The sequence below is a fragment of the Mustelus asterias genome, chromosome 2 (assembly GCF_964213995.1).
Source record: "Mustelus asterias chromosome 2, sMusAst1.hap1.1, whole genome shotgun sequence".
NCBI lineage: Eukaryota > Metazoa > Chordata > Chondrichthyes > Carcharhiniformes > Triakidae > Mustelus > Mustelus asterias.
Genome location: NC_135802.1, coordinates 83,930,476 through 84,002,564, shown reverse-complemented (window position 1 = coordinate 84,002,564; position 72,089 = coordinate 83,930,476).

The following is a 72,089-nucleotide window of genomic DNA, read 5'->3' as shown; positions in this document are numbered from 1 at the left end:
AGTCTCAATGAGCTTGTCAGTGATAAATTTATGCAGTTTTTAATGAACATTTATGCCTACCTTTAACACTTCCAAAGGATACCTGATCTATACAAAAGGACACATGAACTCCACAAATGGGCACATTACCCACCTCAAAGATGCTCCTGGACCAGATCCCAAGGTGTACCATACCTCTCCAAGGGGTACCCTGGCTTTCTAAAGGAATCCACCAAGTTCAGATGTGATTTACCTTGTCTGTTCTGTACAAGTCGGGTTTCACATTCCTGGTCTACCAAAATCCCACTTCAGTGGAGGTAGCTGATGATTTAACTGGCCGGCTGCCTCTAAGCACACAGGTGAAATGCTCCTGGCTCCCATTCCCATCCCGGGAAAATGGGAAGTGTCATGCTCAGGGGCGGGCTTGCCAATTTTTGGCATTTTTGCATTTTTTGCCATGACAGTGAATCTCTCTGTTGTGGCACAAATCTGGGCCACACTGTGGAGTTAAAATTACAAAGCCTTGAACTATGGGTTCCTCTAACTTCTTGACCAACCTGTTCCCTGCAGGTTAAGCCAGCAAACGTTCTGCTGGGGAACTCTGATACTTTGGGTGGGATGTACCATGCTCCGCCACGGCGTGCTTCATGGTGGCGGTCCACCATTGGCCAGTGGAGGGATCTTCTAGCCTTACAGTTGTCAACGGGGTTTCCCATTGAATGCATCCCTCACTGCTGGGAAACCCACGGCGGGTGTATGCCATCAGCAGGAAGATCCCTCCAGAACAGCTAGAAAGTTTTGACCTTAATGTTTTGTAGTTTAGAATTTCAGCATCCACAGAGTTTTGCTTTGGTTTTTATAACCCAGACACTTTATAGCCAATTAATCACTTCTGAAGTCCAGTTGCTGTTGACTTGTAAGCCAATGTGACGTTTGTGTTGGGCAAGGGAATAAATGTTGGCCTGGGCCATGGGGGAAATTAAAAACAGAAAATGCTGGAATTGCTGAGCAGGTCAGGCAACATCTGTGGAGAGAAATAGTGTTAATGTTTCAGGTGAACGACCTTCCTGCAGAACTGAGGAAATATAGAAATGTCGTAGGATTTGATCAAGTGAAAAACAGGCGGGATGAACAACAAAAGGGAATGTTTCTAATTGGGGAGAGGGCAGGAGCAATTAAATTACAAAATGTATCATGGTAAAATGTCAAAGCGAGTAGTAATGTGAAAAATAAAGAAACAGAAGCTGTGTCCAGGCAACTGGATAGCAACCGGCGAATGTAATGTAGAGAAATAAAATAAAAGGTAAAAAAAAAACCACAAGATAAAATAGAGGCACAGAGGTTATGATCTAAAATCATTGAACTCTGTGTAGAAGGCTGTAAAGTGCCCAGTTGAAAGATGAAGGTGCTGTTCCTCGGGTTTGCCTCAAGCTTCATGGGAACACTGCTACAGGTCAAGGGAAGAAATGTCAGAGTGGGAGCAAGGTGGAGAATTTAAATGACAAGCGGCAGGAACCTCAGGGTTATGTTTACAGACTGAATGGTGAGCTTCTGCAAACTGGAGCCCCCACCCCCAGCGTGTAGAGGAGGCCACATCGTGACAGCCAATACAGTATATTAAATTGAAAGAAATGCAAGTGAACCAAGTTTCACTTGCAGGTCCTTGGATAGTGTGAAGGGAAGAGGTAAAAGGGCAGGTGTTGCATCTCCTATGCTTTAATTGAAAGGTTCTATCGGAATGGGAGGGGCTGTTGGGAGTGACTGAGAAGTGAACCATAGTGTCGAGGTGGGAGTGGTCCCTTCAGAATGCTGAAAGAGAGGGGGGCAGAGTGAGATATATTTGGTGGTGGGTAGTCATGAACGTGGTGAAAATGGTGGAGGAAGCTCCAATGACAGGGTACTGCATGGTAGGTTGGTTGCATCAGATTAAATCTCACAGGATCCAGGGTGAAGTTACTAATTGGATACGAAACCTGGAAGTCTGTGACCAGCGGTGTGCCTCAGGAATCAGTGCTGGGTTCACTGTTATTTGTTATTTATATCAATGATTTGGATGAGAATTTATGGGGCATGGTTAGTAATTTTGCAGATGACACCAAGATTGGTGGCATAGTGAGCCGTGAAGAAGGTTATCTAGGATTACAATGGGATCTTGATCAATTGGGCCGGTGGGCTGATGAATGGCAGCTGGAATTAAATTTCAATAAATGTGAGGTGATGCATTTTAGTTGATCAAACCAGGGCAGGACTTGCTCAGTTAATGGTAGGGCGTTGGGGAGAGTTACAGAACAAAGAGATTTAGGGGTACATAGCTCCTTGAAAGTGGAGTCACAAGTGGACAGATTAGTGAAGAAGGTATTCAGCATGCTTGGTTTCATCGGTCAGAACATTGAATACAGGAGTTGGGGCGTCTTGTTGAAGTTGTACAAGACATTGGTAAGGCCACACTTGGAATACTGTGTACAGTTCTGGTCCCCCTATTATGGAAAGGATATTATTAAACTAGAAAGAGTGCAGAAAAAATTGACTAGGATACTGGGACTTGATGGTTTGAGTTATAAGGAGAGGTTGGATAGACTGGGACTTTTTTCTCTGGAGCGTAGGAGGCTGAGAGGTGATCTTATAGAGGTCTGTAAAATAATGAGGGGCATAGACAAGGTAGATAGTCAACATCTTTTCCAAAGTTAGGGGAGTCTAAAACTAGAGGGCATAGGTTTGAGGTGAGGGGAGAGTTACAAAAGGGTCCAGAGGGGCAATTTTTGCCCTCAGTGGGTGGTGAGTGTCTGGAACCAGCTGCCAGAGGTAGTGGTAGAGGCAGGTACAATTTTGTCTTTTAAAGAGCATTTAGACAGTTAAATGAGTAAGATGGGAATAGAGGGAAATGGGTCAAATGCGGGCAATTGGGACTAGCTTAGCGCTAAATATTGGACAAGTTGGGCTGAAGGGCCTGTTACCGTGTTGTAAACCTCTATGATTCTATGATAACAGAGGCTGGTGCGTTGGAAGGTGATGACATAGGGAAACTTATGTTTCTGAGAGGAAGGGGGAAAGAGAAGTGTGTGAAACAGATCAGCCATGAGGAAGGGCCCTGTTAACCATGCTGGAACAGAATCCTTGGCTGAGGCAAAGAGGAAGACATATTGGAAGGGCTAATATTGAAGGTCTAGTGTAAGGGTCTGGCACCTACAGGGTTAATGTGGGACTGAGTTGATGTTAGAATACAGATTTTTAAAAAATACTTTTCCAATTCAATCAAATCAAATCCAATTCAGAGTCTCAACAAGTTGAGACATTTCAGATCCAGGCTGACAAGACAGGGCGAGCGACCAAACCACCCTGTCCTGGGCCTGATCTACATGAGCCAAGCTGATTGGAGAAGGGGGAGGATCTTCCTCCAAGACTTGAGCTCATTTGCATCTTAGCCAAAAGGCCGAGATGCCGCTTTAAAAAATTGCTTCATATGAAGCTTCAGTGTAACCTAAAGACCTCAACCAAGTGCGGCCGACCATGGGCTGCCGACCATACTACACCTGATCTTAGCCGAGAAGTTAGAATACACATGACCCAGAGCCAGGGGCCAGTGTGGTGATGAACAGGGATTGGTTAAGACCTAAGCATGGAGACAGCTCCTAGCCTTCACCTTTTACTGCAGATGTGTAAATATTTCTACTTGATAAAGACTTTCAGTTAAACGGAAGACCCGGAAGACCTCTTTTCAATACATTGTTCTGCTACTAACACACTCCCAACATGGTGGCAGCTGAGGATCAAAGACTCTCAGCCTCATTACAATGCTGAAAAAAGCCGAGATGCTGTTGGAGTCAGCAGGGATGTGCCTGGCATCCTGAAAGTTCAGGCCACTAAGTACACGGCATGGGCCCAATCTGCCATCTGTTGGCCAAACATTTCCAAGGCAATAGAGACCATTGTAAATAACCAGGTTTGTGCATTGCACAGACAGAACCAAAGTGAAACCTTCAACCCCACATTATTCCTTCATAAGGCTTGGGAAAGGCTGAGTGTTGACCTATTTGTCTATCACAGTAAATCCTTCCCAATTGTGGTACACTACTTCACCAGATTAGTGGTGACTACTTTATGTAACTACCACAGAGACAGTCACCAAAGTGCTAAAAGAGATGTTTTCAAGCCACAGTGTCGCAGACAATATCATATCCAATAATGGCCCACAATTCTCCACAAATATTTGCAGCCACAGTAGTCTTCTGCTGTTGAACCGGCTCCTCAATTTAGGGAGAAGTGGAAGGAGGGGTCCACACAGTGAAGACCCTCCCGAAAAAGATTGAGGATTTTCCCACCACCCTGCTCACCTACAAGTCCACACCCTTACAATGCAGCCTGCCCCATCCGAGCTCCTGATAGGCAGCAAACTGCGCACACACCTTCCAATCCTGCTTGAAAAAAACTAATGCCAGGGTTGGTAACCAAGGATTACCAGGACATCCAAACAAAGGTGCACTCATATAGATAGAAGCATACATCCACCTGCAACAGAAGGTACCGCACCAAAAGAGTGACAAGATCTGGATTAATGACCTCCAGTGAGAAGGTACAGTCCTCAGATGAAACAAAGACCAACCTGGGTCCTATGGATTGGCATAGCAGAGGTTGAGGTCAGATGTAACAGGAGGAGTCTCCACTCTATTCCTAGACCGTCCACTTATACTGTACTGAGAAGAACTATCAAGGAAGACACCCAAATGCCAACCCAACCTCCAAACCAGAAACAACAGGGCCCACCGCTCCTCCGACAGAACGACGGACAAGATATGAAAGGACGATAAGGCCTCCTGACCACCTGAACCTGTAAATTGAAGAACTTAGTTGGGGGAGATGAGATAGTGTGAATATTTTAATAATGCCAATACGGAAATTGCGATAATGTAGGAAAAACAATGTAAATTCATGAAACTGATAACATTGTAATACGTGACGTAAACTAATGTAACTCCATATACAGTGGATAAGGATTTGGGAGAGGTGTAGCATAAGGGTCTGGCATATATATGGTTAATGTGGATCTGAGTGTAATTCTGCCCACATAGTGATGTAAGAAGGCACATGACCCAGAGCCAGGAGTCAGTGTGGTCTTGAGCAGAAACTGGTTAAGACCTAAACATGAAGATGCCTCCTAGCCTTTACTCTTTACTGTACATGTGTAAGTAGTTCTAGTTGTTAATAAAGACTTAAAATTAATGAAGATAACAAATATTTCTTTCAGAGAAACCATTTTGTAACCAATACCCAAAACATCTGTGACAGCATCTGTGGGGAGAGAATAGAGCCAGCGCTTCTAGTCTAGTTGACTCTCCAACAGAGCTCTTTTAGTCTGATGAAGGGTCATCTAGACTCGAAACATTGGCTCTATTCTCTCTCTTTCTCTCTCCCCACAGATGCTGTCAGACCTGCTGAGATTTTCTAGCATTTTCTGTTTTTGTTTCAGATGCCAGCATCCGCACTATTTTGCTTTTACGCACAAAAGAAGGTTGCATTCTCTGAACAAATGTGACATAGATGGAAAAACTGGGAGAGTGGAATGGAGTCCTTGCAGGAAGTGGGTGCGAGTCAGTGGGCCGTTAGTGAATATTAGCAAATAGCTTATCGCCAGAAATAGAAACAAAGAAGTTAAGGAAGGGAAGAGTCAGAGATGGACTAAGTGAAGGTAATGGGTGGAAATTAGAAACAATGGGGGCTTCACCACACCTGGCACAGATCGCAGATCATAGATCGGTATTATATGTTACCACCATCAGGCATATATGTGAGTTGGAGTAACGAAACAAGGATACAATGTCCACTATTGTGAGTTGCTTAAGGGGACTTGGAGGGTCAATTAACTGGATGCGAGTGGAAGGATCCCAAGAAATTTCATACCTCAGAGAACAGTGGGAACACTGAAGTGAGTCAAAGTGAATTCCTGAGAGCTATGGCACACTTTGGTTTGGTCACAGGAGAAGGGAGAGAACACTTAAGATCCTGTAAGATATAGGAGAACCTCTTCGGTGGAAATAACTGGAGGACTGGAAGTAACCCATTGTCATTTTGGGGTTTAAAGAATGTGTTTATCAAATATAATTTTATGTTAATAATACTTGCTTTGTTTAACTCTTGTATGGTCATTTTGTTTTGTCTAATTGTGAAATCCTGTGGCATAATTCTTTCAGTTAATAACTGGGAGTTTGAATTACTTTTTAACCACTAATGGTCTCCTTCGAGATCAAAACATTTACAATCCATCTCTGATATGCCAAGTAAATTTAGAGATTGATACACATTGCGAGTACTAAGGAATGAATGGGACAGGGTCATCTTTTGCCTTCCCTCTTAGCTGACATGATTAAGGCGAGAGTCAGAGAATTGAAAAGCACAAGTGAAACCATTTGGCCTATTGTACTGGCTCCTTGAAGATGTTATTGAATCATTTCCAGTTTCCCAACTTTTCCTCCCATAATCCTGCAATCTGTTTTCCTTTATAAGTTTAGAACATAAGAACACAAGAAATAGGAGCAGGAGTAGGCCACCTGGCCCTTCGAGCCTGCCCCGCCATTCAACAAGATCATGGCTGATCTGAAGCGAATCAGTTCCACTTACCCGCCTGCTCCCCATATCCCCTAATTCCCTTATCGATCAGAAAACTATCTACCCGTGATTTAAACATATTCAACGAGGAAGCCTCCACCACTTCAATGGGCAGAGAATTCCAGAGATACACTACCCTCTGAGAGAAGAAGTTCCCCCTCAACTCTGTTCTGAACCGGCCCCCCCCTTATTTTGAGGCTGTGCCCTCTAGTTCTGGTTTCCCTTCTAAGTGGAAAGAATCTCTCCACCTCTACCCTATCCAGCCCCTTCATTATCTTATATGTCTCTATAAGATCACCCCTCATCCTTCTAAACTCCAACGAGTACAGACCCAATCTGTTTAATCTCTCCTCATAAGCTACACCCCTCATCTCCGGTATCAACCTGGTGAACCTTCTCTGCACTCCCTCCAAGGCCAATATATCCTTTCGCAAATAAGGGGACCAAAACTGCACACAGTACTCCAGTTGCGGCCTCACCAGTGCCTTGTACAGTTGCAGCAAGACCTCCCTGCTTTTATATTCTATCCCCCTCGCGATAAAGGCCAACATTCCATTCGCCTTCTTGATCACCTGCTGCACCTGCAGACTGAGTTTTTGCGATTCGTGCACAAGGACCCCCAGGTCCCTCTGCACAGTCGCACGATGTAATTTTTCTCCATTTAAATAATATTCCAATTTACTATTATTTCTTCCAAAGTGGATAACCTCACATTTGCTAACGTTATATTCCATCTGCCAGATCCTCGCCCACTCGCTCAGCCTATCCAAATCTCTCTGCAGACTTTCCGCGTCCTCCACGCAATTCGCTTTCCCACTCATCTTCGTGTCATCAGCAAACTTGAATACCCTAGATTCAGTCCCCTCCTCCAGATCATCTATGTAAATGGTAAACAATTGAGGCCCCAGCACCGATCCCTGCGGCACGCCACTGGTCACCAACTGCCAACCAGAAAAGCACCCATTTATCCCAACTCTCTGCTTCCTGTTAGATAGCCAATCCCCAATCCACGCCAACACCTTACCCCTAACTCCATGTACCCCAATCTTCTGCAGCAACCTTTTGTGAGGCACCTTATCGAACGCCTTCTGGAAATCTAAAAACACCACATCCACCGGTTCCCCTCTGTCAACCGCACTAGTGACATCTTCATAAAAGTCCAGTAGATTCGTCAAACACGACTTTCCCTTCATGAATCCATGCTGCGTCTGCTTGATCGAACCATTCGAACAGTTTGCATCCAATTCCTTTTTTAAAGTTACTATTGAAGTGCTACTGAGTAACAGGCTTAGATATTGATGTTTGGTTAACTTGATTTGCATTGCAGAAACAGGGGGAATAAATTGGCACACTGTCAATTTTTTAAGTTGCCATTTGCTATTCAACTTCTTCACCCTGATTTTGGCAATGCACTTCAAGTAAACATTAGTGTAAGTGCAGACTTTATACAATATGTACAACCAGAATTTTATAAATCACTGAGGCCTCAGCTGGAGTATTTTGGACAATTCTAGACATCACGCATCAGGAAAGATATAAATGCCTTCAAAAAGCAAGCTATACAAAGTTCTACAGTTCAACATTAATCACTTATAATTGATGTCCGTCTGAGCTAGCACATCCTGTGTTCCTGCAGATAAGTGGATATCTGGAGTGGAATCAAACCCTTTGATCATGCACCATGTTTCATCTCTCCTTGTGTGCCGAGTTAATCTGCTGATCCATCAATCAGTTTTAGTTACAATGGTTCATTTTGGTTAGTAATATTCTGTTTGCTTATTAACTCTCAAATCTCCAACTTGTCCAATTGCATTAAGCTTAGTCAGTAGGAAGAAACACGTTGCTGAGGTCAAGCAAAGTGCTAATTGAATGGGCAAGTGGTAAAGATTGAGTCTTTCCTCGGCTAGTTGAAATTCATTTTCACCACAACAAAAGCAACTTGCAGTTACAAATACATTTAGTATAGGAAAACATTCCAAAACACTTTACAGGAGCATTATCAGGCAAAATCTGTGCCAAGCCGCACTAGGACAGGTGATTTAATGTTTGGTTCAGGAAGTAGGTTTCCAGCAGTGTCTTGAAGGAAGAAAGAGAGAGTTGGCGAGGAAATTCCAGATACTGAGTTTGTCAGTTAAAGGAATGGCCACCAGTTGGGTTGAAGGATGTGGGTGATGTGCTAAGACCAGAGTAGCAGGAAGACAGGGATCTAGGAGACCAGATTACAAAGATAGGGAGGGTGAAGCCCTGAAGTGATTTGAACACAAGGATGAGAAGTTTAAAACTGAAGCATAGTGGACAACCAATGTAGTTCAGCAAGCACAGGAGTGTAGAGTGAATGGGACTTGGTTTATGTTAGGAAATAGGCAGCAGGGTTATGGATGTGCTCTAGCATATGAAGGGTAATTAGAGAGGAACCTTTGGAGGAACTTGCAGCTGGGTAAATCACCAAGGGCAGATGGATTGTATCTCAGGCTGTTAAGGGAAATCAGGGAAGAAATAGCAGATACTCTGAGGATCATTTTCCAATCCTCATTAGGTATAGCCGTGGTACCAGGTGATTAGAGATCTGCGAACATTGTACCATTTTTAACAAGTGTGTGAATAAAATTGTACTCCAGTCAGTCTGACTTTGGTGGTGAGCAAATTATTGAAATCGATTCTGAGCGACAGGATAAGCTGTCACTTAGAAAGGCATGGACTGGTCAGGGATAGTAAGTATAGTTTTGTTTGGGGAAGAACGTGTCTTACTAACTTAATAGAATTTTTTGAGTAAGTAACAAGGAGGATTGAGGGGAATTGAGTGGATATTGTCTACGTGGATTTTAATAAGGAATCTAACAAGGTCCCACATGGCAAACTGGTCAGAACAGTAAGATGCAATGGGGTATAAGAGAAGGTGGCAAGTCGGATCCAAAATTGACTCAATGAAAGGACACAATGGGTAATGGTGAATGGATGTTTTTGAGTATGGAAAACAGCTTCCAATGGTGTTCCATAGGGCACCGTGTTGGGGCCCTTGCTATTTATTGTATATTTTAATGATTTAGGCTTAAATGTGGGATGCATGATTGGGAACATTGCAAATGACACAAGTTGACCATGAAGTTGATGGTGAAGAGAGCAGTTGTCATCTTCAAAATGATAACAATATTCTGGTTGAGTGGTCGGAAAAGTGGCAAATGGAATTTAATCCAGAAGAGTGTGAGGTAATGCAATTGGGAGAGCACACAAAGCAAGGATACACTCAGTAAACAGGATATTGAGAGGGGTTGAGGCAGTGAGAGACTTGGGCTGCATATCCACAGGTCCTTGAAGCAGGCAGGACAGATGGATTAGGTGGGAAAGAAAGCCTATGGAATGATTTCCTTTATTGGGTGAGTTACTGAATACATGAGCAGGGATGTAATAATGGAGATGTAAAAACACTTCTTAGACCACAGCTGGGGTATTGTATACAATTCTGGTCCACATTACAGGAAGGACATAATTGCTCTGTAGAGAGTGCAGAGGAGATTTACAAGAATCTTGCTGGGACCTGAAATTGCAGCTACAAAGAAAGATTGAAAAGATTTTCCTCAGAACAGAGAAGGCAGAGGGGTGACCTAATTGAAGTGGATAACATTGTAGGGCCTAGCTAAGGTAGACGGGAAAGACCAGTTTCCCCCAGCTGAGGGGCCCATAACCAGGGGCATAGATTTTAAATGATTGATAGAAGGATTAAATGAGATATGAGGAAAATCATTTTAACCCAGAGGATGTGGCACGGTAGCACAGTGGTTAGCACTGCTGCTTCACAGCTCCAGGGACCTGGCTTGGGTCACTGTCTGTGTGGAGTTTGCACATTCTCCTCGTGTCTGCGTGGGTTTCCTCCGGGTGCTCCGGTTTCCTCCCACAGTCCAAAGATGTGCGGGTTAGGTTGACTGGCCATGCTAAAATTGCCCCTTAGTGTCCTGAGATGTGTAGGTTAGAGGGATTAGTGGGTAAAATATGTAGGGATATGGGGGTAGGGCCTGGGTGGGATTGTGGTCGGTGCAGACTCGATGGGCCGAATGGCCTCTTTCTGTACTGTAGAGTTTCTATGATTCTATAATTGGTGGTTAATGCTGAAACACTCAAAAGTTCTGCAGCTGAAGCAGTGTAACCTGCAAGGCTATGGACTAGGTGCTGGAAAGTGAGATTAAATTGAACGGCTTTTTTCCTTTTCCCTTTTCCTCTTTTTTTTGGTTGGCACGGATACAATGGACTAACTGCCCTCTTTCTGCACTGTAATCTTCCCACGCTTCTATGGCAACTCGACCCTAAACCTAAATTCTGTCACTGGGATAGATGAGAAATCTTCAGCCAGGATTAACATGGGGCGGAATTCTCTTGTTCTCAGACTGAGTGCTCCTTCCGGTGTGGAACCAGGAGTGAATCGCAATGGCGCCGGCAGTGGCAGCCAGGTGGGATTCATCCACCTGACGGATGCAACTTCATGCATCCCGTCATTCAGGTCGGTCAGTCCCGCTGTTCAGAGATCGGTGCATGGACAGGTTGTCCACTTTGGCAAGAAGAATATAAAAGCAGAATATTATTTAAATGGAGAGAGCTTACAAACTGCTGGAATACAAGGGGATCTGCCTGTCCTTGTACATGAATCCCAATAATTCAGCATGCAAGTGCAGCAAGTAATTAGGAAGTCAAGAGCAATGTTGGTGTTTATTGTAAAGGGGGGTGGAGTATAAAAGTAGGGAAGTCTTCCGACAATAGTACAGCACATGGTAAGACTGTACCTAGAATACTGTGCAGAGTTTTTGAGCCCTATTTTACCATTTTGATTTTAAGTGCTGGGTGGACTTGAAACCAGGAGTGTTTCAGATCTGGACTTTTAGGCCTGTTCTCAGGCGCCCTCATACGCATTTTGCCTGAAAAAATATCAGCGATTCTGAATCGCACTGCAGAAGCCTGTGGGCGGGGCTCAACGCACCTGAAACCCTGCAGCTCAGATCGCTGCTTCCAACTGTGCATGCACAGAAAAAAGAATGATAGAATGTGGCTCCCGTGCCACATCACTCCCAGGCCGAATAATGCCTGGCTCCCACAGACATTGCCCCAACCTCACAACATATCCCCCCCACCCCCTCCGCCACCCAGACCAATCGTGGGCCCTCCTGTCCCCCCTCCACTGATCTCAGGCAGAGTGGAAGCGGGCCCCTCTTCTCCCCTGCTAATCTCAGGAAGAGTGGCAGCGGACCCCCCTTTCCCTCCTGCTGATCTCAGGCAGAGTGGCAGCGGACCCCCCCCCTCTCTCCCCCCCCTCCCCCCTGCTGATCTCAGGCAGAGTGGCAGTGGACCCCCCTCCCACCACCCCATCGATCTCAAGCAGAGAGCCGTTGGACGCTCGGCACTTACCACCTCCCTGACTGGAGCGCCCGAATTGGACTTTTGTAGAGCATGTCTGTTTTGTGCCGATTCTGGATGTGCGAACGCGGTGGTAAAGGGGGAAGTGCCGGTGAGGTTGGGCATGCAGCCCATTAAGTCAATTTAAATGCATGCAAATGCATTTAAATGGCCGTCATGCCTGTTTTGGGTGTGGTCCCAATCGTGGCCATTTTCAGGCCTCGGTAAAGGGGGGACCAGCGCACAGGCGGGCGTGGATCGCGCTACTCGCCTCACGCCCGACTTTACCAAGTTTTCATGCCCGAAAACAGATGCAACTTGGAGGTAAAATTGGGCCTTTTGTCTCCTTACTTAAGGAGGGAAAAACTTGCATTAAAAAAGTTTTGGAGAACAGTCGCTAGTCAGATTCCTGGGATAAAGGAATTGTCATGTCAGGGGAATTTAGAAGTAGGGAGCACAATTTAAGAATAAGGAGTTTTCCATTTAAGGCAGAGTTGAGGAAGAATATTTTCTCTCAGATGTTTGTTAACCTTTGGTATTTTCTTTTCTAGCAGCACTGGAATCTGGGTCATTGAATATATCCAAGGCTGAGTTAAACAGAATTTTGATTGACAAGTGAGTCAAGGGTTTTGGGGGGGCAAGCAGGAGACTGGAATTAAGATCAGCTATAGTCTTGTTGGATGGTGGAGCAGGCCGAAGGGGCTCGATGTCTACTCTTGATCCTATTTCTTATAATATGTTCTTGCAAGGAGAGATAGTCACCACAGACATTGTTGTAGAGGATGTCATTTGTGACTTTTGTTAGGGCTGTTTCAATTCAATGGCAGAGGCATCAATCAGAATGGAAACATTCAAAGATGCAGTTGAGCGACATTACTGATAGGATATTACAATGGAAAACAGTGCATCAACATTAAAATATCTTGCAGATTCATATAATGCCTCATGTTTGAGGTTGATGATTGAAGCTTTAACTACATTGAAGAGACTCCAAGCCCCCTAGTTTTTGATACAAGTCAATATTGTTATGGTTCAAGTCAGAAACTCCAAAGTATTTTATGAGCCTGCCTGGATCATAAGTTTTGCACCTTGAATTTGACAAGGATAAGAATGATATGTTTCACTTCAAGTATGATGCAAATGACCCACTAGGGAGCTTTTATCAAACAAAGTTTATTTAAGAATATAGTTAACGTGTGTGGAAAGAAAATTAGCAAGAACTTTTATCAGTTACAAACAAAAGCAAAACAACCACAATAATGTATAACCCTCAACAAATATATCTAAAATGTTTCAATCAAACAAAACCCTTGCCATAGACAAAACCCTTCAAACAGGTTTAACACAGCAAAGTCTAATGCTCACGTGATACTAGAATTCAGTCCTTTGGTTGGAGAATTGAAAACTCTCAGAGTTGTAAGTTCTAGTGGTCCTCTTGACACACTCAGAACAGTTTGAAGTCAGAACAGCTTCTCAGAACCCCAGGTAGACTTTGGTCAAGCGACCAACAGCAGATTTTCTACTCCAGGAAGGCTTTCAGCTAACCTGCAGAATATCCAAAATCAGGGAGAGAGAGAGACACTTCTTTTCACCTTGCTGTCCCTTCTAAAACCTAAACCTGCAGCTCCAAACTGAAAATGAAAGAACTCCTATCACCTGACCTGCCAGCCAGTTTTTTTGCTAACGATGCAGAGTCATGAACATCCCAGTAAAAATAAAAAACCCCTGTTTAAGCAGTAATAGAAAGACTCCTCCAGACATCATGAAAGAAAAAACAACTGAAGCCAAAAAGGCCTGCTTACAACTGTGGAAAATATGATTTATAAAAGAAAACATCTCTTAAAGGTACACTAATGTCATGATATATTGCATGTTGATGTAGAAATCTTTAGTTGTGGCCAATGGGATGAACCGTATAATTGATTTTTGTTGTACCTTTGTTTAGAAAATTTATTATAATTCACAGGAAATTAGTTTCATATAATTGGTTTATTGTTTTAAAAATGAATCCCTATCCATCACTCTTCTGTACATAATACATGGCTTCACTTTTTATACTTGATAGCCACTGCTGTACCTGGACCCATTGGTGCTGGGGTTCCACAATCACATTAATTGCAGCACCCTCTGGTGTCTATTTACAGTGCTGTGATTCCACAGTTATTTTCTCATTCAGAAAGTTATTATTAATATCAATCACTGCTACAATTGTCAATGTCAGCTGAGAATTAATTCTCTTGTCATGTTTTATCACCAGAATTTCATTCATACTTACCAGTCTACATTTCAAATTTTCTGTTGCCAAGTACAAGCAGCATGACAATGTACTTCGAGTATTAGTCTATGAATGCATTAATGCAGCAGTTAATGCCTTCAGTTAAATAGCGGGCAGAGAAATTTGGTACGAGCACGTTAAATACTCTTCGACAAATATCACACACTATTTCACCTCGGTTTTCTGTTAAATTGAGTACTTTTCATCTGACATGATGGTTAATGTTGAGGAAATACTGAAGTAAAAAGCCAATTTCCAGTGTTGAAATGAGAATTACTGATTACCTTCCGATTTTCCCCCCCTCCTCGGTTTTCTTCCCTACTCTCCTCTGCTTTTCTGTAGATTTTGACTCTTTATTAGGATAATTTATTACTGGGATTATTTGTTGGGATATGGTTGCACTCTGGTTACCTGGCACAAATTGCCACTGCTCCTCGCCAGTAGGTATCAACCGGCTATTTAAGTAAGATTATGGGGCTTTGTAGCTGAGTGCATCCTGTTCCCTCTTTGCATTTATACAGTTGCAGTTGAGATCATTTGATGGCATTTTGAGGTAGAAATAGAAGCAAATCTCACAGTCCTAATTTTGCAGCACAGCTAGGGATTAAATTCAGAACATTCTTGGTTTGAATCACTCAGGTCCTCATTCGACAAACTTGCATCAGAATCATCAGGATGCCTATTTTGTCTGTAAAAAGCCAAATTATCTTATTATTGATGTGTTCAGTTATCGATACGAAATAGAATGCCTGAATTCCCATTCTCTCACATTGTAAGAAGTTAAAAGAATGTTTATGAACAGCCTGTTATCTGTCATTTTAATTCTCCCTCCTGTTCCCACCTCTATGTTCTCAGTCTCTAAAACTGTTCCAATGAAGTTTAATGTAAATGTAAATGTAAGGAACACCACTTTATCCTTTCGTTAGGCACTTTACATCTTTCCAGAATCAATGTTGAATTTAACAATTTCAGATCATTAACTTCTTGTCCCTTTTTGTTGGATGGCACCTGTTGCTAATGGTTTTGCATTTTTACACTTAAACTTCCTCTGGATACATGGAGTGAGATTCTCCGGCCTCCCAGCCGCGTGTTTCCCGGCGGTGGAATGTGGCGCCCTGTTCGCTGGCTGCGGGATTCTCTGGTTCCACAGCTATCAATGGGATTTCCCATTGAAGGTACTCCACGCCACCTGGAAACCCACAGGCCGGGGAGCGCTGCCGGTGGGACCAGAGAACCCTGCTGGCGTGAATGGCCGGAGAATTCCAGCCATGTTTTCTTTACCTGTCCAAAGTCTTTTTGTGCTCAGATTCTGAAGTTAGACTTGAACCCAGAGAGTGGTCTGAAGCACATCTCAGTAGGTGGGGAGCTCTGACGATCTTCAAAGGACTGTATGAGGCGAGTCTGTTGACTAATCACTTGAACCCTCTATATAGCTTGAGTGGTCTTGCAGCAGATGTAGATCATAGAATCCCTACAGCGCAGAAGGAGGCCATTCAGCCCATCAAATCTGCATTGACCACAATCCCACCCAAGCCCTATCCCCATAACTCCATGCATTTATCCTAGCTAGTTCCCCTAACACTAAGGGGCAATTTAGCTTGGCCAATCCACCTAACCCGCACATCTTTGGACTGTGGGAGGAAACCGGAACACCCAAAGGAAACCCACACAGACACGGGGGAATGTGCAAACTCCATACATTCAGTGACCTAAGCTGGGAATCGAACCCGGGTCCCTGGAGCTGTGAGGCAGCAGTGCTAACCACTGTGCCACCGATCTAGTTCTTGTCATTCCTTTCCCTTGTTGCTGTTTAATTGCTGCTACCTCCAATTGCTTCTCCTCAGTTGAGATGTGTGGCTCACCAGGTACCGCCTCCTAACATCCTTGTTAGCTTCTCTTGGAGTGGAGCCATGGAGCTGATCCTAGCAAGTGCTGGAGCTGCTAACTTCATATCAGGATCAGTTGGAAGATTGGGCCAGAACTTCCAGGGAATGGAAGTCAGATTGACTCTCGGCTCCTATTAACTTTACACTGGAATGCAGCCACACCTTCCTCACCCAACCTTCTGACTCAGGCCAGGTGAGAAAAGTGCAGCACAGTTGTTTCCCAAGGCCTTCACTCAAGTGCAGCAGTTGGAGAAAGTGAAGACATGCCCTCTTCTTTATGGCAGTAGCTGCCAGTAAACTCCCAGCCATTTTGAGAAGCCAAGATAAGTGTTGAAGGTAAGTGGATAATATGGGAATGGCAGTTGGCTGTCGGTGGGAGCTGGAGCTTGGGTTTGGAGGCTGGGCCGGCGTGGTTAGTGGGGGTTAGACAGGGGATTGGGAGGGTAGATGGGGATCGGGGGTGGGTTATCAGGCTGTGGAGATTATTTGATGAGTCGGCAGGGTGGGTGAAGTAGTCAGGGGGGGGTCCCATGTAGGGTTGTGGGGGAAGGGTGTGGGGGCGGGTGTGGCGTTGGGGGTGGTGGTCAGTTTTCCAGGAGTTAGAAGTGGTTTTAATTCTTCCAACTTTTTTGGGGTAATTATTCTGCTAAAATAGTCAGAGCCATCTGCCGTCTCCAGTTTTAGGCGGTGCATCGGGAGCAGCGTAATTGCCCATCAGAAGTTTGAACTTCCCGGGCAATTCTCATGCAGCCCTTGCGTGGGGGACGTCCGGCTGGGACAGTCCCCCAGCACATCTTTCGGGGTACCTCCCAGGTACAATACAATTCTCTGTAGATCGGAGGTTATGTGGCCAATTGTTGGGGTAGATTTCCTGCTCCGTTTCATTTTATTTCTGTTAAACACCAGAGTACATAATCTGCAGTTGTTACAACCACAGAATCAGGTCTTTAATGAGCTCATGTTGCATGTTCCAAACTGAGTACCCAGTCAAATTATACACACAATTCCAGTATGATTACATTGTTATTTATTATTACTGAGTCACGATAAGGCTTCAGGTACATCACACTTCCCAGTTCCAGCATGACGTTTTATGTAATGGTTTACTCAAAACTTCTGTAACAATATTTGATCTCTACATGCCAGGCGTGCTGCCACAAAATCTCAATTCATCGACAACACCCAATGTGGCTACCAGACATGGAGCCAATGGGATACACGTATGCCCTCTCAATGCCTCCTAGTGATTCCATTACCATGGTTATTTTGTTCAATTAAGCTCACTTTATTATTTAATAAACAGGTGACGAGAACAATATTCCCAGCCCTCAGAATGTGGATAAATGACATTCACATATCTCTTCAGTCTTGCCTTATGCCTGTATCACATTGCATCCCTACTGAAAGCTGTTTTAACTCACAAACAACCCAAGACATTGAGGTTCATGTGTAGTATTAACCTACATTGCCACAGACACCAAGATAAAATGAGCCTGGGGTATGCGGAGAAATGTTCTGTATCTGTTAACCAAGCTGTTACTGACTATGCTACTGAAGCTGTAATTTTGACAAGTAAGCAAGTAACTGTTGTGAGGGCATACATCTACTGAGTTTGCCTTTGCAAATGCCCTCCAAACCTACAATTTGTAAGTGACAGATGAGTGGCATATGCTGGCTGCCACCAATGTAGTTTCTTTCTCCGAGCTTGTGGGCAGTTTGCACCATTAGAATGGTGTTAGAATTAGGCAGGAAGGTGATGAATAATGCCTAATCACCATTTCACTCTGTGTCAGTGGTTTGAAGTGCCAACTTGGGGCCAAAGCATACAAAAGTTTCCTGAGGTAAAAGAAAATGTGAGGAGTTGTGTTACAGTTTGTCATTCAACATTTCTGATGTCTCACTGTGCCGGGAGTTCATTGTCTGCTGCTACATACTACAGACTGTTGTTTAATTTGAGATGGAAAACTACAGTCAACCATACATTGGAACTCCTCTTCAGGCCAGAAAACCTTCCTCATTGTATCCCAGGCCCCTGTATAGACATGGCAGTCTATATTGCCTTTTCAGGCTACCTCCCATGATGCTGATGTACCCATTGATGCTGAGAAGAGGATTATTTTCTTCTCTTCTGCACAGGTGGCAAATACAAGCTACGTATTAAAAATTATTTAATTCATTGGCTAACTCATTGATACAAGGTCAGATTCCTAACGCAAGAAAAATGGAATGGAAATTGGGCCAATTTCCTCAGAATCACAAAATAGATCCTAAAAGGAAAAATTGGTAAAGTGAAGTGTTCTGTCTGAAGAAAAAAAAACTAAGGGGAAGTAGCATCGTAAAATAGGTGAGCCCTGTGATGGCTAATATACGATGTGGAGATGCCGGCGTTGGACTGGGGTAAACACAGTAAGAAGTTTAACAACACCAGGTTAAAGTCCAACAGGTTTATTTGGTAGCAAAAGCCACACAAGCTTTCGGAGCTGCAAGCTCACTCACCTGAAGAAGGGGCTTGCAGCTCCGAAAGCTTGTGTGGCTTTTGCTACCAAATAAACCTGTTGGACTTTAACCTGGTGTTGTTAAACTTCTTACTATGGCTAATATATGTCATGGATGGTCAAGACAGTTTAAGATTGAGCTAAATGAAAGAGGAGGAAACAGAAATTGGTATATGAATGACATGTAACAACAGGTGTTATGTATTTGTGTTGAAAGGAAGGTGCACTGAGTCAAACACAGGATGAATAAACAGGTAATCTTAATGTAACGCAGTAAAAAGCACACAAAGCATGAAGGTTCCAGCTCAATGCCACTGGCACCAAATAGGTAAGTACATTCATGGATAAGCTTATCCTAAAGAAACAAGCTCCTTACAGTGGATGACTGTTGCTTGACGGGACCTGGCCAAGAGCTGCCACAGCTTTGGCAGGGCTTTGTGTGAGTTGGGGACGCAGCACGAGAGTTAGGGATTTAACGTAACTTCCCTGTTAGAGTTAAATTAGAACTTGGATATTTTGTAGTGCGGTCATAAAGGGTAGTGAAAGTCTGGAACACTTAGCTCACTCCCTGCTCATTAGGTAAGGATATCAAGGGATAGCTATCAAAAGTGTAAATTAACTGAGGTAGAGCTGGGCCTGCCATGATGAAATCGAATGGTGGAACAAACTCAAGGGGTTGCCTGGAATATTATTGTTCTTATGTTTACTATGTTACATCTACCAAGTTAGGTAGATGAGAGAAATGTGAATAAATGGAAGAAGATCCATTCTGAGCTTAATTAGATACAACATCTAATCATAAGGAAGGCAAAACAATAGAATTTTGAAGCCAGAATAAACAACAGCCTCAGCAACATGAATTATAAAGCGGATGCAAGAATGAGGGCTTAATTAACCTGGAGAAACACTAATTAGGTATAAGGAAAAGTGATTTATTTAATCGTTTATTGACTCTAAGTCAAGGTGACAATGGAGATTTATTTAATTATTGGCTCTGAAGTGATCCGTGAACCAAACTAATTCACCAGTAAACAGCTGACCTTAATTGTTGCAGACTGCAGTATTGTATATTGCATCTCTATTATCCTCTGCCACTGTCTTTCTACATTCTCACCCTCCTTGAAGCCAAGACTTTCAAAATATAAGATAAATATCAATGTCCAAGCTATTGTCTGTTATTTATAGCATTGTTTGTAGGGAACGAGGCCTGTGACCTACGCAAGCCAATCTATCAACATTCTGGAGAATGCATCAGATGTGGGTACAGCTCCTTAGAAGACTCCCTTACATGAGGACCTGGCTTAAGCATAAGCTTGGTGCCTGCATTGAATTTAGACATTTTGTACATCAAGACAGCTAACAAATTGGAAGGCATCCACATGTGTCCTCTCACTGTGCTTGGGCAAATAAATAGAGTCATGGAGGTTTACAGCACGGAAACAGACCCTATGGCCCAACTTGTCCATGCTGCCCCTTTTTTTCTTAAACCCCTAAGCTGATCCCAATTGCCCGCATTTGGCCTATATCCCTCTATACCCATCTTACCCATGTAACTGTCTAAAAGCTTTTTAAAAGACAAAATTGTGCCGCCTCTACTACTACCTCTGGCAGCTTGTTCCAGACACTCACCCACCCTCTGTGAAAAAATTGCCCCTCTGGACACTTTTGTATCTCTTCCTTCTCACCTTAAACCTATGCCCTCTAGTTTTAGACTCCCCTATCTTTGGGAAAAGATATTGACTATCTAGCTGATCTGTGCCCCTCATTATTTTATAGACCTCTATAAGATCACCCCTCAGCCTTCTACACCCCAGAGAAAAAAGTCCCAGTCTATGTTTCTATGTTTCTATCCAGCCTCTCCTTATAACTCAAACCATCAAGTCCTGGTATGTCACGTGCCGGTCATATGTTCGCTTACCTCACTGTGTGGGTGATACTGAACTCAGTCTCGCATTAGCATTTTATGTGTCAGACCCTATAGTACATTTGGCTCCTTTGTTCGTCAAGAATTTATCTACCTCTGCCTTAAGAATATGAATTGACCCTGCTTCCTGAGGAAGAGAATTGCAAAGATTCATGATCCTCTGAGAAAAAGAAAATCTTCTCATCTCCATCTTTAATGGGAGATTCCTTATTATTAAACTATGTCCCTTAGTTTTAGTTCCTCCCACAAGGGGAAACATCCTGTCAGTATCCACCCTGTTAAGTCCCCTCTGGGTCTATAGATTTCAATAAGATCACAGTTCAATCTTCTGAGCTCCAACAGGTACAGGCCAATCAAATGCCTGACAACACAGCAATGGTGGTACTACCGCAGTGAAAGTGATCCAATAAATAATTCATCCAGAACTGGGGGAAATTATTGCCAATTTTGAAAGTTATTGGTGTCATGCCAGAAGGACGTGGTTAACGTCAGAAGAATTGAATTCAAAATCTAATAGGAAAAATTGCATTGGGACATAACATTTACATCTGGAGTTTTATATGGAATGCTATTTGTCTTAGCTGTCATACTACATAAGATGCCTCACTTAAAGAGGCTATCACAGCCTGTGGTAACCTGAATATAATATAGTACTACAATGATTTCCTATTAACTCTTAATGGCTAGAAAACTTCAAAAAGGTGTGACATAAAATTGATTTACCGCTAACAATTTTTAACTGTATCTGTAACATTGTAACTGTAATATATAATAGCAATATCTGTAATAAAGTTCCATATCAATGATCACTGTAAAAATTACAGAATCTGAATGCAATATCACATAATTATCTATGTTCTAACTAGTACTAATGTGAATAGTCTGTTTACAAGACTGCAGCATATACTTGATTGATTTCAAAGAGTAAAATAAAACTAATATGCTTCCAGGTTCGGTTTTTTAACAATGGTTTTTTTTTAAGTAGGAAAGCTGCGTGCTTCACAATTTGATGCCCAAGCTTCACTGGTGCCGACAAAATGGAAGTTTAAAACTTCAATAATGTTTGCTGACCTTGACCACTCATGTGAGGCCATTGAACCTTTTGCAGCATTGCAGCCAGGTCCTTGAAACCAAACTCCAGGAACTTGACGACCATACCCACCTGCTCCCCTTCTCTCCAGCAGATATGTCCTCAGGGTCTCCCAATCCCTACAGCAATATCGCCATTCTCCTCCTTTCCAACTGAATCACGAAGGTCTGCAGTGTCACATCTGGAAATTTGGGAATGCACCCTCTGGCCTGGAAATCCTGTATCAATCTTCTTACTCCTGTCCAAGCCTTCCAGAGATTGTTTCGGCAGCTGTTGTAAAGCATAAATGCACCTCCCTTTGAGGGGGACAGGCTGCCTTTAAGAAAAGCAGACTAGCTATAACTCATGCTAACCATGCATGATGTTGGGCCCTGTTAATCGTGCAGCTCGTCAGCGGTATATTACATGCTGGGCTGCAAGCTATGCCATATAAACAAGCATGCTACCTGCCGAAAAGGGATCGGGAATGGTGGGATCATGTATCATGATCCCTGCACCCAAAAATGGGTCTTATCAATTATTTTCCTCATCAACATTTCAAGGTTAATTTATCCAACAGATTAGTTGTAGTGTTGAAAACTCAGTTTTTTTTGATAATGTGCTGAATCTATTTTCTTCTGTTTACTTTATTCTGGTTGACAATCTACTTTCCCATCTCAAAATCCTCTAACAACCTCCTTCTGATATTAAACATCCTCTTCAAAAAAATTTCTAACAAAAACCTCTCCAATGTAGCTTAATGATGTTTGAACTTAAATAAATGAAGCAACTATTGTTTCACATTACGGCAGACAATTGAACCAATCAGAGCAAATAAATCCATTGTCATGAATAATTTTGATGAAGGTTGCTTAGTTAAGGAAAACCTATCTGCAAAATATCATAGTTTCAAGATGATTTTGATTTCATTCTTATTTTGTTGCATCGCATTACTGGGTGAAGGCGAATAAACCAGTTTGTTTGTTTTCATTGAACTAAACAGATATATCGTAAATGTATTTGTCAAACTCATCTCTATCTATTTAAGATTTAATGGTACTAGGCACAAAACCAAAGAGAATGAATCCCTTTATTGTTGTTTGAGCCTGACAAACAAGCCCTGGAGAACTCGATTATCATATTCATTTTGGTTACATACCGACCCATATACAATTCTAAATGCTCAATCACAAGTCTAATTCAACAAGCATCATTTCTTTTACTTATTTTGTTTATTCGGCATTCTGGAAGGTAAACTTTCTGTACCGTCTGCCGATTTAAATAGCTTTAAAATAATCAACCCTCTCAATCAATCTCTATTTTGAGCCATTCCTTGCAACGATTTGGCAACTTATTGACACCAAAAGGACATGGTTAGTAATCATGACAAGATGTCAGACAAAATGATTGACTGCAGTAACAGGTGGTAAGTGGACAGCCAGATAAAAAAATGCAAGGTCAAGAAGCAGGAATCCATATTAATTGTTTTTGAGGCGATGGTCATGCAAATTGCACCCGCAATCAACATTTAAACATTCTTCAACAGAATCTATCTCCTCAATGTATAGATCATGTGTGAAACATTGCAAAAAATCATGCTTGTCAATCAATCTTACATAATTAGCCATATCTAAGATCCATACGAAAGAAATATGTCAATGAATGGTTGGTACATTGACTTAGGTCAGGGTTTTCTGGCCCTTCCGGCTGATGGAATCTTCCGGTTCATCCGAAGGTGAGCCCCTATGGTGGGTTCACCAGTGGCACAGCTAGTGAGCAATGCAAATGGCCATTGACTTTGCTGGGACAGGGAGATCCCACCAGCGGCCAATGGCAAGACACCTCCACAGCTAGAAACCATACCAAAAAATCCTGGCCGTAGATTATCCAAATCAATTGTTGACCATTAACTGGGAGAATTTATGAGGCTTAATTTGGAGCAAAAAAAGACAGTAAACTTGTAAATGTTATGTATGCTGAGATCACTCTATGTAATTGCGTTACAATCTGCAAATTTAACTCCACCCAAGTTTGAAAATATACAGAGATCATGATGGAGTTAGATTGATATAATCTGTGTGAACTGGGATACATTAGTAGGTCAGTGCCGACTCAAGAAAACGTGAGGAGCACTCCAAAAACATGGTGGAAGCCCATGTTTGTGCGTGAGCAGGTTTCTGCTGCAGCTCAATGAAGTAACAGTGACAGAATGGAAGAAATTTGGGAATGTAACCTCTGTGTATGAATGTGAGGATGCTGTGTGTACTTACTTTGAGAAAATTGGCTTTTGTGTTCTAGAAAAAGCAGAGGAATTTGTGGAATAAAAACAGAAAAATGCTGAAAATATTCAGAAAATCTGGCAACATCCATGAGAGTAAAATAAAATTAAAATTTCAGCTCAATGACCTTTGAAAGGGTCACTGACCTGACACATTCACCGACCTTAACTTTGCTTCCCCTTCGACACATGCTGCCAAACCTGTCAGGTTTTGCTAGCATTTTCGTTTTTATGTCAGACTTCTGGCATCCACAGAGTTTTGCTTTATTTTAAAAGTTTTATTTGCCCTTAAAACATTCTCTACTTCTGAGTGTTTTATCATAGTACTTAATTCCAAAACATCAAAACTAGCATCTGGTCTAGTCTGAATGCCCAACCACTTCAATCAAGTTTCACAATCGTTCAGTCCCTTCTTTAGATGTGGCATTATCCTTGTGATATTTCAGTTTCCACTTTAACCCTATATGTACACTCTGGTCAATTATTTCTCTCTTTAATTAAAAGTGAAGGCTGACCAATGCATTTTACTTCCAGACTTCCTGTCTGTGAGAATTCTCCGGTCTGATTGGCTGCTTACTCTGCTTGATATCACGAGTGCTGGATGCTTTGAGAGCACCTTGACTTGGTGCCAGATTCACACTGAAGTGAGCAAGAGGAAATACACACCAGAAATTGCTAGATCTATGTGGGTGTCTTTCTTCAAGGCCAGCAGCAGCTCTGTTCCTTCATCACTGACTGTGAAATCTGGGCCCTTAGGTTTCTTCCCATTCTGCAGTCAGATCCTGGGAATAATGCTGCTACATATACTTAATCAGCCAACTCTCTTCAGTTCTGCTCGCTAATTTGATGGATCATCCATTGCCCATCAGAAGTCAAGACAACAACCTTGCTTCTGATCACTTGTTTGAAGAGCATTTCCATAGCTCAATTCCATAGCTAAATTGCAGAATCTGTGGCCCTGGAGTATGTTTTTCTGCCAGCTGCTTCAATAATACTCTCTCTACTAAATACCATTGAAAAATGTGGCTTCCCTTTAAGGGGCTACAGGCTTCCTCTAAGTAGAGGCTATTCCATTAGATTTCCCATGATTCCAATTGGCAAGCTGTCTGCAAGAAATTGATTCGGACTGGCATCTTGCCCAGTCAATGTTAATGAGGATCCACCATGAAAATTGATTTAAAAATGAATGCACTGGGAAGGCAGAACACAACAGAACTCACCCAATAAATGGGGCTACAATGAAAATCACGGACATAGAATAAGGAGATAGATGCCCATAAATTTCTGACCAGTTCTTTCAATGAACACTGTCATTGTTCCATTGAGGAATTGTTACAATGTTCTGTATTTCCTATTTCTGTTGCTGAATATTGACATTTTTTTGGATTATGTAGTAGGAAAATGAAGTGATGTTGCTGGATCAATTATTTTCTTGAGCTACTGAAAGGCCCAGAATCTCTGTTCCCCGAGAAGGGGTGGTAGGTAGTTGAAGAGTACTAACCTGGCAGTCCCCCAGATTATGCTGCGGGATCTCCCCCCCAGAAACTCCCATGCAAAGACTACACAGTAATTTCCCGGGAAATTTAAAATTCTGATGGGCAATTACACTGCACCAGGAACCATACCTGGTTAAAATTGAAGAATGGATATTTCCCACTCTCTTTACGGAATCATTATCCAGGAAAAGTTAGAAGGACCAAAACCACTTCTAACTCCTATGTAGCTCTAGTACTGAGCCTGCTGCTGCTGGGGCCCTTTGGGGACTGGCAAGAAAGCACCAGCTCTAGATTCTGGGAGGGGAAGCTGGGGATCGGGGCTGAGGGGGAAGGCGACAGGCTGGGAGGTGCTTGAGTGAAGGTAAGAATCAGTGGGACTGAGTGAAGGTTAGAGACCAAGCTGGTTATGGGGAGACTGAAAGCTTCCTTGAGGGATGTGAGAAGAGCACTCCTGTTCCTCCTGGCTCACAAAGGATGTTAACGAATCACCTACACTGGGGAACTGGCAGCTCTCACCTCCTTTCGGATGCCAAAAATCCCAAAGGCTGGGTCTCCCATCTCACTCAGCAAAGATAACAGCAACAATGTGCATTCATATAGCCTCTTCTTCATAACAAAATGTCCTAAGGCACATCGCAGGAGCATTTTTGACATCAAGCAAATGAAGTTGTTAGGATAGGTGACCAAAAGTTTCGCTGGAATTCTACTGCCCTGCCCACCATGGAATTAGAGTGGGTGAATGAAAATATCCGTTGACCTCGGGTGGGATTTTCCAGTCTCAGGTTGAGCGAGGTTGTAAGATCCCGGCCCTTGATTCAAATCAGGGCTGTGTAAAAGGGTAGGTCGGAGGAACACTTGTAGGGCTGGAGAAAGTTACAAAGATAGGTTTTGAGAATTAGAATCTTAAAATTGAAACATTATCGGACTGGGAGCCAATGCAGGTTAGCAGGCACAGAGGTGATGGATGACCATGATGTGGTGTGAATTAAACTAAGCAGCAGAGATTTGGATGAGCACAAGCTTATGTATGCGCAAGGTGGGTGGCCAGCCAGGCGTGCGTTGGAGGTAAATAGAACTGTAGATGAACAAAGGGGGGGCTAAAGTGGAGTAACATTAACTTGGTGCAAATCACACTGAAATTTAAGTTGCATCGTTGATAATGTCATCAGACACTTTAATGTGAACTTGTCTTTTGTGGGAACTTTACTCATGGTCTGAATTCTAGAAAACTTAATGGGGAAACAATGGGGTAGGTTGCCCAATTATGATGATATTGTAACAATACCCCTTCATTCTGGGAGGGGGAGGAATTAAAAACTATTCTTGAGTGTTAAAGCTGTGTCTTCCAATCAAATTCACAAAATAAAGAGAGATTTCTCAGTTGTGATAACCTTGTGGAGGCTCTTGTCCTGTGAGGCAAATCTCTCCTATATCAGTTTATGATTAGAAGATGAAAGCTTCTCACAATGTGAAACCTGAAAGGGCTACAAGTAAATGAAATTTTGATCATCTCAACCTAATCCTCCATTGATATGAAGGCACAGCACAGAACCCTTCCAGTCTTGGTACATGATTCAATAACTGCAAGAGTCACAGAGCCTAAAATTAACCGTCAGTAGTGCAGACAATATTCTGAGGTTATAGTTCAGCCGGAAATAGCAAAGCAAGGCATGAAGAGAGGACTGAGGTAGATCTGCTTTAGGAAGGAAATAGTAAAAGTATTGGATTATTCTCCTCCACAATAATCCCTATCCTATTTAGGATTACAGGCAGCCGTATACAATGCAACAAGAACAATAAGTAATATATTTTTGAATGTAAAATCACTCCATCGTTTTGTATAGGAATAAAAAGGTTGTGAATTGGAAATAGTATTTGGCAATGCAGGAGTTAAAGTTTGATATGGTCCTTCATGTAATTTTAAATCACTGACTGTCATTATCTTCAAATTTGTATGTATAAGTTCAAGAGTCCATGATATTAAGGGCAGTTCCTCCTGTTGAAATCTGTCTGATTTTGTTTAAGCACACTAATGGAAGCAGCCACACTGCAAATAGCATCAGTCAGTGCAAAAGTGTAAATCTACACGAAAGCATCATGAGATTTGTTTTGGCTAAAATATTCATGAGTATCAAAGTGTCCTGAATGTCCTACGAAGCATCGATGACAGATGATTGATAGCGAATCTCTGCCGTTGTCTCCCATAGTGTCTAATTCCATTTTTCTTGACAAACACTAAAGAGAAGGCAGCTCATCTCCTCCACAAGCAAGTGCTTTACATATTCTCAGCCTCCTTCAGAAGACAACATAGTGCATCACAAAGATGAACATATCCATCTTCAGAAAGTGTTTAATTCATTACATTAGGAATTAGGCCATTTATAACAATCTAATTTACTGACAATTTCCCTGGACGACATATAACACATCCGCAAATAAAGTAGAAACTCATTAGTAGCTGTCGGACACTTGGCATCATATACCTTAATAATTAAAATCGTATATCGGAATAACAATAATAAACTTATAGGTGCCCATTAGAAATAAATAGTGTTTTATGATTAGATTTATCCGCCCACCTTGTCCTTGTGACCAGTCTAATCCTAGTTTTCATTTTTTACTAAGAAGAAAACCTTGGAGTTCATTTAGAGGAGAAGAGAGTAGCAATTTGTCATTGGACTAAAAGTATTCAAATAGACCAAGCCAGACAAAGTGGTATTTAGATTGTAGATATTAGATTTAAAAGTACTGATGGCCTGTGCTGGCTGCAAATATGTCATTGGTGCTGTGTTTTAATTTTGTACCGCAGTCAGTTTCCCTTGAAGATATCTTACATAGAAAGTAAAGTAAGGTCAGCAATTGTAGTCAAGTGGAATTGTCTGTAGGAGTCATAGCAAAGGTTATCATTCAGTTCCTCACTACTATTGAAACTGCCGTAATTGAGTCAGAACAATGTGGGTGATTTTGAGCCCACACTCTCCATGTGTGGGATCGATGGCGCGCCCAAAATCCGGAGAGACTCCGAAAACTCAATTCACACCGGCCAGTTTCCGAGTTCCAATATTTCAGTCCCCTTGCTGGCGGAGTGGCCTGAAACACATTGCGAAATCCCAGGAAGCTTATTTTAACACATTATCGTGTCATTAGCGAACACTCTCTCTGGAACTTCTCCCGTCACTGAATATTCAGCGGGCCGGGACTTGTCATCTCATCCTCAGTGAAATGTCTGACAGAGAGCTGAACGCAGCCTGCCATCGAATGGGCTTATCATAAAGCTCAGAAACACGGCATGCTTAGCATCAGCTACTACAGGCCCCACCCATGTCAGGGAGGCTGGCGTTCGGGGGGGGGAGTGTGTGGGGCGGGGGACATGACAGCAGCAGTGCCTCCTTACTGCCAGTGTAGAAGTAACATAACACTGCCATTCTTACACTCCACAGGGATGAGGCGCTGGGTGAGCACAGTGGTTCCCCAAACTTGGTGGCGTGAACAGAGTGAAGACTCAGTGGGTGAATTAAGTGACATTTAATGCCAAACATTCAATACAATGGTGACCTATCTACACTAGTGCCTATGTTCATCTTCCTCACCCTCACGCTACATCTAGGTGTATCCCCAGGATCCACAGCTGAGGTTGAGGCAGCCTGCTGACTTCCACGCCCTGTTGCCTGAGATGACCTTGGTGAGTGTCGCCTGGGGGCCGGGACCCGGAGGGTCCAGACCTGCTTTCAGGCCACATTGATGGTTTGACTACTTCCCTCCTCGGTATCAGGGGCTGGAGGTGTGTCACTCACAGGGACTTTGATTATTCACTTGAGACTTGAGGAATGACAACGCGTCTTGAGGATGTACATGTTTATCTGCTGCCCCCACTTCACAAGCAATACAGGCATGCTCTTCCTTCTCCCCGGCCAGTACGAGTGCCCTCTCTTTGAAGGGCATGAGGGTTCTGAGCTCCGGAGTGACTCTGGCTGGCTATGCCCGCTCACACTTGTTGTGGTTGAGTTTGTCCTGCAATGACACAGATAGGGAGAGTGTTGGTGGGAATCGTGAGATTAAAGATGGTGGTGAGGTGTGGCAGGCATGGGGCTTGAGTGGGAGCTGGAGTTTGAGGAACATAGCAGCTAGTGATGGGAACATGGTGATTGTGGGAGGGGAGAAGAGCCTCGTGCCCGGTGTTGGCAACCTCTGAAGTGGCTGAGTGAGAGATGGAGTTGGAGGTGCGAGGATGTGTATGAGGGTGGTCCAGAGAGAGAGAGAGACTGGAGGTGGTTCACTTACACTGGCTGAGTGAAGAGGATCATTCATCTTCTTCTGACACTGCTGTCCCGTCCTCTTTTGCAGTGAGCTAGCACTCACAAGGGTTACCATTGCACCCCAGGTAGGGGTGGTGACCTTGCCGGAAGGTCTTCTGGAGCTGGGATAGAGTTCATCCCACTTCTGTTGCATTCCATCCAGCAGTCTGGTGAGGGCTCCACTCAAAAAATAAGTTGCAGTTTTCGTGGGTGCCATTGCCTGGAATAGATCTGAAACAAATGCTCGGGAGTGCTGGGTAGCCGCTCACATTGAACTCCCCAGAGATTTGCATTGATTAAGTTGTGATGGGACGGGCGAATCAGAGGGAACACACGACCAGTGCAGCGTAATTCTGTGGTCATAAGAACTTTACTAATGAGTCATAAGATTCAGTCAATCCCAGGAATCACTCAACTTTTCGTGCTGGAACCAACACTCTGATATTTCTTTTGATGAGGCTCCGTCCAATATGTTGCAAGAGCAACAGCTCTTTGTTGCTTTGTTTCTGAGATGCTATCCCATCTCGAAAAGAGATCTCATTGCTTAGCCTCCTGACAAGCTTACATTGAAACTAAGACAGCAGTGAGTTAGCAAACACTTCTCTTATATAAAAATAGCCTCTAGTCTTAGAACTTAATTTTGGAAAAGTGGAGGTACTTTGTTCTGAATGCTAGCATATGCTGAGTGGCACTTCCTTGTCTATTTGATTTTATTAGTATTTTGACATACAGCCTAACTTGACCAGTGAAATGAATGCTGTCTCGGTGATAAATATCATATTGCCAGTGATTGTGCTGCTGCAGGAAGATATACCTGCCTCAGCCACAGTCTACCTCCCTCGCATTTGATCTGACAAAATACAATTGCTCCTTCAAATAGCTAACAGCAAGGAACTGTGTTGCTTTATGTTATAAAAATATTTAACACTCAGAAAGACTAAACATTTTGCGGTACAAGTGTCTTTTTTTCATAGAAACCACCATATTCTTTTGTGATTAATTATGTTAGGTTAGAAATGACAGCTTGTGATAACAACAGACAAATGTTAAATATGTGCACATGACATTCCTCTGTACCACACTTTAAAAGAGTATTTATTTATATGGGTAAACACTAAACAGGGGAATGCTGCACTAATGTATTATTATTACCAACATTTATTTCCAGTCTTTAATTGTTTATTTTAATTTTCTTATTTTGGGAGCAGTCAATGAATATTGATGCATTTTTATTCTTATTGAAGTGAGGATGTCAATACTAGATAATGGGCTTCTTTATATTTTTTAACCTGCTGTCTTTAGTGAGAACTTCCACATCAGATACTGCAGAATGGAAGTTCCTCTGCAAGTAAATTCTTTTAATCTATACCACCCTTTACTGCACTCATATGACATTTCTACCTCTTACATCAGGCATTCAGTGGTCTCTCTGAATGAGATTGGCCAAATAGAGCTAAATTATGGGCTGTGTGATGTAAATCAGGGCGTCACGGTGACACAGCGGTTAGTACTGCTGCCTCACAGTGCCAGGGTCCTAGGTTCGAATTCTGGCTTGGGTCTCTGTCTGCGTGGAACAAAGAACAGTACAGCACAGGAAACAGGCCCTTCGGCCCTCCAAGCCTGTGCCGCTCATTGGTCCAACTAGACCATTCGTTTGTATCCCTCCATTCCCAGAATGCTCATGTGACTATCCAGGAAGTCTTAAACGATGCCAGCGTGTGTGCCTCCACCACCCTACTTGGCAGCGCATTCCAGGCCCCCACCACCCTCTGTGTAAAAAACGTCCCTTTGATATCTGAGTTATACCTCCCCCCTCTCATCTTGAGCCTGTGACCCCTCGTGATCGTCACCTCCGACCTGGGAAAAAGCTTCGCACTGTTCACCCTCTCTATACCCTTCATAATTTTGTACACCTCTATTAGGTCTCCCCTCATTCTCCGTCTTTCCAGGGAGAACAAGCCCAGTTTACCAATCTCTCCTCATAGCTAAGACCCTCCATACCAGGCAACATCCTGGTAAACCTTCTCTGCACTCTCTCTAAAGCCTCCACATCCTTCTGGTAGTGCGGCGACCAGAACTGGACGCAGTACTCCAAATGTGGCCTAACCAGCGTTCTATACAGCTGCAACATCAGACTCCAGCTTTTATACTCTATACCCCGTCCTATAAAGGCAAGCATACCATATGCCTTCTTTACCACCTTCTCCACCTGTGCTGCCACCTTCAAGGATTTGTGAACTTGCATACCTAGGTCCCTCTGTGTTTCTATACTCTTGGTGGCTTTGCCATTTATTGTATAACTCCCCGCTACATTTGTTCTTCCAAAATGCATCACTTCGCATTTATCTGGATTAAATTCCATTTGCACATTTTCCTCTTGTCTGTGTGGGTTTCCTCCGGGTGCTCTGGTTTCCTCCCATAGTCCAAAGATGTGCGGGTTAGGTGGATTGGCTATGCTAAAATTGCCCCTTAGTGTCAGGGGGGCTAGCTAGGGTAAATGCATGGGGTTGTGGGGATAGGGCCTGAGTGGGATCGTGGTCGGTGCAGACTCAATGGGCTGAATGGCCTCCTTCTGCATTGTAGGATTCTATGAAATGTGAGGCATCTTGACTTAGATTGTTCAATTTAAGAGTATGAAACTTTTCAGCTGAGTTTGCACACCACAGTTTGGAATAAAACCAATGTCTTAGAGGTGGAAAGGCAGGCCAAGTATTGCCCTTCTCTCAGTCATAATATAAAATTCACATGCTTGATATTTGGAATAAATCTTAAAAATGGATCCAAAACATATGGTGCAGTGATATTATTCTACTGAAATGCAAAATTTCTTCAGACGTTAAACCAAGCTTGTCTCCTTTACCAAACTGATAAAATCTTACATCCTATTTATCTTTCAAAATGTGTGGTTTTTATAATGCTCACCCTTCCTGATTCATTTATTTGGAGCTGCATGTAGGCCTTTTGCCAATTTTCTTCTGTGGCCCATGTCATTAATCAACCAGTTATCAACCATTGTTCCTATTTTAAAGAAAGAAGGAACTAGTTTTTCTTTTGTATCTTTTACATTTTCAGACACATTGGCCGGAATTTTACCGTCCCGCCCGTCATAGGAATCTTGGGGGGGGGGGGGGGGCGGTGGGAGGGAGGGGGGGGAGGGCGGTGGGAGGGAGGTGGGGGGGCGTGGACCATGCAAAGGTCTGTTGTCCTTGAGCAGGATTTTCCAGTTTTGGGGTGAGCTTGGCTGGAAATTCCCACCCATCAGGTGTATAATCTTCATCAGAAATTGGTTCAAGGATATACAGGAATTTTGGTAAGGTTGCAAAAATGGAAATAAAATGGGACTTGAATTTATATTTGCTGCCTAATTTGTCAACTTTACTGATATCTGTTGATCATTTAGCCTTCCATTGTGTTGAAGGTGAGATATCTGAAACACCATATCTGGTCTTTTTCCTTTACAGACATCACTGCCCTGCTATGAATTTCAGTTTTTGTTACATTTTTCCAACATTTTCCTTATTATTTCACATTTGATGGTGGAATGTTCTTCACCATGTCACTCAGGAGGAGTTCCTGGTACCTGCTAACTGCCAAGTGAAGTAATAAAAGTTTTCACTTGTCAGTTCACTAATTTGTGACCATCCTGCTTTAGGGGAAAGAGCAAGTATAATGAGGTCTCTTTGGGACCAAAGTGGTTCCAAGTTGACAAGCCTGATGCTGGAAGGTTGGAAGTAAGTTGATCCTCTGTGCCAGTCTTAATAATCCAATTCCTGAGCTAGGTAACATCCTATTCTTCCAGGGCACCTTGAATATTTAATGAATTGGCTTGGCTCATGAATAGGATGTATCCAAAGAGATTGGATTATCAAGAAGGCACTTTCCATTTGGTCCCAGAAAACCTGCAAGCAATTTATTAATTTACATACCGAGCTGATATTGTGGGCCTTTACAATTTGTACTACCTGTCAGGTACCCTGAAGTGCGGAGCTGTTACTTGTCATTCAGAAAGAGCTCTCTCTTTTGATGGATCTGCTCTTACAGGCTTCAATATCTGTATCCGAATATAGGAGCAGCCAGCATAACTGGAACAGATATCCTTTTTTATTCATTTTCAGAATGTGGGTTTCACTGGCAGAGCCCATGTTTCGTGTCCAACCTGACTTTGCAATTTTATACAATTGAATGTTTTGTAACTTCAGAGGCAGGTTACAATTCAGTCATGTTGGGTGAAATTCTCCCATCTGGAGACTAAGTCCCATGGGAAGTTGCAGGAGCGTGGTGTTTTCCATTGCGGAAGTCAGCTAGAAAACACGCCAAATTCTCTGGCCTCAAACTTATTAATTATGCAATTGGATATTTTGTGGGGATGTGGGGCAGGCCTGATGGCGAGTAGTATGTGACCTGACTGGGCGCCGTGTTGAAATGCACCTAATATTGAGGAAAGAAGATGGACCTCCCGAAAAGAAAGCAAAATACTGCAGATGCTGGAAATCTGAAGTAAAAACAGAAAATGTTGGATAAACTCAACAGGCCTGGCAGCATCTGTGGAGAGAAAAAACAATTAAACTTTCAGCTCTAAACGATCCTTCTATAGGACCAGAAAGATCATTTAGATCTGAAACATTACCTCTGATTTTTTCCACAGATGCTGTCAGACCTGCTAAGTTTATCCAACATTTTCTGCATTCACTCCAAAAATGAAGATGGATCTCCAGGAACATTCTGAGGATAGGAGATGGACCCCCTCTGATTCTGGAAGGTCCACCTGTTGATGCTCCCCCACCCCCAATTGCTATTGTGTTCCAGTGTCCAGGATTGCCATTCAGCCTCCATTCCAAACTTTGGAGGCAGCCCCAGGCATTGGTCAGATGAGTCCCACATTTGCTTGCCCTGTTGTTCCAAATGTCTTTCACACTGGCGAGTTTTCCCACTGGCGCTGCAGAGAATCTGGCGTGGGTGGTCGGGCCTTCATCTGCATCCCATTAATGGGATGAAAATAAGACTCATGCCGAGCTCCAGCAGCTTTCCCGATCCGCCCTGGCATGCACCAGGGGAAGAGTAAATTCACGCTGGAGTAAAGACAATTTTTGGGCCTCCCACTGACTTCCTGCACTCCCCCCCCTTCACCATTAGACTCCGCCAGCAGGGGCTTGGGAGAATTCTGCTCAGTATGTGGGACTGGAATCATATGTAGGTCAGATTGGAAAGAATAGGTGGAATTTTTCCATCCCGCCCGCCACGGAAATCGCAGTGGGAGGGACACGGACCATGCAAAGGTCCGTTGACGTCGGCTGAGATTTTCCGGCTGTGGGGAGAGCATGACTGGAAAATCCCGCCTTATAGGTTTCTTTCCCTCAAGCTCATCAGTGAATTATTGGATTTATTACAATAAATAGGAAGTTTTGTGATCACGTCCTTACTGCAGATTTTTAAAGTCAGTTCATACTTTTAAACTGCCATAATAGGATTTGAATTTATATTCTCTGGATTACTAGCTAAGTAACATACCCACTATCTTATCCCCTACTTTACCTGTTTTACTGTTTATTTTAAGCCCTTCTGTAGGGCTTAACACGCCATTTCCCCTTTACACCAGGAACTCACCCATGGAATGTAAGTGTTGACCCTGGAAGTGGAGGCCGGCTCCACAGACCCAATACAGAAATATGTTAAAGTGCACATTGTACCTGTCCCTAATTAAAGATGCCCATACAGAAATGAGGGCTGAAGTGTCTTTCAGTCATTTTGTGATAATGTTGACATCTTCTCCAGCAAAGTTTGACATTCTCCACTTCCTGCCCTCCTTGAGCTATTTGGGGGGGGAAAGAAATAAATTTTCCAGAGTTCAAAAGAAGAGTGCTGTAACTTTTTTCTCAATATGCAAGACTTGCCACAAATATATTCAGAGAATAATGAGATGTTCTTGCACTAATAGTCAGAGACTGGATTAAAGGTTGCACCACTCTACATGGAGTTACAAGATAACAAGCTTATCTGTGGTTCAGTAGCTTTTCCTTCAGGGAACAAAGATTACTTCAGCTTGTGTGAAGGGGGAGTCCTTCTTAATTTTACTCTTCGCTCAGCTCTGTGGGCAGCATCTGTCTGTGCACACAGTTTTAATAGAAATTACTTCGAATACATTTCTGGAAATGCCTTTGCCAGTGTGGATACGTTCTGAATTAAACAGGCCAATTTTTTCAGTAAGTAAGGGTAAACTATTTAGTTATATGATTAATGAGCAATCTACTCAGAAATGATGATAATTTAGGAATTTAGTTGTTTGTCCTGAAAATACTGCGACAATGATATTGCTCTCTGTCAGTAGCATAGAATGAGCTGATAGCAAGGTTGCTGCAGGTTTTACACAGCCTATGATATTTTTTTTTCATTGAGCTTCCTGGAAAAGAACATAGGGATGCGCTGTAAAATGGGCTGTCTAATCATTATGAGATTGTTTCGTGCTACTGGCATATAGCAATTTCATTCTCTGTGAATTTAACAGAATTCAGTAGCACCATCCCTTTTGTCTTGAATTTAATCTTGAAAATAAAGATTGTTCTATTTATGACGTGATAGACAATGTATAAATACAGTGCTCAATGTTACAAGGCATTGAGGCACTAACATGCTGTATTATTGAATGCTAAGATATGGGATCACCACTTTGACTCCGTAGGAAAGAAGCTCTTCATCGCATCTGTGGAAGAGCTGAGGGAAGGTAAAGTATTTACTCAGAAAATCTAAAGGTTAAATGGAAAGTGGCTTATCTGTGATGCTGACTAGCTGCTAGTTCAAGAGTGGCATAAACAGAGGCCTGGACACAGTTTCCTTACCTGCTCTCCTGAGTCTGAAAATTAACCCAAACAAATTATTGTACAAACGCTTAAGGCGATTGTATCAAATTCCTCTTCCACTATTTTAATTGAGCCATTAATCCCCTTAAAATGAACAAATTAATGCTTGCATGGTGGGAAATGTCTTACTCCATAATTCAAGCCAACATTTAGAAATATTTAAATTAATCAAGAACAGCCTGCATGGATACATTTTACAAAAGATTGGCCGATTGGTAAGGCCACAAAGTGCTGCATGTCATTGAAAAAAGACATTTAAGCATAGAACTCACATAATGTCAATTGACTATGATGATTGTAAGGATTAGATGGGGTTTTCTCATTTTGCCCTTGGCAGGAATCATTGCAGGCAGGATGGAATATTTGATGGATCAGCCAAAGATCTGTTGACTTCACCGGAGGATTTCTGTTCCTGCGGTTGGTGGGACATGAAAGGAGACGTACAATATACGCTAATGACTTTTCTGAAGAGAAGGTGAAGAAGAGATTTAATAAAATCAGAGAGATGTTTTGATCAGATGAATAGAGAAAGCCTAATTCTTCCAATTGGTCTCTCATTGAGAATGAGGAAAGATGTTGGAAACAACTTATTTTTAAAATTTGTTAATGGATGTGAGCATCACTGGCTGTACCAGCACTTTTTGCCCATCCCTGAGGGCATTTAAGAGTCAACTATATTGCTGTGGCTCTGGTGTGACATGTAGGCCAGACCAGGTAAGGACGGAAGATTTCTTTCCCTAAAGGAAATTAGTGAACCAGATAGGTTTTTACAACAATCAACAATGGTTTCATGATCATCATTAATAAATTTAACTTTATTAATGATCTAATTCATTAAACTTTTAATTCCAGATTTTTATTGAATTCAAATTTCACCATCTGCTATGGTGGGATTTGAAACCAGGTCCCCAGAGCAGTATCCTGGGTCTCTGGATTACTAGTGCAGCTACAATGCCACTGTGCTACCACCTCCCCGGTTCCTGATCTAGGTAAATTTCTTTACATGATGTGCTGTTAGAACATGGGATGCCTTATCATAAGGTAGACAGGGACCATTTCATTTGTTAAGGGAAATTTCATTAGATATTTGAAGCCAAGGAAAAGATAGGTTTATTTTTGGATTCACCTGGCAAATATCATTGGCTCCTTCCGTGCTGTAAATTTACTGGAATAAAATAAGGGAAAAAGGAATTTCTTACGAATACATTAATGAATAAGATGTTATTACATCTTTGGTCCTGATACTTTGCATGGTTTGATTTGGACCAACTTACTTGGCAGAGGGTGGGACCCAAAGCAGTAGGGAGACAGAAGAGAAAGGTGAGCACAGAAATTAAAGAGAGCACATTTGTAGGTCGAATAGTTCGGATGGGGCAGTTTTTGTGCAGTGTGTGCAGGAGGGTTTCCTGACACAATATGTGGATAGGCCGACAAGAGGTGGGGCCACATTGGATTTGGTACTGGGAAATGAACCGGGCCAAGTGTTAGATTTGGTTATGGGAGAGCACTTTGGAGATAGTGACCACAATTTGGTGTCTTTTGTTATTGCGATGGAGAGGGATAGGGCCGTACGGCAGGGCAAGGTTTACAATTGGGGGAGAGGTAATTATGATGCGATTAGGCAAGAATTAGGGGGCATAAGATGGGAACAGAAACTGTCAGGGAAAGGCACTAATGAAAAGTGGAACTTTTTCAAGGAACAAATACTGTGTGTCCTTGATAGGTATGCCCCTGTCAGGCAGGGAGGAAATGGCCAAGTGAGGGAACCATGGTTCACAAAAGAGGTGGAATGTCTTGTAAAAAGGAAGAAGGACGCTTATGTAGGGATGAGGAAACAAGGTTCAGATGGCTCGATTGAGGGTTACAAGTTAGCAAGGAATGAGCTGAAAAACAGGCTTAGGAGAGCTAGGAGGGGGCATGAGAAGTCCTTGGCAGGTCGGATCAAGGAAAACCCCAAGGCTTTTTACTTTTATGTGAGGAATAAAAGAATGACCAGGGTGAGGTTAGGGCCGGTCAAGGACAGTAGTGGGAACTTGTGTATGGAGTCAGTAGAGATAGGGCAGGTGATGAATGAATACTTTTCTTCAGTGTTCACCAAGGAGAGGGGCCATGTTTTTGAGGAATAGAAGGTGTTACAGGCTAATAGGCTGGAGGAAGTAGATGCTCGGAGGAAGGATGTACGAGCAGTTTTGAGTAAACTGAAGGTCGATAAGTCCCCTGGGCCTGATGAAATACATCCTAGGATTCTTTGGGAGGCACCAGATGAGATTGCAGAGCCTTTGGCTTTGATCTTTGGCTCCTCACTGTCCACGGGGATGGTGCCAGAGGACTGGAGAGTGGCGAATGTTGTTCCTCTGTTTAAGAAAGGGAATAGAAATGACCCTGGTAATTATAGGCCGGTTAGTCTTACGTCAGTGGTTGGTAAGTTGATGGAAAAGGTCCTTAGGGATAGGATTTATGACCATTTAGAAAGATGCGGATTAATCCGGGATGGTCAGCACGGATTCGTGAAGGGCAAGTCGTGCCTCACAAATTTGATAGAATTTTTTGAGGAGGTAACTAAGTGTGTTGATGAAGGTAGGGGAGTTGATATCATATACATGGATTTTAGTAAGGCGTTTGATAAGGTCCCCCATGGTCGGCTTATGATGAAAGTAAGGAGGTGTGGGATAAAGGGAAAGTTGGCCGATTGGATAGGTAACTGGCTATCTGATCGAAGACAGAGGGTGGTGGTGGATGGAAAATTTTTGGACTGGAGGCAGGTTGCTAGCAGAGTGCCACAGGGATCAGTGCTTGGTCCTCTGCTATATGTGATTTTTATTCATGACTTAGAGGAGGGGGCTGAACGGTGGATCAGTAAATTTGCTGATGACACCAAGATTGGTGGAGTAGTGGATGAGGTGGAGGGCTGTTGTAGGCTGCAAAGAGACATAGATAGGATGCAAAGCTGGGCTGAAAAATGGCAGATGGAGTTTAACCCTGATAAATGTGAGGTGATTCATTTTGGTAGGACAAATTTAAATGTGGATTACAGGGTCAAAGGTAGGGTTCTGAAGACTGTGGAGGAACAGAGAGATCTTGGGGTCCATATCCACTGATCTCTGAAGGTTACCACTCAAGTGGATAGAGCTGTGAAGAAGGCCTATAGTGTGTTAGCTTTTATTAACAGGGGGTTGGAGTTTAAGAGCCGTGGGGTTATGCTGCAACTGTACAGGACCTTGGTGAGACCACATTTGGAATATTGTGTGCAGTTCTGGTCACCTCACTATAAGAAGGATGTGGAAGCACTGGAAAGAGTGCAAAGGAGATTTACCAGGATGCTGCCAGGTTTGGAGGGTAGGTCTTATGAGGAAAGGTTGAGGGAGCTAGGGCTGTTCTCTCTGGAGTGGAGGAGGTTGAGGGGAGACTTAATAGAGGTTTATAAAATGATGAAGGGGATAGATAGAGTGAACGTTCAAAGACTATTTCCTCGGGTGGATGGAGCTATTACAAGGGGGCATAACTATAGGGTTCATGGTGGGAGATATAGGAAGGATGTCCAAGGTAGGTTCTTTACACAGAGAGTGGTTGGGGTGTGGAATGGACTGCCTGCAGTGATAGTGGAGTCAGACACTTTAGGAACATTTAAGCGGCTATTGGATAAGCACATGGAGCACATCAGGATGTTAGGGAGTGGGATAGCTTGATGTTGGTTTCAGATAAAGCTCGGCACAACATCGTGGGCCGAAGGGCCTGTTCTGTGCTGTACTGTTCTATGTTCTATGTTCTAAATAGAAAAGGCAGTGTCAGTAATCCTAGTCCTAGACACATCAGGCAAAAGCAAGACAGAGAGCAAGGGAAGTCCAGATTAAACTGCATTCATTTCACTACAAGAGGCCTGACGGGCAAGGCAGATGAACTCAGGGCATGGATGAGTACATGGGACTGAGATATTATAGCAATTACTGAAACATGGTTAAGGGAGGGACAGGACTGGCAGCTCAATGTTCCAGGGTACAGATGCTATTGGAAAAATAAAACAGGAGGTAAGAGAGGAGGGGGAGTTGCACTTTTGATTAAGGAAAACATCATGGCAGTATGTAGAGGGGATATATCCGAGGATTCAATACACATCTCTTTAACCTGTGCTTAATGCTCCCTCCACTCACATTGTCTGTATCTTTAAGACCCGGTTGGTTGTAGAGATTCGTATTCTAATCAGTATTCTGTAACTTGATTTTGTGTCTCTGTGCCTGTTTGAGAGCAGATTTCCACTCCATCTGACGAAGGAGCAGTGCTCCGAAAGCTAATGGCATTTGCTACCAAATAAACCTGTTGGACTTTAGCCTGGTGTTGTGAGACTTCTTACTGTGTTTACCCCAGTCCAACGCCGGCATCTCCACATTAAAAATTAAAACCCATTGTATGATTTCTTGCTGTAACTCATTTTCTCCTGAACCTCATAAACTGGCCAAGAGCCCAAAGGAGGAAAAACTATTCAGCTCAAGTGCAAGAATTTTGCTGCTTTTTTTGCATAGTTGATTGGCAAGCCTATTTGAATCTAAGGGACACATTTTACATTTATTTCCCCTCTATTTGGCAATAAGAACATAAGACACAGGAGTAGAATTAGGCCACTTGGCCCATCGAATCTGCTCCGCCATTCAATCATGGCTGATATTTTCCTCATCCCCATTCTCCTGCCTTTTCCCCATAACCCATGATCCCCTTATTAATCAAGAACCTATCTATATCTGTCTTAAAGACAATCAATGACCACCTTCCACAGGCTTCTGCGGCAAAGAGTTCCACAGATTCACCACTGTCTGGCTGAAGCAATTCCCCCTCATCTCAGTTTTAAAGAATCGTCCCTTTAGTATGAGGTTGTGCCCTCTGGTTCTAGTTTTTCCGACTAGTGGAAACGTCCTCTCCACGTCCACTCTATCCAGGCCTCGCAGTATCCTGTAAGTTTCAATAAGATCCCCCCTCATCCTTCTAAACTCCAACGATTACAGACCCAGAGTCCTCAACCATTCCTCATACGGCAAGCTCTTCATTCCAGGGATCATTCTTGTGAACCTCCTCTGGATCTTTTCCAAGGCCAGCACATCCTCCTTTAGATACAATAGGGGGAAATATTTCCCAATCGGCCTTTTTCAAACATCACCATCAGGGAGAGTATAGATGGGCAAAAGAATACTGAGGCATTACTATGCAGTTTCAGTGAGCAGCTGAAGATGTCGACTCATTCGTAGCACCTTCACTCAGAAAAGAAAATAACATAGAAACTTGAGTGATGAGGACAATCAATAGCATCAATGGTGATGACACAAAGAACAAAGAGCAGCATAGCACAGGAACAGGCCCTTCAGCCCTCCAAGCCTGTGCCGATCACGTTGTCCTATCTAGACCAACCACCTGTATCCTTCTATTCCCCAATTATTCATGTGTCTAGCCAGTTAAGTTTTAAATGTCACTAACGTGTCTGCCTCAACCACCTCACTTGGCAGTACATTCCAGGCCACCACCACCGTCTGTGTAAAAAACTTCCCCGCACATCTCCACTGAACCTTTCCCCCCTTACCTTGAACTTGTGCCCCCTTGTAATTGTCATTTCTGCCCTGGGAAAAAGCTTCCAACCATTCACCCTATCTATACCTTTCATAATTTTATAAACTTCTTTCAGGTCACCCCTGAGCCTCATCTTTTCAGCGAGAACAATCCCAGTTTATTCAATCTCTCATAGCTAATATCCTCCATACCAAACAACATCCTGGTAAACCTTTATTTTTTTTGATAAATCAATTAATGTGGCCCAATTTGCCACAAATTTAGAATAAATTGTGAAGATATAGTTTGGGGATCTCGAATACCATGCAATATATTTTTATAGGAGTCTCTGAAATCATCATCACTGCTATTTGATTCAGAAAATTGTCCAACAAAGGCATCTCATAGTGCAGAGTCTGGAGGAGAAGGAGTGGAGGTATCAAGCAGTAGTGAAGGAAATGTTACGAATCAAAGCTGTCACTACAGCAATCATATAATGGCTAGATGTTGTGGTCAAGAAAATGTTTCCAGTATTGAACAGGACAGATGTTTTTTGCCGTTGATAATGGATTATTATCAACATTCTCTTCATTACTGCTTGAGTAAGAGTGCAGTGGAGGCAGAATCAATCAACAGATTTAAGAAAGAGACAAAGAGCTATGGGAAGCAGGCAGGAAAATAGAGTTGGAACCAGGATAAGATCAGCCATGGTCATGTTAAATGGCAGAGCGAGCTCAATGAGCTGAAATGCCTACTCCCACTCCTAATTCCTATATTCCTATGGAAGGAGCCTCATTCTTATCACATAGTTGTGTATACCTTATAATTTGGGGTAAATTGTGGCGTAGTGGTAATGTCACTGGATTAGTAATCCAGAGACCAAGGCTAGTGCTCTGGTGTCATGGGTTCAAATCCGAATGCAGTAGTTGGTGGAATTTAAATTCATTTAATAAACCTGGAATTCAAAGCTCGTCTCAGTGACCATGAAACCGTCTTCGATTGTCGTAAAATTCCTTTAGGGCTGGAATTCCACAATCCTTACCCGGGATGACCTACATGTGACTCCAGACCCACAGCAATGTGGTTGACTCTTAACTGCCCTTTGAAAAAGCCGAGTAAACCATTCAGTTCAAGGGCAATTAGGGATGGGTAATAAATGCTGGCCTTGTCATTAATGCCCACATCCCATGAAACAATAATAATAAATAAATGTGTTGATCAAGATTGTAACGATGTCTGGAGCTGACTGGAACCCAAAGGGGCATCAGTTAACATGTTATTGCTGTGTAAGTACCACTAGCAAGTTACTGCCATGACATCCTCCATTACGTTGCCGGTGATCAGAAGTAGACTGATAGGGCAGTAATTGGCTTGGTTGCCTTTGTCCTGCTTTTTGTGAACAGGACATACCTGGGCAATTTTCCGCATTGTTGGGTAGATGCCAGTGTTGTAGTTATACTGGAACAGTTTGGCTCGGGGCTATCTCAACCAATTAAGGACCCAAATGCAGCAATTGTTCAGTGGATAATGTGCTTTAGCTCTGACATCAGGGGCCATAATTCAAAGGAAGGAGATTCATCTGTTCTAAAATACACTCCAAATTCTAGATATTGGACGGTTGTCAAAGGTTGCTGTCCTTGACCATCATCATTTTCTCTCAAATCCTACCTGATTTAAGGTAAACTTGTAGAAAAGAGCAGTACCATTCACCAGAAACTTAACAGGGACAGTCACATAAATACTGTGGCTACAAGAAAAAGTTAGATGCTGGGAATTCGTGAGCCAATATTTCACATCCGGACTCCCCAAGCCTTGTCCATGATTTACAATGCACAAATCATGAATAATATAATCATCACTTGCTTGGATGATTATGACTTCAAGAACACTCAAAAACTCAACACCATCCAGGACAAAGCATCCCGCTTGATTGTCACCCGATCCAGCACCTCAAACATTCATTCCCTCCACCATTGATGCACAGTGGCAAAAGCACAGACCACCACCAAGATGCACTGCAGCAACTCACTGAAGCACCTTCCAAACCTGCCTCTATCTCTACCATTTAGAATAACAAAGGCAGCATACACATGTGAACAACATCAGGAGCAAATTCCCTCCAAGTCATTTACCGCCCTCTCTTTAAAATCTATTATCGTTCCTACACTTATAACTAGTTCAAAACCCTGGAACTCCCTCCCTAATACCCAAGGATTGTACCTTCTCAAAGGCAACTGGGAATGGCAATAAATGCTGAACTTGTCAGTGACACTCACATGCTACAGCAAAGAAAAAAGTAAGGATGGACATAAATGCTGCCCATTTTAGCAAGGCCCAAATCCCCCAACCATCTACAGCTCACACGATTCAAAATTGTGTTTGCCCACACAAATATAGCTGCCAATCAAACATGCACTGCCAATAGTCCCATGGCCTGATTGTGTTAAATAGAATGGTGTGACCCATTGATCAGTTCCGAATACTTTGAATGATCTGAGAGATGTGTCTCAGCGATTGACCACAATCAATGTTCTAAGGTGTTCTTAAACAAAGCTATATCCCTCATATAACTTAACATGTTACATTAGTGAATCTGGAATACATATTCTCTGCAAAAAGTTAACAGTTACCATCTTTAACCATTTGTGTGTGGTCACCACTGAGAAAGAGTCTAGTAAATAATTAATCATGAACAAAAACTTAAGATGTACTTGTTTTTATTATAAATAACATAAGTTGCGTGGATGGTTCCTCATCTTTCTAAAGTTGTGCCTTTTTATGTTAAGGCATATTCAACTTTTTAATTTTGCAAATTTCAGATTGCCCCCCTTGGTTCCCCTTATGGTCTATCACTGCTATCACTGCACACTTCATTAATGTAAAGCTGGAGACTGTTCCTTAGCACCAAATAGTGTCAAATGTAGCAGAACACAAAAAACTATATCCAACTTGTTAGTATAGCAAATTATTACTGTGATCTAGATACTCTACTGCTGATATGCTATGCTTGATTCGAGTTTTATACATGTCTTACACCAGTATCATCTCTTATGAGCCTAGCAATGTGAGAAATAATGAGAAAACAGCCTTCCAGAAAGTACAGAAGAAAGAACATGCAACCTTTTTGACCCTAGGACAATCGAAAATGCTTTACAGTCAATGAAATACCTTTATGGCAGTGGTGGGCAGCCTACAGCCCAGGTTTCTAGTGCGGCATTTTATTGACTGCTGCCCATATGCAGAGTTGCTACATTCCACTGGTTTCCATCACGCAGCTTTTTTCCTACCGGTATGACTGAAGTGATACGCATGTAAAGCAAGGGCACGTGAAGGGAAGTGTGTGCTGATTGCACAGGACATTGACTGTGATCCCTGCACTCCCGCTACATCTAATCAAGCATAATTATTTCTTTTGTTTTTACCACTTGAGGTTGATGACAGTTCTATTAATATATGAATGAGTACGCATTTTATATAACTTGTTATGAAATATTCAATGTATATTAAATGTATTCAATTTTATTCAAAGGTCACGGTTAGTAAACAATCTGATTTCAATCTTGTGGCCCGCTGAGATGAAGGAGGGCCACTCATGTGGCCCACTCACTAGCCTAAGTTGCCCGTCACTGCTTTGAAGCATTGGCAATACAGTAATTTAGGAAACAGCAGTGGCCAATATGCACCACAGCAAGATCGCTCAAACAACGACAAGATAATGACAAAATAATCAGCTTTTGAGATGATGGTGATGCCATATTATGAAATAGAGTGTTGTTCAAATGAACTATAGTAACTTTGTGCTGTATTTTCCACTTGCAAAAGATGAACCAAAGTTATTATTGTTCTGGTTTGAATGAGTTTGGAACAAGAACATGGCTGGCAGAAAATGTCTGAAATGTTGAGAGTGAACATCTGCTCGTAAAGAGTGTAATTAACTCTTGAAAATAATGAACTGCTGAATAATAATTATCAAAGGAAACTTAAAGATCTTTAAAAATAACGAGTGATAATTAGTCATAAACAAGCTTGGTATAACTGTGGTAATGTAGTACAGCCTAGGAAGAAAAGAGCACTAAAGCCACTGTAATTCTGCAGCGTTGGTAAGCTAGTGCAATAAATTATTATTGAGTTTTTAAAAAATCATTCTTGGGATCTGGGTGTCGTATCTCGGCCAGCATTTATTGTCCATTCCTAATTACCCTTGAGAAGTTGTGGTGAGCTTCCTTTTTGAACGGCTACAGCCATGAGGTGTAGGTACACCCACAATGCTGTTAGGGAGAGAATTCCAGGATTTTGGCCCAGTGAAGGAACGGCGATATATTTCTGAGTCAGGATGGTGAGTGACTTGGAGGGGCACTTGCAGGTGGTGGCGTTCCCATGCAACTGCTGCCCTTTTCCTTCTAGTGGTTGAAGTTGTGGGTTTGGAAGGTGCTATCTAGGGAGCTTGATGAGTTACTGCAGCGTAAATGGTACACACGGTGGTCACTGTACATTGGTGGTGGAAGGATTGAATGTTTGTGGAAGGTGTAGCAATTAAGCGGGCTACTTTGTGCTGAACTGAGTGTTGTTGGAGCTGCACTCATCCAGGAAAGTGGAGAGTATTCCATTACAAAGAGCAATTGTCACTATGGCACATCTCCGTTGTCTGCCTTTTCTATGTTGCCTTGGTAAGGGGGCCAATTGAGAAACTAAAAAAAAATGCTTTTCTTTGGAGCCACCAGGTCACCTCCTTTGCATAACCCCCAACATGTCGGTCCACTTTCATTCCTTTGGAAGCCAGTGTACCTGAACTCATTCGGTACACCAGGCACAAATGTATGAAGTCAAAAGCAATTCCCAGTGTTAAGGTGTCCCCATCTCTGGATCTACCCACCATTTCCCACAGAGGCTGACAGAGGTCCCACTCATTACATGGGAGCTGCTGGAATTGGCAGAAACCTGCAACCACTGAGCTTCTGCCATTTTCTGATGGGTTTCACCAGTTTTCTGACTGGCTGAGGGCTACGACCACGTGAGGAAAGCTGAAATGACTCGCGCAGCAGGCTTGACTACACACAGAGTATTTTTGTGAATTTGGAGAGGCTGAGCTTTCCAGTTATGTAGGAGTCTCATTATTCCTCTTGTAGATTGTGCAGAATTACTCAGACAGGTTTTTTTGGTTAAAAAAAAGAACAAGATAAGTTTATTGAAACTATTTTCTGAACTAAAAAGAATTGGATAAATCGCAATCACCTTTCGTACATCACATATTAATCTGGACAAATACACACACACACAGGATTGGCTTAAGATCTTTAACAGTTCATGAAAACTAAAACAGAGGAATATACGGTTCACAGTTCATCGTTTACTGGAAGGTCTTGATGTGGTAATCCCTCTTTGTGGCTGTTTTGTCCAGTTATCTTTCTGTGTGTAGTTGAATGGAGCAGGTTTCCATGTTTTCTTCCCAAAACAGCTCAGTTCACAATAGATTCCTCATCTCAGATTGTTTACTTTACAAACTGGGCACAACACTTCTAAAAGAGTGAAGGGGAGGGGAAACACAGCTTCAGACAGCTTGTGTTCAGTGCAGCATTGTCTTTTGTCCCCCTGTTTGGGAAGGGGGTCCTTAAATACCTTGCAGGCTATATATCCCAGAGAAATTCCATTATGTCATGTCTGCCACAGCTATTATTTCAAAACAGGTAATTGTGTTTTGATGGCTCATCTCAGAAACATTTGAAAAGTCTCAGGAGAGTGTGAAACCAACAGTGGATAGACCTTTCACACTCCCCAGGGGGTTGGAGAGTTTATTTTTCATCCTGTAAGAGGAGGTAAATCCACCTTTTTATGGACATTAATACAATGTGTGGAATATGGACAAAACTGGCTAAAATACAGACAAACTTAAAATTCTGTGTTTCAAAACACATGGACTTAAGATAGCTGCAAACAAGACATCGACAGACAAAGAGATACACAGCCTTATCAAATCCATCTGGGAGTTATTTGAACTGACAAAGGACAATGAGTCATGGCAAAACTAGCCTGCTAGTTATGCAAAAACAGGCCCTCCTACACCTGGCTAACAATGCTACCCATTGCAACATGCATGGACAGTACACATTATAGACTCCAGGTTGTCTGAAAAATCCAACAGGCTTGGGCCTAGGCTGTGTTTTGCAAACCCATCTCAATGGGAAAGTGATCAACACGTCCTGAGGACCATCAAAAATCATTTCACAACTCACCCACTCCAAGCACTCTCATCAAATTCGACCCACCATTGGAAGAATCCTGCCAGAATTTCAAAGGCGGCATCTTTTAAAAATTGGATTAAGACAAAGGACATGGGTCTCTTTCAGCCGGAGCACACAGGATGTTCACTTCTCCACAACTACAGCCAGGGACTCTTCTCTGAGCAGAACCAACCAACTTTGACTGAGCCACATCCTTATTCCTTATCGGCTCCAACAGCTGAAAAGACTCGAAGATTGCTCTTCAACCACCAAAGAAAGAAATTCAACAAGTACTTACCAGCAAAGATCCAGGACGCAAGAAACTGCATTTGAGGACACGACCCTGGACTGAAGGCTTGGATTGAACAGCAAAGGCTTTTATATCTACCTAACCATGTGACCAAGATGCGGGTCTCTTGAAGGCAAGATGGCCCTGACCTTTTCTTAGAGGCAGTACTTTGACCCCAGGAGTGGTGAATATAATCTACAGTCCCCAAAAATCCCCAATTAGCCAAGTGTTGAGGAAGGGTGGTTGGAAATTGTGTAAAATTCTGTAAACCTAAAAATATCCATTGTGTTGTTATAGTCTCTTCCTTCCTTAGCATGGTAACTGGTTATGTGCGCATGTCGACAGGTCTGGTTAATTACATTCCTTCCTCAATAAAATTGGCCTTTTGTGTCACCCACTCATCTTTCTTTTCATTCTGGTGGAGCACAGAACTAGAACATAATTCCAAAGTCTAGAACCGTTGGGGTTCGGGCACCTCGCAATTGCTCACTCAAGAGGGTTCACTGGTCAGGCATAAACAGTGGCTCACTTTCCTTCTCTACTGCAAAGTCGTCCCAGTGTGACATTTCCGCTGTTTCCTCCACCTGCAGGAGGGACACACACATGTCCAAGAGTGGTAGCGGAGAGCACCACGTGTGGAGTAAAAGACCCCCTACAATCCCACTTGGTGGAACACGATATTGTGTGTATTGTTGCAGTCTGGGCATTTTCATTATTGTTCCTTAGAGGATTTCAGTTTTTATAAAAATCCAGCCAGAAAAAGAAAAATGAAATTGTATCTTTAAAAAGCCCATCCTCATAACGCTTACACAGATTAATAGGGCCATCAGATGAATAGATTCTCATCAGATCTTTCTGAGGCACATACTTTGTTTAGGGAGCAATTGAGGAATGATCTAATAAGTGCAAAGTTCTCCTGTTCCTCAGTATTACCGAATGTCATTTCTTTATGTTAATGCAGAACAGAGGAAATTTGGAAGATGCCACTAATTTTAATATATGTGCAATTGATTAAATCCAGCCTTCTTATAAATCCTGCAACATTCGCTGCATGGCAATTATCTAAAGAAATGAATGGTACTTTAGATCCCAGCATGAAAACCGCAGTTAGCTCCTATATATATCTGGACAAAATACAATGAAAAATTCCAGGACAGTATCTAACCCAATGTTGAAGGGACATTGAGACTAATTTCAGGGCAGTACTTTCACTGTCATGGATAGAGTTGGAAAAGTCTCCAAGTCTCTGAGGGATTAAAGTTTATTTTCAGGATGAGAGTTTTGCCCCTAATCCATGCTGACAGTGGGTGGAAACTTGTAAAGCTCCCAGGAGCAGGAAACAAGGCCGTCTGGGACACTTAATTGAGCTGCAGGCAAAATGTCAGTTCCCGATGATGGGGTGAAAGTTGAGGATTAAGTTGGCGGTGGATTGAGGATAAATGATGCTTCCCAAAGGCAAGTCACAGTGACCTCTTTTTAATATATTTGCATGTAATGCAACCTCTTTAAAAACACAACTTTCCCAGACTAGAGCATCTTCCCTAATGGGCTAATGGTTAGGATTCGGCGCTCTTACTCCGGCCCGGGTTTGATTCCCGGTCAGAGCATAAAAACTTATAGAGGTGGCATGGAGGCACAATGGTTAGCACTGCTGCCTTACAGCACCAGGGTCCAAGGTTCGATTCCGTCTCGGGTCATTGTCTGTGCGGAGTTTGCATGCTCTCTTTGTGTCTGCGTGGGTTTCCTCTGGGTGCTCCAGTTTCCCTCACAGCCTGAAAGACATGCTGGTTAGGTGCATTGACCCAAGCAGGCGCTGGAATGTGGTGACTAGGGGAATTTCACAGTAACTTCATAACAGTGTTAATGTAAGCCTTACTTGTGACTAATAAATAAACTTTACCTTTATGGGCAGCACGGTGGCACAGTAGTAAGCACTGCTGCCTCACAGCGCCAGGGACCCAGGTTCAATTCCAGCCTCGGGCCACCGTCTGTGCGGAGTCTGCGCGTTCTCCCCGTGTCGGCGTGGGTTTCCTCTGGGTGCTCCGGTTTCCTCCCACAGTCCAAAGATGTGCGGGTTAGGTTGATTGGCCATGCTAAATTGACCCTAGTATCAGGGGGATTAGCAGAGTAAATATGTGGGATTACGGGAATAGGGCCTGGGTGGGATTGTGGTCGGTGCAGACTCGATGGGCCCTTCTCCTTCTGATTCTATGATTCTATGAAAGTACCCTCAGTGGAAACAACTTACAATATAGGATTTTGCTGAACTTCGCTTTTGACATGGCTACCACTTTTGAAAATCAGGTGGCACTTGCTTTGAATGCAACAGTAATAGAAATGATCCTAACATGAACAATCATGATGAACAGCACCTTGAAGGTTTGACACAGCTTCCTGTAGATAGTTTTGGTTGAAGCGGGAAGCACAGTGCCAACCTGGATAGCTTTAAATTTTGGTTTTCATGACACGTGAATGCATCATTTCTCCATGTTTGGGTCTGTTAACCATGTTAAGAATAATGTTCCATGTCTGTACCCTCTGCTGCAGCTCTGTAAGCCAGTCTTTCTGACATTTAAAATTTTGACTAGGCTGATAGCTTCCCTGCTAAAACTCTGACAATATGCCTTACAGTGTCATACAATAATAGACTTACCGTGGCTGATGTGATTCTTTTCAGTGAATAGAGAAGGAAGGTTATTTATGATCTGACTGATTCGAAAAAGCTTACATTTGTTTTATTTACATGCCAATGATTAAAAATAACTTTGTTGTGATGGAAGAGTGCTAGAAAATTATTTTCTTCAGTATATTATCTATTGTTATTTGAGAAGAGATAATGCCATATATTTGGAAGCAAGCATTTGAATGCTTATTGTCGGATAGAATGCAGTTTAATGACAATTATTCCCATCTCCAGAATCACTTTTGGCAGAAAGAAGGAACAACATTTCAATCTTTACAGATATCCTAAATTTATCAGCTGAGAAATTGTGGCCTTCTTTGGTGCACTCTGAGCTAAGAGGGTAAAATTTCTTGGCTCATTTGGTATCATTTTTCTAGGATGCTGGCTGCTTCCCAAGGCCCCTTGTGGTGGTTCATTAAGATTTGGGTGCTTGCAGAGCCTTCCCAGGCTACAGAGGAAGGTTGACGTCACACGGCTGAACCAATCGGATGATGTGACGCCAGGATGCTAAATTTGGACCCCGCAGTTCAGGGTAATTTTTTTTTAGATCATTCAGTAAATATCTAGTATTAAGCTGCAAGGTAATCCCTGCACCATCGTTCCATAATGACTAGGTACCCAAATTGCAGGTAAGGTGATCTTAATAACTTCAGCTTTTGCAATGTCTCTGTAAGTACTTTAGAGGTGTTGTGGCTTTGGCAGGGGTTCTTGCTGCATCCTCACAGTGAGGACAGAGAAACCTAATCCACACAAAGACTTCAACTGGTATAAGGGTAGTAGTGATGGTACCTCTGGATCTGCAACATGACTGGTAATCAAAGGAAAGGTCAAGTTCTTTAGCCAACTTGGAGGACGAGTTCCCCCATTATCCCTGACGTTGACAGGAAGCTGTCTGGAAGTCTAGTTAATGTCCTCAGCATCTTGTTGTGCAAACCCAGTGGGGTTCTGCTGCAGGTCACCCCAATGTGCTCCTCATCTGAACCCTTTACATTAGAAACTGTCTGCTACCCCACCTTCTGGTGCCTGGCAATAAACTCTTTTGTTTACGCAGAGAGTGGTTGGGGTGTGGAATGGACTGCCTGCAGTGATAGTGGAGTCAGACACTTTAGGAACATTTAAGTAGTTATTGGATAGGCACATGGAGCACACCAGGATGATAGGAAGTGGGATAGCTTGATTTTGGTTTCAGATAAAGCTCGGCACAACATCGTGGTCCGAAGGGCCTGTTCTGTGCTGTACTGTTCTATGTTCTATGTTTACTTTGGCCTGGCTGCAGCGCACTCTTGTCCTGAGGGCCCACTGCATACTGATCCCAATACTATACTAGCTTCCAGGACCCATTGGAGGCAGTGCCAGTGCCAGTGCCTGAGTTGGTGGTTGCAAGTGCAAGTTCAAGTGATGGGGCCAATTCATTCACTATGTGCTGTTGGTCTCTTTCTCTTCCTCCTTGGGCTGCTGTGGCTAGGCACGTGACAGCTCTTTGGTGTCTGAAAGCAGAAAATCAAACGGGAATGATTGGTGTAAGAGGAGGTAGGGTGAGTGTAAAACTCATCCTGCCAGATAGCAGGATGGGAGTTAAGAAATGGCATAAGGCAGCAACTTCAATGTTCTGAGTGATACTCAATGATATGGATTCCCTCACTGCTGTTTCCATGATGATGAAATCCATTTCTTCTGTAAGTCTCAGAAGATGCAGATGTCCTTGTCTCCTATTGGATCTGCTCTGCTCCTTGTCCTGCAAGAAAGAGGGCAAATGTCAGTGGTTGTGTAGCATTATGTTTCTGTTATGTATCTACTACAAGTGAAAAACTGGAGGTATATGAAAGGAAGGAGGGGTGGGAGTGGTGGTCCTTATTGGCTTCCCTGGAACGTTGGCATCTCTCCTCTAGCCCACATCCACCACTGATTTCTCCAGCACTGCATCCATCACCCTGAAAGCCTCTCCCTGCCCTGTTCTTCTATTGCTTTAAAATTCCAGCAACATTTCTCAGTGCCGTTTTCTTTATGAGGGACAGACTGCCTTTAAGGGAAGCATGCTGGTTGCATCATGTGATCTCAGCACAACATTGTTTGGTCCTCACACTGATTGTGGAGGAAGCCAATAGCTTGAAGATGATGTCAACAGCCAAGAACCCACTCAGCCCCATGATGCAGTCATGATAATTAGGTGGGAGCACTAAACTTGTCTAATGAAGACCTCCAACAGAAATAGTGTGGGACAATTGTGAAACATGACCCCACCCACCCCACAATACCCTTACCCAAAAATAGGGAAAATGCCTTTTATGCAATGTTTACCACCATTAAACCCCCATGGATTGCTACCCTCTTCTGGTTGAATGTTTCAACTTTGTGCAGGGGTGAGAGTTTCTTCTGCTTGTCCCTTCCCAGCTTGTGGTCACAGTTGGACATGGGACAGGTGGAATGATTGTCTTTGCCCAAAATCATCCCTGTTCTGCCCAGTGTGCGGCTAACCAAAAGTATAATTGTATAAGTGGTTCACAGTAGTTTTCCTGAGGCAATCAATCCACACTTTGTCACCCAATTTAAAATTGAGAATTTTGTAAGAACACAGTCTTGGCATTTTATGCAGGAATGTTATTTGACCTGACCTACAGTCTACCCTGTTTTTAAAGTAAATTGGAGTTGCAGCTTCTTTCACTTCCCTCCATTCTCAGTCTTCTAAAGTAAGACTCATCGGGGATTCAACTGTTCTATTTACTGCTCACCCAGAACTTCAAAACTGTGAAATTAGATGTCCTGATCTGACAACAACAGGTTTTTAAAACCCCAAAATGTCATCAACTCGCTGTTATAAACTGATTTCAAAGATCACCTGAGGCAAGGTAACCAATGACATCCTGCGTGACAGACCAAACTGCATCATTCCTCTTTGACCTCTCTGCAAACTTTGGTATACCCAACAACTCTATCCTTGTCTCCTGCCTCTTGCCTGTAACTTGCCTGCATTTCCTTGCCTCACTTCCCAAATTTGCATGGTCACCTAGCCATTATTCAATTGTTTCAGCATCGATGGTGTCCTGCACTATTGGTCTTGAATATCTATTCGGGTGGTTTAATTAAAGAAATACAATATTTGTAGCCACTATTTCCATTTTCCAATTCAATTTTATTTCTGCAATTCACTAAATAAGTGCATAAATTAAGACTGTCTGCCAGCTTGGATCTTTCTGTGAGTAGTTTCTCTCTTCAACAGCTAATCATAAGTTAGGCTTTTGCACTTATGAAGAGAACAGGGGGCAATGTTCATATGTAACAAGGAAAATAAAACTCAACTAAATTCTAACGTAAAAAAATTACACCACAAGCTGATCTTCTATTTCGCACTGACCTATCCTGCAAACTAACATGATCTTGTCATATACTTGAATGTGATCCTACTCTCAATTTCCATTATCTCCTCATTAATCTACTTTCAACTGACTTTTTACAAGACCCTCTTCACTTGTTTGCAGAAAGTTTATTTTACCCTTTGAATCTTGCAGCAAACAAATATGGCAGTTCTCTTTGATATTTTAAAATTTCTATTATCCAGACAGGTTTAAAAAGACAACAATACGTGAAGGAAACAATCTTTCAAGAAACATTTGATCAAGGGTACATTATAGTGTATTTCTGCAGAATGCATCCTCTTAAATCTTATTATGGTATCTAATTCTAGCAGAAGCTACATTTCTGTAACCCAGCCTGGGATTCATCATAATGGCTGGAATTAAATACATTTTAACCTCTCTTCTGGAAATTATATCAGCTGAAGTAAATGAAAAAATGCATTGATAATACCACTAATTAAGGATGAGGGAGTTGTTTGGATTAGAGTTGTCCCTTAATCATCCTTTTATGTTATTGCTTTCATCTCTGGAAAGCTTTTTCCCCCCTGAAGCACAATAGTTGCTGTTTAAATAAAAATGGCGCATTTTCAGTTTTAGAAGAAAGTAACCGCGGAAAGATAAAAGGAGCAACTTCAAAGGATTTGTTTCCAAAAAGGGAACAAACAGATCTGAACCATTCCCTCATCTTCAATATCAATGATTTAACAATGGGTTTGCTTTAAAATAATGGTTTGGATTTACTGGTGCAGTGTCTTTACAGGCTACTTAATAAAATCATAACGCAAGGAATGGTTTTCTTCCATTCCCACACCACTATTCTGCAAATATAATAACACCTCCATGTACCTCTTTAGTGTATCACTAGTTCTGAGACTGCGCGTAATCTTATAATATAGAAACTGTAGTATAAATAAGTCATTCACTGTGACATGCTTCGTGAATGGATCCCGAAGACAGTCCTATAGAGAGGCTTTTTGCGTTTTTTTTGAAAGCAGACATTCACTAATCCTTCTCAGTTGAGGGCTTTTCTTAGGAGATGACTGAATCAGCCCAGGCTGCCAATAAATGGCACAGCCTATTTTTTCACTTTGCTGACTGTTATCAGACCCGTGGGTTCATATAAACCACATCACATTCAGACATCTCCAAGGATTCTGGCTGCCATGTAATCAGTCACTTTATACTACACTGTACATTTAAAATATTTTCACTGGGATCTGCAAAGTTCCTTTCGAACTGTTATAGTCATGGATTTAAAGAATGATTCAATCAGGATTAACTGGCTTCCTTTATACTCTAAAGTAGCATTTTTTTCCTCCTCCTTTCTCCTTTGGGTTTTTACTCTTCTATTATTTCCTCTTTTGAAGACAGAAATAACAGTTCAAGCTTCTCTCCAATAATTGTGTTTTGTGTTCCTGGTCGACCCAGTGCCATAGAACCAAAACGTGCACTTTTTTAAATATGTCACATGTGGGGATAGCATGCTCAGGTTTAACAACTGCCCAGTAAACATGGTATCAACTGGAAAGCAGCTCAGATGTCCATCAGATGCTCCTACCTCCTTCAGAAGAAAATAGTCCTTCAGTAAAACTAATAAACACAGGCTAAAACTAATAAACACAGGCTAAAACTAATACCATATTTGCTGGACTATATGACACAGCAGAATTTTAAAAAGAAAAATATTCCTGTGCAAAGAGGTATTTAATTCATATTTACCATTATGCAAGAAAAACAACAATAAAATGTCAAGTCTTACAAATCGTAGAAGGCCCAAACTTCCTCCTTATTGCTGTCAAACTCATCAATACTAGTGTTATGTAAACTGTCACTTTCTCCATATAGTATGTCATCCTGGTCATTGCTAAAAGCACTTAACTTGAATATATGACTGTTGTGATCCCAGAATGGCTCAAAATATTGTAACTTTTACTTTTATATCAAACATGGACGAACAGAGTCACAGGACCACTAATTTGTTTTAACAACAGGAAAAAATGTATTAAACATGGAAAAATTGGATTATAATACAACACTCCTCTACTTCCCCCTTACCTTAACAATTGAACGCAGGTGTTAAGATTAACATGGATGACAAAACATTTGGAGCTACAATAGTCTTACTAACACAGAAATTAGTGTCATAGAATCACAGAATCTCAACAGTGCAGAAGGAGGCCATTCAGCCCATCCAGCCTGCACCAACAACAATCCCACCCAGGCCTTATCCCCTTAACCCCATGTATTACCCTCCTAATCCCCCTGACACTAAGGGGCAATTTAGCATGGCCAATCAACCTGACCCACACATTTTTGGAGTGTGGAAAGAAATCGGAGCACCCAGAGGAAACCCACGCAGACACGGGGAGAATGTGCAAACTCCACACAGACAGTGGCCCAAGGCTGTGATTGAACCTGGTCCTTGGTGCTGTGAGGCAGCAGTGCTAACCATTGTGCTACCGTGCTGTCACTGGATTCCTGCTAGATGATTGTCACCTAAGAATTTCCAAACTCCACCCCCAAACCACACTCTAAAGTCTTCACTCGTAATAATAATTTTACCTAACAGTTCACATTGGGGAATTCAGTCCTGATTTTCCAAATGACTCTCACACAAAGCATCTGCTCCACTTTCAACAGTAAGTCCTTTCCAGGTTTTATACCATCCTTTAATGATTTCTTTATCTCCACTGCTATTACACACTTGAAGTCCAGCCACTGATTCTCACAGATATTTCAATTCACATTTTGCAGGTTGTAGTAAAATTTCACATAACTGAAAATCACTTCAGATATCTTTCTGCCATCTCAGCCTTCCTCTGAGTTTTGTCTGCCTTTGCTGAACTGTGGTCTATTCTCATACCTTTCCTCAGATCACCTGGAAATGTCTCTTCATTTCTCTAGTTTCCTTCACTAGCTGCTCTTTAGATAACCATTACTCCATTGTCCATTGTATGGTTTTTACGATAGCAAAGCTGAGCAATCTGGTCCCTCTCTAGCTTTCTAAAATAACTGCTTTTAGCAGAGCTGAGGGAGATGTTCTTTCTCTGGTGTCCTGTCTGCAATTGCCCTAGCTTCCAGCTAAAAATTAGCTCTCCCTCTCTGCAAGGGTCTCTAGTTGCTAAGCGACACCTGCAACTATTTACCTTTCATGCCGCAGTTCTCTATTAGCACAATGGAATCCCAGCTGGATCTAAACCAACTCCCACACATAAAGCTCCTTTGTCCAGCATGAAGCCTGGGTTCCCTTTTCAGGCACAGAACCATTAAATTAAATCCACCTAAAACTATACCTTATTTCTAATGGTCACCCAGACAAATGTAAATCCCTTAAAACTAACTGTAGTTTCTGAACCTGTTTCACTAATCACTGCAAATCTCTCACCCTAACATGTTTCACTGTACAAATCTCACCCTTGGACACCTGTGAAATGGTGCCCACTTCATTCTTCCTATTGTTTTCAAGTTGTGACTCTGTGCCTCTATCCATTTAATACACTCTTCATAGTTGAAATGGTTTATTTATCAAACCATTCAGAGTCTATAATCAGCATGTAATACCATCTGAGATCACAGCAGGTTGTATATTCTATTGCACAATCCTCCTTTTCATGACCTTGGTTAGCAATAACCTACTCACTAATGCTCAGTTTGGGTTATGCCCAGGCCAGAAAGCTCCTAACCTCATTACAGACTTGGTTCAAACAGGGACAAAGTAATTGAACTCCAGAGGTGAGGTGAGAATGACTGACCTTGACATTAAGGCAGCTTTAACTGAGTAAGGCATCAAGGAGTCCTAGCAAACATGAAGTCAATGGGAATCAAGGGGAAACTCTCTGCTTAGTGGAGTAACAACTAACTCAAAGGAAAATGATTGGGGCTGTTGGAGGTCAATCATTTCAGCTCCAGGACATCACTGCAGGAGTCCCTCAGGGGAGTGTCCTAGGCCCAACCATCTTCAGCTGCTTCATCAGTGACCTTCCTTCCATTATAAGGTCAGAAGTGGGGATGCTTGCTGATGTTTGTACAGTGTTCAGCAACTCCTCAGCCACTGAAGCAGTTCATGCCCAAATGCAACAAGACTTGGGTAATATCCAGGCTTGTGTTGCCAGGTGGCAAATAATATTTGTGCCAGGCAATGACCATCTCCACCAAGACAGAATCTAACCATCACCACTTGACACAATGGCATTACCATCTCGCAATCCCCTACTGTCAACATCCTGAGGCTTACCACTTCCAGAAACTGAACTGGACTAAGCTATATAAATTCTGTGGCAATGAGAGCAGGTCAGAGGCTAGGAACCCTACAGCAAGTAACTCACTCAACAGCACCGTGGGTGCACCTACACCAGAGCGACTGCAGTGGTTCATGAAGGCAGCTCATCACCACCTTATCAAGGGCAAATAGAGGTGGGCAATGAATGCTGGCCTAGCCAGTGATGCCCACACCCTTTGAATTAATAAACAAAAATTGTGCCCGGACCTAGTCACACATTAGTATCATAGAAACTCTACAATGCAGAAAGAGGCCATTTGGCCCATCGAGTCTGCACCGACCACAATCCAACCCAGGCCCTACCCCCTTATCCCTACATATTTACCCACTAATCCCTCTAACCTACGCATCTCAGGACACTAAAGGGCAATTTTAGCATGGCCAATCAACCTAACCCGCACATCTTTGGACTGTGGGAGGAAACCGGAGCACCCGAAGGAAACCCACGCAGACACGAGGAGAATGTGCAAACTCCACACAGACAGTGACCCAAGCCAGGAATCGAACCCAGGTCCCTGGAACTGTGAAGCAGCAGTGCTAACCACTGTGCTACCGTGCCGCCCTAATTAGGGTTGTGTTTTTAAAAAAGGCCAATTGGATACTTTGACCACATTCTTTACAGTCATAACTGCATCCCTTCTTCATTTATCCATCCCTTAGGATTAACAGGAACAAGAATTCCATGTAAAAGGCCAACCGGTAGTGCAATTTTTCTCTCAAAAATCACTATATGGGCAGTGCAGTGACAGAGTGGTTAGTACTGCGATCTCACAGCACCAAGGTTTAATTCCCGGCTTGGGTGACTGTGTGGAATCTGCACATTCTCCCTGTGTTGTGTGGGTTTCCTTTGGGTGCTCTGGTTTCCTCCCACAGCCTAAAAGAGGTGCTGGTTAGATGCATTGGCCATGATAAAGTCTCCCTCAGTGTACCCGAATAGGCATAAGAGTGTGACGACTAGGGGTTTTCGCGGTAACTTAATTGCATTGTTAATGTAAGCTTACTTGTGACAGTAATCAAAAAAGCTAATGATGGCAGTTTTACCCACCAGGATAACATGTCAAAACAAAGTGGAGTGGGTCTTCTCATGGTCAGATGGTTTCATTGATTTTGTTTACGATGGACAATTAAAATATTCAGGTTAGTATGTCCATATTGTCTATCTGTCCTAGTTTAAAGCTTGTTATCTTCCTTTTATTAATCACAAATCTGTAAGTTCAAATATCTTTCCTTCATATTTAGCTGGAATCTTCTCTGCTATAATGGCTCTAGCAGACATGGTTACCCAGCAAATGTTCATAAATATGTAACATCAAGATGCTGTTCCACCAAAATTAGCATTTTTGTTCACTGCTATTATTCTACTTGCTTCACAAACAATCATTTTGGTAGAAACAGAAGTTCCATTTTGTCTGCAGATTGTTATCCTATTTTTCACCTCTTTTTCCAGCTATGACCACTTTGCAGCAAGCCCACAAAAAGGTTGCTCTCTTTTTTCTATTTTCACTCATTCTACCTCTTGCTTCTCACAATATTTGATCACTTGGAGCAGGCACAAAATGGAGCTGATTTTCATGGGGAGACTCAAATGGAGGCCGTTTCGCAGGCTTCCCGCTGGGCGTCTCCGCGAGTCTCCGGCAGCCGGATTTCTGGTGCCGCCAGCTTTGTGCCAGAAATCGGCACAGAGCTGCATAAATCATGGTAATGCTTATTTTAATCTATTTTAAATCCCACTAGTGGGGAGGTGGGGTGGGGAGGTTGTCAAGGCTGGCCTGGACATTTTCGAGGGGCCAGCGATCGGGTATGGGGGAATCGAAGGGCCAGCGATGAGGGGTCGCGGGGCTGGTCAGCGATCGAGCTGGCCAGCGATCAGGAGGCCGGCAGTGCGGGGCCACTGCGCATGCGCCCATCTCGGCGCTGACAGATCAGCACATAGGCAGTGGCCCACTCAACGCTATGCTGCCGGCCTCTCCAGCGGGAATTGGCCTCGCCCACAGATTTTTAGCGTGATTTACGCTGGGGCACTCTGCACTGCACAGAGTGTGGGAGATTCATTTTGAAACTCACGCTGGAAAAAAAACAGCAGGATTTACTCCAGTTTTCACACAAAATTCACCACTTAGCATTTCTTTGGGAGAATCCCACCTAATGCCTTTCAGCTACTCTATTTCCAAGCTCAGTGGCTTACCTTACCACTTCCAGTGCGAATCCTATGGTATACCAAAAACATGTCAACTATTGGTTTGTGTGTTTAACTCCAAAATGCATGTCTAAAGGGATGCCATTCCAACCATTGGATGCAAGGCAATGTTTGGCATCTTTTTTCTTGAAAATCATAGAATCTTACAGAGCAGAAGGAGGTCATTTGGCCCATCGAGTCTGCACAGACCACAATCCCATCCAGGCCCTATTCCCATAACCTATGCATTTACCCTAGCTAGTCCCCCTGACACTAACGGGCAATTTAGCGTGGCCAATCCACCTAACCTGCACATCTTTGGACTGTGGGAGGAAACCGGAGCACCGGGAGGAAACCCATGCAGACACAGGGAGAATGTGCAAACTCCACACAGACAGTGACCCAAGGCTGGAATTGAACCCGGGTCCCTGGAGCTGTGAGGCAGCAGTGCTAACCACTGTGCCACCGTGCCGCCAGTACCTTATGGTCTTGCAGCAGATAGATTTATAGGTAAGATAACAGAGATGGTCAAACAACAATATGGAGCTTCTCAGGTGCAGAGACATGTTTTGGTCAGTGGATGAAAGAGTAGGCACCAAGGTGGAAGAGAAAAAGCAAAAAGATGGAATGGAGGCTAAAGCATAGTTCAACAGCAAGTGCTATGGATGCTTTTGAAGGTTAGTGGGGTGGGGTGAGGGGTACTGGTGCAGAGATGTAGGTAAAATGATGGAGGTGCTGGGGGGAGTGAAATAACAGTACTTTGCAGGAAGTACAACTGGCTGAGATCTCTGAGAAAGAACAAGGAGAGGACATGATGGAACTGGATGAGGAGAAGGATGTCAAAGCCAACTTAGTGGAGTATTGAAGAAGCAGTGCAGCTTGAAACATAATAACCTTTGCTTAGAATGCAAAAAAGGGCCAATTCCCAGCTCATCACAGTAGGTGTACACACACTTTGAGGCTACAGTGCAAAAATGCACAGGTCTTATTACAGCCTTGAAATTTGTTTGAATCCATTTCATTCAGTCCCATGATGAATTTTCCCATTCTTTCCTTGTTGTTTGTCCTTTTCAACTGGGCACATGGCAGCCTCCATGCCTCCTTCGTTTGGAAAACTGGGAGTGAGTGGTTTTTGGAGAGTTTTTTTTGCTGCTTTTTTGACTTGTTTTACAATTGCTTGTGTATTATTCCTTGTGCAATAGTTCTGTTCTGCTGTTTGCTGCTAACTCTTTGCAGTACTGCACTCATTTTAGAGGACCTGCTATTTTCAAATTCAGCTGTTCAGCAGAAGCGTTCTATTGGACCTGTGAATGATTGTCATGGGTTGGGAAAAGACAACTTCAAGCAGAAGGAAGAAAGGCGTGTCAGCTGACCAGCACCCATCAGATTTAACCAAGACCTGTTTTCAAAACCTGTCCCAACTTCTTTGCTATGTTGAAGATTGGTCTTCTCTATCTCCCTTTCAACATGGCAGCTTGTCAGTATGTCAGGTCTGCTCAGATTTATTTTATCCGTCCACGGGAAGTGAACGTCGCTGGGCTAGGCTGGTATATCTTTCCCGTCCCTAACTGCTCTCGAGAAGCTGGTGGTGAGCCACCTTCTTGAACTAGACTCATAGAGTCATAGAGGTTTACAGCATGGAAACAGGCCCTTCGGCCCAACTTGTCCATGCCGCCCTTTTTTTTAAGCTAATCCCAATTGCCCGCATTTGGCCCATATCCCTCTATACCCATCGTACCCATGTAACTATCTAAATGCTTTTTAAAAGACAAAATTGTATCTGCCTCTACTACTACCTCTGGCAGCTTGTTCCAGACACTCACCACCCTTTGTGTGAAAACATTGCCCCTCTGGACACTTTTGTATCTCTTCTCTCTCACCTTAAACCTTAAAACTGCTGCAGAACATGTGACATGTTTTGTTTTATTCATTCATGGGATGTGGGTGTTTTTGTCTGGACCAGCATTTATTGCCCATCCCTAATTGCCCTTTAACTGAATGGCTTGTTAGACCATTTCAGAGGACATTTAAAGAGTCGATCACATCGCAGTAGGTCTGGAGCTACATGGAAGTTAGACCAGGTAAGGGCGGTAGACTTCCTTCCCTAAAGGCATTGGTGAACCAGATAGGTTTTTCACAATAATTGGCAATTTCAGATTTTTTATTGATTTCAAATTTTACCATCTGCCCATGGTGAGTTTGAACCCAGATCGCCACAGCATTGCCTTGGGTATCTGGAATACTCGTATAGCAACACCACAGCCTCCCCTGTACACCCACAGTGCTGTTAGGGAGAAAGTTCCAGGATTTTGACCTAGAGAGAGTCAAGGAATAGCGATATAGTTCTATGTCAGGGTGGTTTGTAGCTCGGAGGTGATGGTGTTCCCATGTGTCTGCTGCCCTTGTTCTTCCAGGTGGTAGATGTTATGGGTTTGAAAGGTGCTGCCACAAAATGTATGAATTAATGATGTAAGATGGATGCAAAAGTTCCCATGGTAAAAGATCCCATGGCACTATTCAAAGAAGAGTAGGGAGTTACTCCAGTATCCCGGTTAATATTTATTTTTCAGTTAATATAATAGAAACAGGCTAATTGGTTAGTTTACATATTAAATAAAAACAAATGTTCCAAAGAAGAGCCGTATTGGATTGGAAACATTGGGATTTTTTGGGACCTGCTAAGTTTTACCAGATTTTCTTTTTTCCCATTAGTTGACACATTTGCTGTTTGTGGGACCTTGCTATATGCAAATTGGCTGTTACATTTGCTTGCATAATAGTTGGAGAAAGTGAATCATTTACTGAGAAATGTTTTGGGATATACCGAGGATGTGAAAAGTGCTAGAAAAATGCACATTCTTTTTATTCTTTCTTAAAATGTATGGCAACATTTCTCAAACTTAAACAGTCAAAAGATCAGTCTTGTCAATCTTTATTGACTGGCAAACTAATGATAAAATACACTGTACTGCTGAAATCTTGCTGCCGTTCATGCTAGCGGGCTGTTATGGTACACCCTCACTGTGGGTTTTCCGGCAGCGAGGAGTGCTTTCAATGGGAAAATCCAATGTGGGACCATAACATCCCATCGCCGCAAAACACTCTGGGGAGGAGGAAGAAAATCCCGCTCTGCGTTTAACCAAAGAGCAGATGTTCAGTCTTCAGCAAGGTCTGAAGCATCTGTTACTCCTTTGACCGCATATCATTTTAGCTGGCACCTCATCACCTAGAATTTCTGAGGAGGGTCTCCTGATTTCTTGGCGTAACTTTGGAAACATAGGCAGGGACCCTTGGGAAACAGAATCTTCTTACCTGTTAAATAGGAAGGAATCTGAATAAAATTGTGTATTGCTTACATTCCGCATACTCATCTTTGACCGCTTGCCTTTCTTGCAATTTAATGAGACCTTGAGTTTGTCATGTACAATACGTCACAATGAACAGTTCTTTATAGCTCCAAAGAAAGTGTTTGAAGGGCTGCAAATTAGAACAGGATCTGTGTACAGTCCTCAAATTAAACGTTGCTGAAGAGGGACAAAACTTCTGCAAAACAGTTTGAATTACACAGCTATGCTTCCCACCATTAGTTGGCAGTACGATAAATGGCTATTGTCCATGGCTGAAACTGCAACAATAAAGTTTAATGCTTCCTTTTTAACAACAAATTATAGAGGGAATTAGGGGGTGGATTTAGGTCAGGTGGCATAGAAGAACGCTAAAAATCTGAAATCAAAACCTAATCCATCTTGAACCTATCAACTTCCAGTTTTAAAAGTGGCAACACCGGGCAGGTAAGGGCAGCTGCATTAAAGAGGTAAGTTTTAAAATATTTTTCATGGGATGTGAGTGTAATATATTGTCTATCGCTAATTGCCATTGAGAAGTTGGTGGTGAGCCATCCCTTTGAACCACTGCAGTCCATGTGGATGTAGCACCCACAGTGCTGTTAGGGAGGAAGTTCCAGGACTTTGACCCATTGACAGTGAAGGAATGGCTGTATCCTAACCTAGTTCCAGGTTAGGATAGTGTGCGTCTTGGACGGGAACATGTGCTCCCATGCATCTTCTGCCCTTTTTCTTCTAGATAGCAGAGGCCATGTGTTTGGACGGTGCTGCTGAAAACATTTTGAGTTGCTGCACTGCAGGCATGGCACACTGGTCCCCGCTGGTCAAGGGACTGAATGTTGAAAGTGGTGAAGGGGAGCCAATCAAGCTTTGTCCTGGAAAGTGTCCAGCTCCTTGAGTGTTGATGGAGCTGCACTTATCCCGGCAAGTGGAGAGTATTCCATCACAATCCTGACTCGTACCTTGTAGATAGCAGACAGACTTTGGGGAGGCAGAAGATGAGTTATTTTCCACAGAATCCCCAGCCACTGACCTGCTTTTGTATCACAGTATTAGTTGGTTGGTCACAATAGGTTTCTGGCTTCAGGATAAAGTTATTTGAAGGTTTTGATATTGAAAGTAACTTGACTTTACAGTTACACCATGTAAAATCTGCACTGAAAAGAGCACTCAGAACCTGAAATGAGTTCCCAAGAAGAACTGGTAGGTCTTCGGCAGCGCATTCTTCCCACTGTCTGGAAGAATAATTGGGATAGGTGAAAGAAAGAATCACATATAATATGATGGTCCTTGCGCTTTTGAGGAAAAACCTATGTTTTATGTTGGAATGATGGTCCCTTTAAGAACTAAGTTTCTCTGAAAGATGATTCCTTGTGAAAAGCAACTGGCTTCCAGGAACTGATCATGTGACCAAGCTGCCTGGGAGATAAATAATAGAAAAGTTAAGAAGAAGTTAACAGGAAGATAATTACAGGGAAGATGAGAGGTATTATATTTCTGGAGTGTGGCTCTTATTCCAACAGTTTAGTTTAAAACAAGCTGGCTACAGGGAACATCTTTGTTAATCAGGATTCAGTTGAAATTCTGTGTGCTGACTGATGAGGGTTTAAAATCCTTGATAACTGCAGGACTCTACCAACAGTGAGTTGGATTTTCATCTTTGGAAATTCAGTGGAGTGAGTATGTGTCTGGGCCTTGGTACTTTAGTGAGGGATGCGAATCACTGGTGCTATATAGATCTCTCACCTCTCTCTAAGCTTCTTAGAGTGATCAAGCTGTTCCGCTAAAGCATCAAAAGTGACCATGTTCACACTGGAATTCTAAATAGTGCTACCGTGAATACATGAAAGCACTCTGTAAAGTTATTGAAGGGCTTCACACTCACTAAGGAGCTTATAAATTACTAGCAGAACGGTGTTAGAATTTCTAATTTGGAGCTGCGGAGACCAAATCTGATCCATGATCATTTTTAAAGCCATGCTCATTTGGGGAATGGAAAGCATGCGACATTCACTGTATGTACAGTAAGAGGGACTGATAAAAGTAGGTGATAATTTAGTTTTTCCAATTTTATGGCCCCTTTCTGCCCCAGGGATAAATTATGTCATGAGAGCCTGGAAATAGTGTGCTGGTGCTGTGATAAGAGAACTCTGTCAGTCGCTGCAGATCTGTGGAGGAACAGTGGGATCTGAAGGTAGCGAGAATTACTAAAAAGGGAGTAAAGTTCAGGAACGAATGTTCATGGCTTAATTTTGAATGGAAGAAGCATATATCAAGGATTTGGGCATGGAATTCAGAATGTCTCCACTATTTGACATCCATTTATGGTATAGATGACAGGTTGTACAGGATTACTGACCTCCTGACCTGAATCTGATATTTGCTCCTGTGGTGGAGAACTTACATAAACTCTAACCCATTGGTCGTATTACATTTTTGTATTACATTTTTTAAGTTAAGGCAAACTTGAGCTGGTTATATTGGTTAAGGGAAATTGATTGTAGGCTAGGTGTATAATTTAGCAATATAAGATTAATATTACAATGCTCCCCCTGGTATTTGAGTAGCTTTTTTATTATGTTATTGCTGTTGATCTCAGTATGACAGTGTATGAGCTCAGCACTTGGAAGAAATAACCAACCAACTATTTTGTTGGACTTGCCACCAATTTGATGGTTAAGATGAATGAACTTTGTTATTTTTGTATTGTAGCTTAAGTATGGGGGTAAACAAATTGATAGAGCTGAAAACAGTCATTTTTGCTGAGGCGAAAACTTGTTATGTTTAAGATCGGTCTCTCCCTCAGATTCTTTTTGCATTGTGTCTCATTCAGAGGCTCTTTGACAAATTTGCTCTAAAGTCACTTCTGCTGAAACGAGATATTAGGTGCTGCTCAAGGTTGGCTCAGCTTCCTGTCATCTCCCCCCTCTCTCAACATGGGAACAGGAAGGTTCATCAAAATAAACATCTTACTACTCCACAAGAGAGCTGCAGTAGTATTTTTTGGTCCAGAATAAAGAACGATTCAGGGCATATTTTTCATATGTGCCAAGTTAAAGAAAAATCATTATTGAAATGCCTTGTTCAGTAAAATAATTCTGTTTAAATTTTTCACACAGAGCAAAATATATCCCAACAAGTCTGGAATGCTATTTTTGTCTCCACATTGGTTGAAAATAAGTTATTCATGGAAGTGAGCAGAGATGATTGTTGTTATCGAGTTATTAATCATGGTTGTAAACAATTGCTCTGCAGGCATTCCTCACTAGAACAGCCAGGATAAAAAGGCCTTGCCGTTCCAATTCTAGTAGCAAAATAATAGGTTTATCGCTGACTTAACTGATGAGTGTATAGGTACTTGTTAAACGCAGCAAGACTCCTGCTTTAATTTGTCACACGTTCATTGCCGAAAAGTGAAACCAGCCCCTTAATATTGTTTCGCTGTGCTACCGGGGGGCACGGTAGCACAGTGGTTAGCACTGCTGCTTCACAGCTCCAGGGACCTGGGTTCGATTCCCAGCTTGGGTCACTGTCTGTGTGGAGTTTGCACATTCTCCTCGTGTCTGCGTGGGTTTCCTCTGGGTGCTCCAGTTTCCTCCCACAGTCCAAAGATGTGCGGGTTAGGTTGATTGGCCGTGCTAAAGTTGCCCCTTAGTGTCCTGAGATGCGTAGGTTAGAGGGATTAGCAGGTAAATATGTGGGGGTGGGGCCTGGGTTGGATTGTGGTTGGTGCAGACTCGATGGGCCGAATGGCCTCTTTCTGCACTGTAGGGTTTCTATGATTCTAAATGATATATGTGTTAGGTGAGGCAATTCCTTGGCTAGCACTCCTGTTTTAATTAGCCATCCTAAGCTCTTCCTCCTTAGTCCTCACTGTAGTCCTCAAGAAAATCAAGACTGATTTGGAATAGTGCCAATTTCCCAAAGAGCGGTAAGCTGGAGAATAATACACAGATAGTGTGGGCGAGGCCTGGAGGGATTTGAACATGACAATGAGATTTTTAAAATGGACTAGGAGCCAATGTAGGTCAGAGAGCAATGAGGTGATTTGAATCATCATAGAATCATAGAATCCCTACAGTGCAGAAGGAGGCCATTCAGCCCATCGAGTCTGAACCGACCACAACACCACCCAGGCCCTATTCCCGTAACTCCACATATTTACCCTGCTAATCCCTTGACATTAAGAGGCAATTTAGCATGGCCAAGGCACCTAACCCGCACATCTTTGGACCGTGAGAGGAAACCGGAGCACCCGGAGGAAACCCACGCAGACACAGGGAGAATGTGCAAACTCCACACACACAGTGACCCGAGGTCGGAATTGAACCTGGGTCCCTGGCACTGTGAGGCAGCAATGCTAACCGATTTGGCAGGAGATCGTTTTCTACAGCACAGTTTTGGATGAGTTTTTAAGTTTGTGGAGGGGAAGGAGATCAGAGGCTAGGAAGGAGAGCATTGGAATTGTCAAGTTTGGAGGTAACAAAATTATGGGTGAGTGTTTCAGAAGTGGTGGGTTGAGACAGTCATTGAGACCCGCATTAATAAGGAAGTGGAAGTAGTTGGTCTTTGTGATGGAGAGGATATTGTATCACAAACTCATTGCAGGATCAAATAGGATGCTGTGGCTTTGAACGTTCTGTGGATTTGTGGCTAAGGAATTGAGTTTGTCGCAGGGAAAAGGACATCGAATTAGTGCACGATGAAAATCACCTAATATTACACATTAATGCTCACTAACCTGTTCAAACTGTTTATTCTTTTCCGATTCACCACCCCAGTTGTGATGAGTCAATCCAGTGCTGACGGGTTGTTAGTTAATGCTCAGAGCTACCCGGCAATCATGGTTGGTGACACCTATAAATCACTCACATTCACAGACTGAAGTTTCAAAGATCAACAGGAATTGTGTAGAGCAGACTATTGAGATATTGGTTGCGATTTTCCGACCATGTCGTGCCCGGCACAGATTGTGTTGGAGCAGCCAGGGGTCAGATAATTGCGGGTGAGGGGTATAATGTGTTTAGTGCCAGCACGAAACTCCATTGCCATTCTCCCAGTCACCGCACTCGGATGTAATCTGGTACCCCCATAGTGAGAATATTCATATTTAACTGTGTCCTTGCTCTTCTGTATAATTTGCCCGTAAGTAAAAAGGAGTAACATAAGCCCTGACCTTTGCTTGACAAAAATTCTGATGCCCATACCTTAGTCTCAAGTTTCTCAACCTTGTCCCACTCATGGAATGGTGACAACCACTCAGTCTCTCTCCTCCGACCACAAAAATTACATACATCCAAAAATGGATTGCATTCAAGACATAATAAAATGTTCAGTTTATATTAAGATTTCATATTCCAGAATTTCCTGCAGACTGGCACCATAATGCTGGCACATGTACATTGTAAGGCCTGTTTTATGATGCAAATGAAAGAAAAAAATGATGGCAGAAGTGTGTAGTCACACCAGTGACACCACACCACTTGTGCTTTTGCTCTATCCTGCTGTTATCTTCCCTAAAAGTGAGAAGTTAATTTTAATAGTTCCATCTCAATCAAAACCATTGGAAAATGCAAATTTCTTGACTTGTTGCAAAATTAACGCTGCTAACGCTGCAACTATGAAACAATTGTGCTGGTGAGTCCTTGGTAACCTGGCAACCACATGATTTTTGGATTTAAGAAACTCATCAGCAATTCAATGTACTATTTAAAAGTAAAACTGAAGGAAATTACTTTGGTAGCCTGCTGAGAAGTCTATAGGTATTTCATTACCTTGGTGAATTAGTCCCCATTTTATTATTGTTATGAGTTAATGAATGCATCTAATATGTTGCTCGTGGCTGTAATATTCCAACTCGTGCTACATGTTAGCCAGAATTGTTTGTGGAACTGAGGGGATTCTGTGTTGATTGAAATGAAGGCCTGGATCTCTGAGGAGCCACAATCATCAATGGTTTGTTCAAATTTTCCCTGACTTGATGCTGCTTTGCATTTCTTGCAGGGATTTCCAAAAATGCGGAGTGCAATGTTCCAAGGAGAGCTCCGTTGCTGTGGGGTAGTTGTGGTGCGGGAGGATGGTGGCTGCCAGAGAGAGAGGGGAGATAGGACATGCTGACTTTTTATGGAACAATCTGCCCTATGGTAAGGTTAAAGTCAAACTTGAACGTTACTGGATGAGTGAATAGGTGGCATGGTAGGATTGGCAGGTTGGTGAGATAAGTGGGTAGGGTGGCAGGTGCATGAGGATAGTAGGTGGATAAGTTGGTAGGGTGGTAGGCTGTCGATGCAGTGTGGTAACTGGTGAGTGAGGAGGTAGGTGAGTTGGATGGCAGATGGGTGAGATGGTAAGTCAGTGAGGTGGTATTTAGATCGGGTCAGTGGTCGGCGGCAGTCAGAATCTCAGGAGAGTAGTCGGGGGCTCAGTGTAAGTGAGTGATGAGGGATCAGTTCTGGAGTTATTCAGGTGTAACTATTCAACCAAATACCAAGGATCTGTCCAAAGTCTCTGTGGCAATTATCATTCTAATCATTGCCATTACACTCCCTTTGTCCAGTTACAGCCACCCCCGCACACACTCTACAAACCCCATCTTCATTGCATAAATCTTGTCTGATTTTCTTTGCCTTCAGCTCTGACGAAAGGTCATCCTGACTCAAAACATTGGCTCTATTCTCCCTCTACAGATGCTGTCAGACCTGATGAGTTTCTCCAACATTTTCTGTTTTTGTTTCAGATTCCAGCATCCGCAGTATTTTGCCTTTACTATCACCTGGATGTTCCCCTCCAAGCTACTCACCATTCTGACTTGAAAATACATCACCGTTCCTTTGCAGTGGCTGGGTCAAAACCCTGGAATTCCTTCCCTAACAGCATTGTAGGTCAACCCATAGCACGTGGGTAGAACTAAAAACTGCAACCATTCAAGAAGGCAGTTCACCACCACCTTCTCGAGGGCAACTAGGGGTGGGCAATAAATGCTGGCCAGCCAGCGACACCCATGTCCCACGAATGAATAAAATATAGACAATGTAGCTCAGCAAAAAGTACAACATAAATGTGTATGAAATAACCACATGTTATGGAGTTCCTCATATAGATAGATACAATGGAACAGATTTTGTGAAGCCAAATTCCTATATTTGTGCTGCTTTGAAGGTGAAAGAAATTCTGGCCTGTAATATGTTAACTCTCATGGGTGAGCACTCACAGGTGGTCTCACACATCTACATCTTTCTGTTCAAATCCTTGTTGAGTGCTTAATAGCTGACACCTTATCAACAACGAACCTAAAGAATTAAACAATTGGTACATCACCATAAAAATCTTTTGGAAACATGACTCATTTTTAAAATTAATTTTATTTGCTAATCTCCATAAAGCTGTAGATATTGCTGCTGCTGATTAATTTTCTTACTTAAGAAAGAAAACACAAAGCAATATAAACAAAAGGTAAAACTGCTTGTTTCGTAAGCTTTCTCTTGAGGATTAGGTATAAGGTTTTAGTTCTACTGAAAGGAAGGTTTATTCCAATTGGAAATCCCATTTTTGTTTCTTGATAATTGGAAATTGTAATGAATCATAAAAGTATCTCTAAATAACATGAAACAAATCTTATCCTTCAGATGATATGTTAATCTCATCAAAAGCTGACATTTGAGCTAAAGCAGTTCGGAGATGATAAGGGA